Raw genomic sequence first — 72,089 nt, 5'->3', positions numbered from 1 at the left:
TAAAGTTGGAAGTAAACAAAAGAATATGCAAAGTGAACAAAGGACGGAGCGAGATATAGGGGACAAAGGCAAAAATCAGTCCGCTGTAGTGGGAAGAAAAAAGTGGAAATTAAGCATGTTTGCACAAGCCATTTGTGCGAAAGATTATTCACTTTCTAACCCACTTACCTTTGTTTTCTTCAACACCGTCTCCTTTGTGCAGCTAGAGCAAGGTATTGAAGCTACCCAGGCCAAGCCAGCCCAAACCACACTAGCAGATTTCCTTCAACAACAACCATCACTAGATTTTAAAAATTTACGTGATCAGTTTGCTGGTTTTGCTCGTTTGTTTGCGCATCACTATGAAGACCCTTATTTTTTGGATAGGAATGGTACATTTTTAGATGGCGTTCTGTTCATGTTTAGCCATCATGAACCTTTGTGCGCAAGACGGTCCATACGTAGTGTGTTCAAGCTGACTCTTGGGACTACATGGAGCAAGTGTAAGCAGATTGTTCATAGGATCCCCACCATATTTTGGCACGAAAATCGGCTTACGGATCATTGGTTCACAACCTCGCTGAAGAAGTTATTTGTGTACATCTGGCGATTGCACAAACGCCATGCGTTACTACTGGTGCTTATACGAGTTGCTCCCACACTATTGCTATCCAAGCGAACCTACGATTTGAGAACAAATCTCTTCCAAGAGGAAGGGAATGATGCAACCCGAGGAACTACATGAGTTCAAGTGGTGAATGCAGCCAACGGAAGAGTACAAGGAGGATCAACAAAGCTACTTTATGATTAATGTTTTAGATATTTGTTCTAACTATTATTTTCCAGCTTAATAAGTTGGCTAGGTTACTTTCTAATTAAGCCAAATCCTAGTTGATTAGTTTAGTCATTTAAGTAGTTTAATTAGGTGGTTAAATTCGGCTAGCTTAGTGAGTAAAGGCAACCGAGTTTTAGTCCAAATAGCATTCGGGTTTTGAGTCATTGTAAGGTTATAAATAACCTAGTCTTTTCCAATGTTGTAGAGGAAAATTTTACAGAAATTATGTGAGTTTATTCACTTTCTCTCCAAAAGAGCCTTTCTTGAATACTTAAGAATCTTGAGAGTATTCAATTGAACTTATCAATCAAGTATCCAACTTGATTGTGGTGTTCCTCTACCTTACAAATTTGGTTCATTAATTCGATTGGTTACGGATTGAGATAATATCAATATTGTTCGTGACTTCTAGGGTTAATTAGGATCAAGTTTTTCCGCTGCCAAATTGTGGTATTAGTCATCTAGATCCAGGGCATGCGAATATGGATTTCGTTTTCGACGGGCTTCGTATCAGATTTTCGACGGGGTTCGTATTAGTCAAGTTCTAATAGATTCATTTGAGTTTAAAGTACTATATAACACATTCAGAGCTTTTGCATGCAAGATGAGATGAGTTCTATCGTCTGCAATCAATTTATTTCTTATTTTTGATTTAGATCTATGAGTATTTTCATCTATTGTAGAGGTATCATATGGACCTTCATTAATAATAAATCACAATTCAATATCAATTGATTGCAATAAATAATTATTCTTTCTTTCCAACTCACATAGTTTGACCCATTAAACAATGGATGTCTAGTTATAGATTGTTCTTCAAAAATATGACATTGTTGGTTGTTTTCTTTACTTCTAAACCGCTTGAACTTAATCTCTAGGAAACCAAACTCTAATACCAATTGTTAGTCCCAAAGACAACCTAAAAGGGGGGTGAATTAGGTTGATTAAAAATCTAATCAAGTTAAAAGCACTTTTTGCTCAATATGAAATTTATCTTCTTTTCTAAGTGATCACACAATGAATTAATCAATGAAAAAGTAATATCACTTGAGAGAAGAAGAGATAAACAATTGAGATTCACAAAATGATAAGTAAATAAGGAAGAGTTACAAACCAATTGACTACCAATCTCCTCTTGAGTTTTGAAGACCAATTCACTAGACAAACTTCTTCAAGTTGATAAAATACAACCAATCTTGCATACAAAGGAAGGCCCACTTCCTCCTTACCCCAAACTACACTCGGTCAAGTTAGGAAGTTTTACAATCACTCAAGATAACCCTCACAAAACTACACTATTGAAGTATTTCTTCACAAATGAAAAGTTTACATGAATCTTACACCATAAAAAGTACAAATGTTTCTTGGAGAGTATTTTCTTACTAAAACTACTCTTGACTTCTTATACTCTCAATGTGTAAAAGTTCTTTTTAAGTTTTTGATCAAACACTATTTATATGAGACCAAAAAGTGTTTCATTAATGCTTCCAACGGATAGAAGGTAACTGAAAAGCCAACTAATGAAGCCAATTCTTTGGGACATCCGTTACTTCTAATGCTTGCATTCGAAAACAGACAGAGAGTTTGAAGAAATATCTTAATTCTTTCGGACGTCCGGTAATAGAGTTCTTCGTGCGTCCGAAAGTAGGCAGAGAGTTTGAAAGATTATTTCAACTCTTTCGAACGTCCGGTGAAAATGTTCTGCGTTCAATATGATCTGCAATATTTATTCGACGTCCGGTATTGTCTTTGCGAGCGTCCAACCGCTTTCATCTTCCTTTATCTCTTTCAATTGCTCTTGTTCTTTGAATCAAGTTGCTTCATAACTGAAAGGATTTCTTATTGAAAAAATATTAGTATTATCCAATTGTTTTGTAAATATCAAAAGACAGGGACCGAGATCAACAAATATATTGTTTACTTTCTTTTCCAAAGTTGACCTATCAAACCACTCTCTTCTCCAGAATTCCAATCATTTTTTTTAAAATTTACAGTCAACTCTTTTTTCTTGATTTTCCTAAAATCGTGTCAAATTCAACAAACAAAATTACATTAAATATCATGTAAACACAAAGAACGAGTTTCAATTTATATCCAAGAATCAAGAGTCTATAGATCAAATACCAAAGGGTTAAATACTAAAAAGTCCCTTATGATTTATCGAATGTTCAACTTAATTCCTTATAGTTTAAAAATCTATATTCTAGCCTCTCGTAATTTTAACTAAATTGAAATTTGGATAGAAACCATCTAAACTAATAGTTGTATGTGAAATGTCAGAATAACCCTACATAAATAATAGGATTAAATGCCAAAAAATTTCTTGCGGTTTGCCGAATATTCAACTTAACTCTCTATAATTCAAAAACCTACATTCTAGCCTCCCACAATTTTAACTAAATTGAATTCGTTGCATTGGTCTTCTCCTAATTCATTGAAACATTCCTATCATAGCCATTTCCCTTATTGGAAGAGTATAGCTATTAAAGGATTCGTTGAGATTGCATACCATGAGCAGTTAGAATGTAGGTTTTCAAACCTTAGAGGGTAACTAATATTATTAAAGGACTTATTGAAATTGTTTACCACGAGAAGTTGAAATGTAGATTTTTGAAATTGTTAAAGCACTTATTGAGATTGTTTACCAGGAGGAGTTAGAATGTAGGCTTCCAAACTCTAGAGAGTTAAGAATATAGTTATTAAAGAACTCATTGAAATTGCTTATTACAAGACTTAGAATGTAGGTTTTCGAACTATAGGGGGTAAAATTGAATATTCGACAAATCATAAAGGATTTTTTGGTATTTAATCATATAATTTAGAAAGGATAATTCTGACATTTCACGTGCAATTATTAATTTAGATGGTTTCTATCAAATTTTCAATTTAGCTAATACCATGTAAGCCTAAAAGGTAAGTTTTCAAGTTATAGGGAGTTAAGTTGCATATTTAGCAAATCATAAGCAACTTTTTAATATTTAATCCAATACCACATCCATTGATTTCAGAGCCTCTTCCATTTCTTAACACTATAAAATATTTTTCCTTCTCCATCATGAACACTACCACCTTCTACCATAGTACTCCTCATCATCACCAAATCCTCCTAAGGCAAACACAAAAGCCCAACCCCTCTCAAATGTTGTTATCATCTTTCTTCCTCTTTTTTATTCTCTCAATTACAAGTACGTACGCCAAAAAAAGTGAATAAACTTGATTGCTTTTGCATTTGAAATGTGAGAGCTCATGAAATTCTAAAGGTATGGCCATAGTCTTTGTCCATGGCTAGGTCAAGCTTGGTTTCTATGCTATTTGTTAGTAAATCTAATTTTGGTTGAATTTGAGGTGCGGCACTTGATATGGGTGATTTTTTTTATTACTACTATAGAGCTTGGGAATTTTTTGATTGAGACCTTGTAGCATTTAGCTTGAAAGGAACTTTTTCTAAATGGATTTTAGTGATTTTGAGACCAATTATTTGCTTCCTCAAAAAAAAATCGATGCAATACTAAAGTTTGGCAGTGGCGATGATGCAAGATTGAAGTTGTGTATCAATTTATCAAAGCTTGATATGAATAACTCCATCGTGTTAGTTTTAGCAGGGAACAGAAGATGAAAGATAAAGTCAGAGTCTTGCGAGCATTTTGGGGGGTTTTGGTACATATTTTTTTTGTTGGAACAACTCAAAGGCCATTGGTCAACTTTTGACAAACAATAAAGTGTTTCTATTCTGAACTTTTGAGATTGGAGGTCTTTTTATAGTTTGGCTAAATGTGAGAGCTTGATTCATAATAAGAACAAATCTTAAGGGAGATTTATGTAATTAACCTCAAAAAACAAAAAACAAGCCACTTGAACAGAATATTGACTGATCATATACTAAACTCAAGGTTAACTCTCATTTGCTTCTCTCTCTTGCCACATTTCCCTGGTTGTAAATAGTAGGAGTGTAAACGATTTGAGTATCGAGTGCGATTACCTTCACGATTATAAGTTTTGATTGGTTTTTTCTACTTTGATAAATTTAATACTTTATTATTTATTAAAGTTTGTGTTCTACCAAAGATTTCTTATTACTTTCTCATATTATTTTTTTTTCTTGATAGTTTTTAACTAATTGTCGTGTCTTTTATTAAAATTTGTTTTCTAAATTACCCTTTGAATAAAGTTCCTCACCTACGATCTTGTTTAGCTGATTAATGTATTACGATTCAACAAAAAGTACCGGCAACTCCTACTCAAGTAAAGATTTTCTCAATCACTACCTTTGCTAATACTATTATACCTAAATTATTTCTTAATTCTTTATTGTTATGTTCAAATCTTTAAAGTCTTTTTTCTTCTATTTATCTTAGGTATGGGTACATTTGGACATAAGATTGATTTAGAGGCTTTAAGAATTAATTTGTAATTTTAGTATAAAGTATTTTAAACACAAATATAAGAAACTTTAGACAAGTTTTTTATGTTGGATTATAACAAATTAATGCAACATAAAATCATAGATATCAAGATGAGGCAAATACATTAATGATGAAGAAAATTTGCATCAACTAAAATACTAACTTAGTTGATAGACTTTGTACAATGGTTGGATTAATGAACTTTGTACAATGACTGAAAACTTTGAATATGCTAATTGATGGCTCTAATATGAATCAAAAAAAGGAACAAAAAATAATTTTCTAGTTAATAACTCAAAAGTGATTTGTATTATTGTCTTGAATTTGTTCTTGCAATTGCCATTTTTGGAGGGGATGCTTGAGTTTGAAGACTAACGTGAGTTTTTCTTTCTCTCCAGGACTTGTTCATCTCTACTATAGATTCCTCCTTTTATAGTTACTACGACTCCTGTTCTTTTGTTAAATTATTGCTACTATAGTGTGTTTTCTTGATGGGTATCAAAGGTGTTGATTGTTCTTTGAGTCATCTTTATAGGTATCCAATGCTTTTAGTTGTGGGTTTGAGTCATTTTGAATTCTTGTTAGGACTTGATAGTTGGCATGGTATCCGTTGAAAGTGCTTTGAAGTTATTGGTGCGGCAGCTTGATATGACATCTTATTTTGGCTATCCCATTTTGCATGTTTGATTATGACCTGTTCCATTTGCTTTGGCTAACAAAATGATTGATCATCTAATATTCTAATTGATTGGTTGATTGTTTTAATCTCTTCTCCTTTTTTGTTTGTAATATTCTAACATATTTTCTAGATTATTTATTCCTTTGTCACCAATGACGTTTTCTGGTCCTTCTTCTCTATCATCTTCTTCATTCATGTACGGATCTTGGATTTCCTAACGAATTTTCTTTATGTGTAATTTTACCAATTCTTCTAACTGTGCTCTTTGTAAAAATTGTATATCTGGAAATTTTCATTCGTAGTAAATTTTCTGGTAATCACCTTCTACAGCAACTAATGGCCAGCTTAATCGAGTTTCATTTTCTTCAATTCTATCATGTGCGATTTCCTTTGCTATCTAATGATTGATTTGCTCACTCATTGTAAGATTTTTGCATTCCCAAGAATAATTCTCAAAAGGTATCATTGGTCTGACTCGATGTTCATCCAGTATGATATGATCCTGTGTTGGTTGATATATACCCTGAATAAATTCTGGTCCTTTGCTAAATACTATGGTTTCTACATGTCTACAATGATCTTGGCTAAATAAAAAATTTACTACATATGCTAATTTTCTACCAAACTAGTCTGCCTAATTTGGATTGGAGAAAATTAGTGAATGAACAAACCCATAGTCTAGAAGTTTTTGAGGAGTGAGAATCATGGTTTGTCCTTCTATATGCAACACCAATAGTTGATAAGTGTCCAAATAAATAGTTACTCTACAAATGCTATACGTCAAATAACACTTGCAATTTTGTCTTTCTAATGGAAGTATTTTACAAAAAGGATCAATTCTAGGAAAGCAGTTTGAAATCCATAGTATGTATCGCAAATGAATAACATATCAGCTAGATGAGATTTGGATTTTGGGACATCTTGTAAGAATTCTTGAATAATCTCATTGTATTGAACCTTTGTGATGATCATTTTTTGAATTTCTTCAGGAAGTGGCACCAAATTTTTGTTTGAAAAAGAAAAATTAGGCACTCATTTTTTCCTTTTCCTCAAGACTGAGAGGTATTTTTTTAAAAAAAAATTTGCTTTCTTTTGGGAAGATTCAAGACACAATAAAACTGGAAGGTTTGGAATTAAGTAAAATATGGAAAGAAATAAAACTAATTATTTTATGAAACTAATATACTATAAGTAATCCTAACGTTATTGGTATCATTAGTCAATTGTTATGTTAAAATTAGGGAACTAAATACAATAAAGCAATGCATGATATTATGTTCAATGCAAACAGAAGACATGAAACTTTCAAACATTCTATGGAAGCTATAGTGGGGGAAGAACACCTTGAGGCAGCAGCTCCAGCTACAGCTATAGTTAGAAAGATTTTGGAATTAGAATAATGCATTGATAAGAAATTTGCATCCACTAGCATGAACATGTGGTGGAAAAATTGAATTGAATTAAAAAATTCATGAACTGAATCTGGAGAATGGAAAACTCTCATCTTAATTGGAAACCTCTAACCACTGTATTGATCACCTCTCCGACATCATGTCCCTCACTTCGGGGTTGGCCATATCTAGGATGGTGTTGTTTGCCCTGGGCAAATAGCAGTAGGTAAGTACTTATTTTCTTGATATGCTTTGTGTTGGTTTTAGATAATTCTGGTTCATTTTGCTTTTGCTTTTCAAAGTGTTTTAAGGTAATTTTGGTAATAAGTAACAAATAGAAGACACGAATCAATTTTTGAAAAAAAAATCAAAATTCTAAGAAAATGAAAAGAGACTTGAGGTGTGTTTGAGAAAAGTGAAATTTGAATCCATTAAATTATTAAATTGATAAGTACTAAATTTGATATATTTGAATGCATGTCATATTAAGGGTTTGCTTGATAACATAAAAAGTGCTCAAACTAAACCTTTTCAGACATTCAAAAGTTTTAGGTGTTTATAAATAAAAATTCATGTGTTTAGTACTGAACTTATGTATATTTTTTTTAACACAAGAATCGTAATTGAATGCTATTCTGATTATAATCAACAAATTTATTTCAACCACATTATTTTAGCTATCAAATCTACCCTTATTTGTTAACAACGTTCAAAATCCTTATTTAGTTTAACAATATGATATTTTCTGTCTAATGGTTTTATACTTCTCTTTTCTCCCTATTTAATGACTTTCAGAGTTTCTCCATGCTCACATCTTTTCACTCCTTCATAATTTTATCGTTTTCCAACTTTCTACTCTTCATAATTTTGTCATTTTTTCATCTCGCTTTATTTTTATCTATTATTGTAGTCACCTACGTTAAATTTGTTTTTTTAAGGTAAGCAATATTGATTGTTTGTTGTTTTTGCTACAATGTTTTTCATTGAAGTTATTAAATTTTTATATAATTTGGTGTTCGTTTTTCTAAGGTAAGTGATACTAATTATTTGTTGTTTTGCTTAAATGTTTTTCCATTGATGCTATTAAATTTCTATATAATTTGGTGCGAATTTAAAACTTGTTTATTGTAGCTTCTTTTTACTTGTATTTACGTGGGACTTTCCTTATTGTCATTTTTCATACCTAACAATTTTAAACAAATTAAATCATAGGTTTGATTTCTTTTTTGGATGAAATAGAAGGGCAAAACCATACAATTTAGCTTATTAAACATTCAGTTATAAATATTTATCAATCAGTATAAATAGGTTCAATATTAAGATTCAGGCATTCATATATTTCTTTTCAGTGCATAAAATTCAACAAATTAATTGTTTCAGTATTTTCAAACGAAACCTAAGTAATAAATGAATAGCTTATCACTTATCTTTTGAAGTAAGTTTTGCTTAGAAAATTCAATGCCACTTAACTAATTTAGATATTCTATTTTTGGTTATTAAATACGTCTGAACATGTTAAGATTGAACCCATTAAATTTAAGTGTTAAATTGAGTTATTAAACAGGAAAGTTTTTATATGTATAGACACACACATGTATACATGTATATTCTGACCCGAACTATATACAGATTTACATTTTATATTAAAAGATAATACTATTTAGTTAAAAAAAAGAAACAAATAAAAATTCAACATGGTATCAATTTCTATCACAACATGTGATTTTAAATAAAAGCAAAGGAAAAAATTCCTCACTCACTGAAGATAGGTATTTATCTACTCATAAAGTAGAGAAAATCATAAAATTTCCTAGAAAATTGTGTTTAATTGTCAAGTATTCTTGCAATTATCATTTGTCCAATTCTAGACCGTTTCTCTCTTTCATCATCATGTTGAACCTAAAAAATTTAGTATACTTTTAAACATGTAAGTTTCAAATGCAACCTAAGAGGGGGATGAATTAAGTTGCTTAAAAATCAAACAAGTAATAGTAAATTTCACCCAATTTTACTAATCAAAATTAATTAAGTGATGAATCCTTGAGCAAGTAAGAAAGTAGGAAAGAATATAGCAAATATTGCATACCAATTGGCAAGTAAGAAAGTAGTAAAGAATATAGCAAATATTGCATACCAATTGGTAAGTAAAGAAGTAACAATAAAGTAAAAGAGATGCAAACAAATTTTTATAGTGGTTGGCCACTTTCTTTGGTGCCTGCCTTGTATTTTTAGGTTTGTTCATGTATTTTGAATTTTCTAAAGGATGTCACATTAAATCTGGATTTTGTGATTGCCTTATCATTATTGACTTACTATTTTGCAAACCAAAACCATATGAATTGAAGGTTTATTAGAGAAACAAATATATATATCATAAGGTTTTTCCTAAAGGGTGCTCATTGAGCACTCATTATCAAGCTATGGTTTATATCAATTAAAAAGAATTTTCTCCCTCTTGGACTCTAACTTTTATGAATTTGAACAATTGAAATTGAAAAAAAAAAGCCTTTTTTATGTACATTCTTTAGAATGTGTTTTTATCTTAAGTCTAACACTTATTATTTTCTCTTAGCTTTTTGGATTATCATAATTCCTTTGTATACTTATGCCTTTTGATTGGTTTATATAGATATATAAATGTACTACACCTATATTATTTTCAAAATTTAAGTAATGCTTTACATAGTTAAATTTTGAAATCACACTACAAAGGAAAAAAGAAATAACAATGTTTTAATTGCTCATCATAGCAATTCTAACTAAAAATCACAAATCCTAACCAAAATACATTGAAAACTAAAACATTCAATTATTCAATTACAAATAGTAATTTTAAATATTAAAAGGGAAATGATATCTATGCACCCTATTTGGTTTGTACACACCTTCATAACATTAATTGGTATTGCATTCTATGTGAATTTAAAGTAATAAAGGTGTTTAAATGTCAGTATGTGTTTGTAAATATTACTATTTGATATGAATTATATACAAATTTGATCCAAAATTTTATTTAGTTTCTTCATGCTATCATAGTGCTAGTCATATAAAAAACACAATGCACAAAATTTTTCTTTATTTTACATTTGAGGTTTATGAGAAGGAAACTAAAAACAAAAGGCTTTTCTTCTATTTTGATTCATCAAGTTCATCTAGAAGAAAGATGTTTTTATCCTTAAAAAAAATTTCTTAACTCATTTCATATCTTCATATTCTAATTTAAGTTTTAACAGAATCTAAGATTTTCTACATACAATTTAATGCTAAATAGTGGCAGCCAATGATACTATTGTAACATTAAAAATATTTCTTTCTTTTTATTGGTATTCAGTAAGTTTAAGGTACTTCAATAGGTTTATCTTTTTCAAATAATATGACTTAAATTTGGAGTCTACAAAATTATAGTTTTGACTCTTTAGTTCCACTTAAGTTTATCTTATCATAAATATCGAGCAAAGAGCTGAATAATTTTTCATATAACACAAGTATTTTAAAAAGTGTATTTAAGGAAAAATGCAGATATGAATTTATGTAAATAAAGGTGCATTTGTATGGTATTTTGGAATCTTTTCTCAAAATTGTTAGAGTAAATATTTTTTAAAAGTCATTTGTGAATGTCTATTTATAGAAAAACTCCAAGATGGTAAAATTTCATAAATTTTACAATCCAAATTCAATTTTCCAGAATACCATGATTCTATCTCCTAATTTAGCAAAAAAAGTGGCGAATTTCTTAATATATTGTTAATATACAAAAACATCAGAAAAAGTGGTGTTGTGTAGGAGTGTATTCCGAAATAAGTGTCACCACAATTGAGAAAATCGGCATACCAAATTTATCATTTTTTTATGCCAGACCGTAGGTTCACAATTTTTTTTTAAAAAAAAAAATGCTTCTAGTCGGCAACTGGTAGTGTCAGAATGCGTATCTAAAAATGGATATGGTGAAATATGATTGACCATTGATCAAATGATTTGATCAATGGTTGGTTTTTAAAGTTGTAAAAATTTTTTTATTATGTTTGCCTGGAAGTGTTAGAACGACACATCTGAAAATGAATGCCGAGAAATATGATTGATCGTTGTTAATGAAATGTGATCAACGGTCGATTTTTAAAGTTGCAAAAAAATTTTTTGAATTGTTTCACCTCAAATAACAAAATTGGCGCACAAAAAACTTTTTTTGAAATTAGGTATTAGAGATTGTTGCATCCAAAATAGATGCGGTGAACGTGATTGGCCGTTGATCAATTGAGATCAACAGTCAACCTTTTGCAAAAAATCTTTTTGAACCATTGAATTGTGTTGCAGCAAATAAGAACATTGGTGCACAAAAAAATATTTTTTTAAATGAGGCATCAGAGATTGTTTGGATGCGGAGAATGTGATTGAATGTTGATAAAGTGTGATTAACTATTAGATTTTAAACATGTAGGCTCAAATTCTTTTCAATGTGTTTAATAGCCACATGCAACATTAATGCTAGGATAAATTTTAACTATTAAATGCAATGAGATCAACTGTTTAGTTGTTCTGATATATATAATGTGAACATCGATACAGATGATAACGAGGAAGTTTTGCCATAAATAGATAGCCAAATTCATCAATTTCTCTCGCACCAGCCACAATTTTCTCTGTTTTCCATCCCCATATCCCCTTCTTCTCCAGTGTCTTCTAAAAGGAGTGGTTCCGCAAGTCTCTTCCCAAAGCAGAGTCAGAAGCAGCATCTTCCCAAAGTGTTTTTCCAAGGTAGAGTTTGATAGCACACTATCTTCATGAGACAAGCTTCTGGGGAATCGTACAGGCAAGTTGCTTTAAGTTTAATAATGGATTGATCACTGCGCGTATTGAGTGATGGAAGCAAGAGATCTACACATTTTATCTTCCTATAGGTAAGGTTATCATCACTTTGCAGGACATAGAGGTATTATGGGACCTCTGTGTTAATAGATTACTAGTCACACTAGTCGGTTGAAATCGATTTGATGATTCGGAAAAAGGATTTGATCGAGGAACTTCTAGAGTTTCGGCAGAGAACCGACACTTTTAGGATGGAAGGTTGAAACTTGTACCTATCTTAGAGTTTTTGCATAAGTCTTCCAAATGATTCACTAGAAGAATTAGTTCGCTAGTATGTTAAGTGCTACATTTTGATCTTAGAGGACAGTTGTTTGCCGATACATGCGACAACGTTGTAAGTTGCTATTAGTTAGATTACATCCGAGACATAGAGAGTATGAGCAAATACAGTTGAGGTAACGCCACACTTGGTTGTTTGTACTCTGTCTCTGCAAAGTATCGCAGGCATCAATGAGTTACACTGTTGACCCATATATGCTTCTACATGTGAGAATGGAATAACTTTTAAATGCTTAAGCATTTTTATTTCAGTGTTATATGTAAATAATATTACCTGAACAATTTTTCATTTTTAATAGTAATGGGAGTAGGATGCCTAGGATTAGCCCTATTGTGTTAGTTCCTACTGCATTGAAAAATGAATCTTTTAGAGGCAGTCGGTGGGCAACCGTACGAAGAAATACATGCCTCCTCATATGTTGTGTCCTTATTTCACAATCATCTTATCAAGATGGATGTCGATGAGATATTTAACTGATGAATGTTGCTATTGTAGTGTCAATATGTAAACAATTGTTGCGATTAACTCCATTTTCTTATTGCCATAATTTATTTGGGAGTTTTATCCTACTGACCTTATTGCACATTTTTTTATATACTGCTTAGTCAGATGACACATATGGTAGTCAGTAGTTCCATTGATATATTGAAAGGCTATCGAATTTCACCTTCTCTAACAGGTACTATGACATTTTGGAATGCATAAGCACATAATTGACAATTCAAACAAACGCAAACAAGAAATTACATTCTTTGTGTCGATCAAGCCATACTGAAAATGATTGGATCTAGTACCATAGTCATTGGGCTCAATATTGGGAGTGTCATGTTGAATCATATGTTTGAGACCATTGACACGATTCGAACGGGTCTATGGATGAATACATGACATAGTACCAAAATCATACAGTTGGCTATATTACACTTCCTGTTTCGCAGTAGCCCCAACGTGATGGTCATGAAAAAATGAGAGACAGATCGACTATTTAGTAAATTATTACATATTTATCTTTTCTTCTAACAAAATGTTATTTTTTTGAAAATAACATAGTAAATGACTATAACATACAAAACCTTATTTGAATAGATTGATATTGTGTCCTGGATCGAATCAATTTGTAATAGATACCTCAATTTCACTAATTCTACGTAATGTACTTATCTTAATTTTACATGTATATAAGAGAAGGCTTTTGAAACATTATAATATTTGAATCAAGGAATGCGGATGGCAATTGGTTCCTTTGACTATTAGATATTGGCTCATATACCTCTCATACTATCACTTTCGAGATGCTTATTGAACATCTATCTAAACAGGTGCGTAATAGGAACTAGGTAGGTAAGCATCACAGAAAGGGCACCTCCGTACATGATGTTAATGTCCTTAATACACGGTTATACAGACTTCAATACATGCCAGATATGACTCACCCGTTGGCACTCAATTCTTTCACACTGGAGCTTTTTTCCACATCTCCTTGTATTCTAGCTTTCGGAGGTTATTTCCTTATGACACCTATTCCCATACCTGTATTCGGCTATACATTTAGTGTTGGATCGTCCTCTGTTATGCCACATATATCATTTTAACTTAATAATGAGTTTGAGAATGACTTTGCTCATATTTACGACTTCTTAGGAATCTTGATAGACTTTCACCCATCTTTCTGATAGATGCCAACACTATTCCCATTAAGCCTCCTTCCACGACATCTATAGATCGTTATTGTCTTAATTGCTATCAAACTATTGTGGTGGACCCCTTGGTTGATGATGAGGAGAATCAAATGCTTGAAGGAGTACAGGCACTATCTCAGAGGTTCAAATAGCTACAACTGCAGAAAGATCTACCACATGCGAGGGTACATTGAAAATATGACTACACTATCACTCAACGCGATAGGGAAAGAAGAGCATTGGTGGGTGATATTCAGACTTCAAACTTTTTTCTTATCAAAACTCTCGTTTAACTATCACAAAGCTTTTTATTTAGTTATTTTACACATTTATTGTTGGATGCTACATTATTTATCATAGTTTAAATTAATCTTAAAAAAATTCAAAAAAGGATATGACTTCGGCATATTTCAATTTAATTTAATTATGTATTTTAAATCCGAACCTAATGCTCACTTCTTGCCATTGATCAATGATTAATCACCGGTTATAAAGGAAAAATAGCAAATTTTGAATGTAATTTTTGTTTGATGTAATAGCAGATTTTAGAATTTAGGATTTTGGGTTTTGGGTTACGTTTAGGGTTTAGGAATTAGGGATACAAAAATTAAAAATTTATATTTAAAAGTTACAAAAAGAAAGTTCACTGCATCCAACTCGGATGCGATAATGACAATTTTTTTTAAAAGCTTCTTCACATGTCATATAGCATGCAGCCAAGCCTTTTCAAAACAAAAAATTCGTTCTTTTTTGTTCTACCAGCAACCAAAAAAAAAAGAAATTTATATTAATATTTTGATGACGCCTCATTTACCAATTGTGTCAACTCTTATATTAGCACACCACCTCACCAAATACCACTTTTGTGATGTTTTCTTGAATCAACAATATTTAGAGAAATTTATCAAAAAAAAAAGCCTAAGCAAGTAATGAAATAAATCATGAAAAATGAAAGAAACTAAAAGTTGGAATGGCACAGTTGGTGGGTAACAAGCTGTGGCTAAGAGAGTGCTATTAAAAAAAGTAGTAGGATAGGAAATAATAAAACTATAGAATAGGTGGAAAATGAAGAAGAGGTGAGGCTTGTGGGGTGAGAAAAGGAGAAGGATTCCTAGGATAGGAAGAAGTGGGGCTGTAGGATGCAGGGAGAGTGGTGGAGAGTAGAGAAAAATATGTAACATTAAAAAATAAGGTCAATTGAAAAGGTTGAAAGGTCGGATTCGTGGAAGGTAGAGAAAAATATGTAGCATAGAATAAGGTCATGGGATGAGGTATATGGCAAAAATAGACAACAAAAAAAGTTGAAAGATAGGATTGGTAATAGGTGAATTGCAATCTAGGGAAGTTTTTGTTTCATATAACTTATTTTTATAAATTAATTTATTATTTCAAATTCATATTGTCAATCCATGCATGCATGGATCAAAATGCTAGTGTGCGTTGTGTGTTTATTCTTTTAAACAAAAAATAGAATATAAAAAATTTTCAAAACTTAAATTTGAGTTCAAAGCTACCCATAATGGACTGAACTTAGGCCTGTTAATCAAGCCATCTGAGTCAGGCTCTAACAATTCCCGACTTAGCTCATCTAATTAATAATACTTTCTATTTTGGACCATGAGTTTTGAGTTAATAAATGTGAATCTTATATTTGACTCACAAAACATTCGACTTTTGAATCTAATTCAAGTTTAATCCAAGTTCACTTATTATTCTTTAATTTTCTTAATATAATTATTATGTTATAACACTAATTTAACACCCACAATTAAAACTATACACGAACCAATAACAGTCCATTAAAAAGTATATAATCAAGAATTTTCCAACAATAATTATATCTATTTTGTACAAAGGCTAGAATCTAATTCATATACTTTGAATGAATTCGATATCATGTAATCAGTTTTGATCAATACTCATACTTTGTACCTTTGAAGGTTGAAACTTCCTATGTACTTTGTACCTTTGAAGGTTGGAACTTCCCCATGGCTTTCTCAATTTGCTTCTGCTAATATTTGTCCACTCTTTTTGTTCACAATGACAAGATTTGAATAGAATACAGCATTTGAATCTAAATAGAAGTAATCAAATTGATTTGTCCCATGAGTTATATAAGAATCTATAAGAAAGAAGAAAATAGATTAAGAAGTGATGGTGGTTAGTTCAAATAGAGATTAAGTTGGTAAAGTATATAAAATGCATGCTTTGCCATTAAAACTATTAATGTATGCTTTGTGGAGGTGAAGATTGGAGATTGGAGAGGCCAATGGTGGAAGTGAAGTGGAGATTGGAAAGGCAGAGCCTGCTATGACTATAGGTGAGGGGTGAAACTATAGGGATTAGTGCTTTCATCATTCTTCTGTCCGAATCTTCTGATTTGTTTTTTTTATATATCTAATATTTACTATTTTTGATATACATATTAATATATTTTGAGATATAAGTATTAGATTTAGTAATTATATATTTATTTGGAACAAATTGTAAAAAATGTCACTAAACTATATACCGGTGCTTGTTCAGGTCATTAAACTATTTTTTTAGCCAAAAATGTCATTGAACTAACCAAAATGCATGTTTTGTAATATTCCGTATAATTTGATTGTGAAGACAAATGGAATGGACGTCATGTGATTTGCATGTATAAGGTTTGAAGGGAAAAATGCTCTAAAAATTTTAAGCAAGCAAAAAAAGCCACAATGGCTGATCGTTCAATTTAGATGCGAAATTTTGTCTGCCTTTCAATTGAAATGACAAAATTTAGGTTTCTTCCAAAACTTCAAAACCGAATAGAGTAGATAATTCGAAGATTGAAGAAGAAAAATTGTAGACAAGTTTCATCAGTCAGTCACATAAGCCGTCGGTTGATTAATTACGATGAAATGGGTAAAGCGAATGAGAGACGAATATCCAAATTCCTATGAAGAATATGGTAAGAAATCGCATAAAACCATGTGTTCCTCTTGATTTGGTTAATAATGTGTGAATCAAGTTATGTGAGAACAAAAAAATGGAAAAAGTTGAACTATATAAGGATTGTATTTGGTAGGTCTAAGGGCTTTATGATTTGCACTAGTTGGAAAGAAAGAGACATGAGAGCACTAGTTTGGTAGGAAAGGAAAGGACATTTCCTTATGGGATTCTTTTTGTTTTCATCGCGATGAGTTGCAAAGGGTCCTACAAGAACCAATATATTAGAAATTGTGTTATGTATGTCAGACTATTGCTGATTTTGTGTAGATCCCATTATATGAACAATTAAAAATGCTAATTGAGATGGTTTCTTTATTGTCATTTGTGTTGGTAGAAAATGGAAGGGGTGTATTTTCAATTAAACTTCATCATGAGGGTAACATTTAGGGAGACAAGTACAAAAACTATGATAGAGAAGAGATAGACTACTTTGACATATGCCATGCAGATTTTATGTCGCAGCAAGTAATAAATAAAATGATTGAAAAATGTAGGCACCAGGAGACCATGTTGTATTATTACATTGACCTTAGAAGTGACTTGAACCATGGACTTAATGAACTTTAAACGGATGAAAATATGCAAGGATTCTGTGATTTGGTGTATGAGTACAAGTTAATGGAGGTTTACTGTGATCATTGGATATTATAAGAAATATATTAGTTTGATAGGAAAAAGAAAGAGCAGATGAAGGAACCATTGAGAAAGTCTATGGTTGTCATAGAGGAGATTAAAAATGTTGCTGATGTAGCTCCAAAAAAACCAGTGAGGCCTCATGCTAGGAAAAAAGCTATTTCTTCTCTGGAGTGGAAGCAAGACTATCCCATTGGAGAGTCAAGAAATAGTACTGCTAAAGTGGAACCAGCTGTAGAATGAAAAAGACAAATGAGCCGGGAAATGGTACTGTTGAACTGCCCATTACAGATGAAATGAATAATAGGACTGAGTACAATTCGAGTTTTGATCATAGAAGAGATTTTGCTGATTACAATGAGTATTGCCAATATGAACAACTATATCAACAGGAGTGTAAGCAGCATATAGAGACCCAAAACTCTTTGTTGGGCCCCAAAAAGGACATGTCAAGGAGTCCCAATAAGAACAGCCACCTCCGATAGAGCCCTTTCGACATGATGAACCAATTGCAAAAAGTCATCATGAAGAATCTACCTTCAGACACGAGCCACCAACCAAGGGAAATAGATAAGGGAGAAAGAGCCAACACATAAAAATTCCACATTGACGAGGTTACTGATGCATATCATGAAGTAGTTACACAGTTTGAAACTTTGACAATAGAAGAGGGGCTATCAAACAACAGTAACACTGCTCCTGTTATGCCTTCACAAGTCGATAGTATTAGACATGTGGAAACTACTAATGTTGAAAATGAACAAAGAATGAATGTTGCTGCTAGAACAACCAAGCCAAAGTAAAATATTAGGAAGACTAATGCACCAGTTAGTCATCATTTTTGGTCTTATAATTTTTTACATTTGTCTTACTTTTTTGGTTTAACTTACAATGAGCTAATAATGTACATATTTGATGCCCCCCAATAAAGAGGATTAAACCTATAACTGCAAAGCAAGATACCAATGGCTATATTGGACAGTTAAATTCTGGTTCTCAGAAAAAGAAAGGGCATCCCAATAGAAAATTGAGTGGTATAGACAAAATCATGATCAACACTAACTATGAATACTTGAATAAAGAACCTCCTTTTAAGGTTGGTAGATGAGTTAGAACTTCAAGAAGCAACGGAAGTGGAGGATTAGCTTAAGGGGTACATGAATTTGACTGATTTTTTTTTTTTTTTTGTTTCTTTGACTAAAGCAGTCTTTTGTATGGTATCTTTTGTATGAGATTGATGGTTTTACAAGTCTTGGCATGCCGAAACAAATGGTAACTTTTGTTAGAGGTTTAGAGTGTCAAATTAATACTTTTGTCAATTGATTGTAATTATGGACAAGTAACAACGGCCAGAATATTGAATGATGCTTTTGTTAATTGTTGATATATACATATATATATATATATATATATATATATATGCTGATTTTGCCATCTCTAGTTATGTCGATTTGCATTTACCATGTATAACAACAAAGGAATAGGTCATGTCTAAATTCACAACTACAACATTCTAGACCAAAAAACTACATTTGCATTCCAAAAGGGAGAATAACACCTGACAAAATGAGGTGTAAACATCAATATTACACCTAAGAACAACAAAAAAACTACCTAACTTTTACTACTTGCTATAATGGTGTCCTAATATCCATCAATTTGTAACTTGCCAAAATAATGTCCATTTCTAGGCCCCCCAATCCATATCGATACAATCACAATTGCTGAGACCGCAATAACAACAACAATGAACATGTTTTCCCTCAGCTTACTCCTACATTTCTCTTTCAGCTTTCTAACTTGGACCTCCATTTTTTCAGCTTTGTTTTGCCATCTTCGAACTTTTTCTTGCAATGCTTCATTCTCAGATTTTAGCCTATTTGCTTTCCTCAAAAGACAAGGTATTACTTACTTTGAATAAGCACACATTTCATCATCATACCACTCCCAATAGCCATATCCATCAACCTAACAAAAATTACTTTTTCCATCAATTGTAAAACACATCATTTAATTTCCCAACTTCTTAAACTTTAATTTGATTACCTTCAACTACAGCTAATGAATTTTCCACATCTCCAAAAAAAACTTACCCCATCACGAGTACATTCAAGGTTTCTCCTTGCTAGGTTTCTATTGTTCCATGAAGTTTTCAAAATGGTTTTTATTCCGCAATGACAAATCAGAGTTGCTTCCTTGGGTCTTGACATCGTGAAATTTCAACCTACCCAACAAAGCAAAGATTCCGAAGTAGTTGGTAAACTTACCTCAGATTTGGCCACAAAATCTCAAGAGAATGATGAGTTCAAGAAAGTTGGAATGAGCGACTGTGATTGGGTCGTTTATAAAGACAAAGTTCAGTCAAAGAGCCGAATCGATGATTTTGCCCCTCCAAATGAAACATGCAAGTGCAAATAAAGGAATTCCATTTGCCTTAACTATTCAATTACATGGAATGCTACAAAATATGCATTTTGGTTAATTCAGTGACATTTTTCTTCATTGTATAAATGCATTATACATATAATTATATATATAGGTGCATATTAACGGATAAAGGAATTCCATTTGCCTTAACTATTCAATTACATGGAATGCTACAAAATATGCATATTATATATATATATATATATATATATATATATATATATATATATATAGGTGCATATTAACAGATAAAGGAATTCCATTTGCCTTAACTATTCAATTACATGGAATGCTACAAAATATGCATTTTGGTTAATTCAGTGACATTTTTCTTCATTGTATAAATGCATTATACATATAATTATATATATAGGTGCATATTAACGGATCAGGTTCATATCGGGTTTGGATTTAATAAAGTCCAAACTTAGTTCATATTTAATTCAAATATAATATTTAGATCTAAATTTAACTCAATTCAGCGAAATGTTAAGTTTATTAGACTTTTTATAGGTCCACACGGGTCGAGTTAAACTCGGCCTAAAATGAAAATCTTCATAAATTGAGAATTGACCAACACTTTGAATTCATTAAACATACGAATTAACTTAGAACCAATAGAAATAATTCTTGACATCAAATATTTGAAACAAAATAATTGAACATCAAATATTTCTCAAGATTGTTACTTTTGGGAATGCGTGTCTGCGACATAGAACTTAGACGCAGAGCACAAGAAAAGTCAATGATAAATTATCCCCAAAAAATAAAACAATAAAAAAATCCTTCTTTCTCTCTTGTCTGTTTCTCTCTCTAGCAATTGAGGGGTCCGTAGGGATAAGGAGAAAAGGGTTTTCTCATTTTCATTCTCTCTCTCGCTCTCCCTTTCAGCTCTTTTGATGCTCATCAGAGAGCGCAAAGTCTCTTCTTCTTAACACCCTTCTACCGCCGACTGCCCCTCCTCCGACCGTTCCGCCGGCCGGTGAAGGTGAGAGAAGAAGATTCTTTGGGTATATACTCTTTTACTGTAGTTTCTTATTTTCTCTTTTTTCTTTTGGGGTTGTATAAATATATAAATAGGAATTTTACTTGAGAGAAAGAGGGGCTTCTCTAGCAATGGATTCGAATTCTTCTTCTCTATCATCACCACCACCGGCGGCTGCTGATGTAGCAGCTGGGGCTCAGAACGGTGTCGTTCTTGTCCAGAAGGAGAAGGATAAGGAGGCGGCTGCAGCTCCTGCCTCTGCTTATTTGTCAATGGTGGACCCTTTTTTGGTTGAGGCCCTGCAAAATCCTCGTCATCGTCTAACTAGTGAGTGTTTTTATATTTCCCGTAATTTTTTATGAAGGTTAGGGTTGATTTTTTAATGTCTTTCGTTTATGTAGCTGGGGATTTGCCGGAATCTTTTGATTGTCGTGTCAATTGAGTTGAATTTAGGGTTTTGATGGTTTGGGGGGTTTTTGTTTTTCAGAATTGTGATAGATCTGCGAGGTAGAATTTTGGGAATCTGTGTTTTTATTCGTCTTCATTTTAGCTAATTGTGAATTTAGGGATTTTATGGGTTTAGGTTTGCTGTAGATCTGTTCTCCAATTTGCATAAGTCAGCGTATGTTAATTAACTGATTCATATGAGAGATCAAATTTGGAGCATTATGTTACACTAGCAGAAGAATTCTAGTTATTAACATGCCAGAGCAGTCTGTTACAATGGTGGACTTGGAATTTGGGTTTTCTTTACTTGTTTATTGTTACGCTGGACTATTGGTATGAAACTTGGTCTAATGAGTTTAGTGAACGGGCTAAGAATGATGAATCTATTGAAGTAGAAGACTAAGTTTTTCAAGGATTTGATACAACAGTAAATTAATGCAAGAATGATGGGAGATTGTTCAAAACATTGTTGCTTTTCGGTTTTGGAATTTCGTCCAACAAGTTGGTAGTTCCTCGTGTTCATTGCAATGCAGACTTGATGGTTGGGAATGCAAACATAAGGAAGATCACATTGTGTTGAGTATAAGTAGTTGCCTTGGTCCACTACACAGGCACATGGTACAGAAACCATTTTAGAACACCTTGTGTGCCTGATGAACAAAACATATTTCTGTTTAAATGGTTGAAATCCTTGAGGTGTGCAACATTATCATGGTGCAAAAGTTGTTGGCTAGGAATTTGTGGCAGTAGATGCAAGTTTTGTTTCATTTGGTACTTAATATACATGGTAAGTGAGCCCTTCAAGAGGAAGTGAACTGAAATGGAGAAGTATAAGATGGTTTCTGTATTATAGTTTCTGTGTATCATGTGCTTTAGTTAGATAGACAAATTTGCAATAATGGAGTGAAAGCCAGACATACTTGTTCCACTCGGATGGGGTGGCCTTATATATTAAAGTTGCTTTTCAAGTGGTATGTTGGCTGTTTAAAGTTTCTCTTCAAGGGGTAAAGTTTCTGAAAAGTTAGTTGATCTCAAGGGTAGGTGCTGAGAGGTGCATCCTGTGACCTTAATGCTGACAGGCAAGGTAACAATGGAATTTTGTGGCCTAATATGCCAAAGCGAATTGCACAAGGCTAGAGTGGCACATACCTTCAGAAAGATCTGTTACTTTATTTTATCTTTTTTTTTCCCCAATTTTAGTTGACTATGAGTTTGGGTTGCATTAAACTACAGGCTGTAAGTGCACCAGTTGCTATTGCACTTTGCAGCATTTCTATGCATCTTTCTCCTCTCTTTGTGCTACATGCACTACCTTTTTGGTTTCTCTCTCCTCCATTTCCTCCTCTCTTCTCTGGCATCGAACTGCACTCTTCCCCTTTTGTTCTTAAATTCTTGGTGCCCCTTGCTTGAAATAATTGCATTCTTGTTTTAGGTCTTGGATCTTGGGGCTGTTTGGTTTGGCTGTTGGCCTTCGGTTAATTCAATCATTTCAGGGTTGAAATGTTTTTCTCCGCTGTTGAGAATTGTGGCTGAACTGCTGCTCTAATCTGGAAAATAAGTGCATGCCAGAATTGCTTCTCTTATGGTGCAAAATACTTGCTGTTTATGCTTCCCTTTACTGCTTGACTTTCAATCAGATTCTTTTTCTGGAAGCTTGATATTCGTAAAGGATAAGCTTTCCTGGCAAATATTACCTCTGCTTTTCTGTAGTTTTGAACAAATTGTAGGAATTAAATGATCTTTCTTTGCACGCAAAGGTATAAAACAGGTGTCAAAAAACAGAGCTTGACAAATAATTCAAATAGGACATTGATATTAATCATGTATTATGTGGTGGACATTTCTTTTGGTTCACATGGATGGACAGTTTTCAGGAGTTTTTAGGAGTATTTAGACTACATTCAAAGGATTTTAAGCATAAGTTGTTACCACAGAGGAAGGCAATCCTGTAAATTTACACATGGAGGAAAGATACTTCATGTTTATAGTTCTCTCACATTGTATGATTCACTAATCTTGGAAGGTCAATTGTGACATTATTTTTCATCGAGATATCTCAAACTTTTGGATTACCATGATACAGACAATTTGACTTTTATTTTGTCAAACAAGACGTGCATGATTGGAAAGTTGCTTTAGCATTGATGCTCTTAACATATGCAGTATTCTGTGCTTTGTGATAAAAAGACATTTATGGGCCTTAGATGTCTTATATTGATTTTCTGTGTTCTAAAAGTAGAGTAAGCATGTCCTTTTTATCATGCTTCTAGATTAGTTGTTATTGCAACTGCCTTGCAGAGTTGGGAGAAATTTAGAGAAAAATGTTGTCCAAGTCAGGTGAAACACTCGAGTTCTGCATCAGAATGTAGTTCCCAAATGGTTATAAAACTATAAGCTCGATTGTGCAATTGATAGACATTTTGACGTCTAAATTGAAACTTGCTAAGATTGCTCCATTTTTCTCATCTCACTCAATGTCATTTGTGTTCTTATTAGTATTCCTTAAATTCAATCTTTTATAATTGACATGATATGCTAGAACTATAATCAATGCAATAATGAAACTTGCTTTAGTGTTCAGAAGTTACTGTAATAGTGGAAATAGGATTTTGCTTTTCTTTCTGAGTGAACTTTCTTATTTTTTTAATATGTGACAGTTCTGCGGATGGAGCTCGATATACAGAAGTTCTTGCAGAATGGTGATTTGCAGCAGTTTGAGTTCCAGCATTTCCCCACTTCCTACCTACGTCTTGCAGCACATAGAGTTGCTCAACACTATGGTCTGCTGACTATGGTGAAGGATAATCTTGTGGATGGTCAGGGAACAAGAATTTTGGTCAGGAAACAAGCAGAGAGCAAGTTTCCTGCTGTATGTCTGTCAGATGTCCCAGCTAAGCTGTCAGAGAATGATAAAAATGAACAGATTAAAATAGTCATCAGGTCAAGGCCTACCAAAGCATCTTCAAATGACAGTGGTGAATTTGGTTTAAAGCGCAGTCCTGTTAGAACTGTGGAGGAGAGAAAGGAGGAGTATGACAGGGCACGTGCTCGTATCTTCAGTAGTCAAAGTAGTTCTGAGTCAGATGACATCTTAACTCAAGTTTCTTCTGATGGGAAGAATTTATGTTTGGGTGTGGAGGATAATGAAAATTTGAAGAACTCAGTTGCTGATTTTGAGAAGAGCTTTATTAGCAGGGAATACAGTGCATCTTCGAGGGTGGCAATTTTTAGGGACAGGGAGAAGGATCGTACTGATCCTGATTATGATCGAAGTTACGAGAGGTATGTGTTAGGAATTTGGTCATATCATATCTTTATGGATGGCTATGGTATATAAATTTTTGCTTGTCCTTTTTGTATGAGTGCATGAATGCATTGCTTCATGTATGTACTTGCAATTTTTCATTCACTCTGTGTCTGTAACTCCTTTTTTTGGGTTCTGTTTCACAAAAATGATGTGCATTTAAGTTCTTTATTTGTTTACCAATGTTATTTTCTTAGGTAGGTCAATGGGATGAGTAACCTTTGGTTATGGATTGAGTTACATCTTGATTGAATTTGCTTCTTGTTGGAATTGACAACTGCTTGACGGTGGGGTTGTCTTTAGTGGGAGTCATTGCATGTCTAAATTCTGCATTGTGTTGAAATTCAGTTTTAAGTTTTTGACCCATGCAATTGAATAGGTTTAGGGTAGTCTTCACGACTTTCTGTTAACATTGGAGAATTATTACTCATCTTTGGTTTGCAACAGTAATGTTCTTGAGATTTATTTTATATCGTTTTGACCAGATATCCCATTGACATGTATTTGCTACTAAATGGAATTTTCAGCTCTGCTTTGTATATCTGCTCTATGATGTCACTCAACTAGTTTCTATAAGAAGGTTTAGCAAGCTCGTTAGTAGTATCTCCACTAAATTGTGCCTTGTATTGTCTATGTTAATTAGTTATAACTGTTTCTGTGAGGAACCTGTTGAGTCATTTGTGGCTGAGGTGACTGGCACTAGTAATGATGACGAGGGAAAGTTGATTTTTTTCGTTTATTTTTTTATTTTTCCTTAGTTGTTTGACATTACCAGTTAATATTCTTTGTTTGGTACTGCAATTTGAAGGCTGCTGATGTTTAACGGAATCAACTTGGCCTAAACTGATGTAGGTATGTTAAGAATGTTCCTATGAATCAAAGCTTTACCTTGTCGCCGTATGTCCAGAAGTTCCAACACCCATATGTGCAGTATGATTCTGCTTTCCCTCAGTTAGGTCAGATGCCTGGGACCCAAGCTCCTCTCAGCTACACGAATCCAGTTATGAGCCCTTTCTGCGCCATGGGATTGAATCAAACATCAAGGGATGCTGTATACATGCAGTGGCCTTCCCAGTCGATGATGTATGCTCAATCATATGATCAATTTAGGCATGCTGTTTTTCAGGTAGGCATCGGTCTCTTTTTCCTTGGACCTTTTCCATAACAAGCATCATACTATTGCTCTCAGAAGAGCTGAAATCCATTGCACTATGGGCATGACAAATAATTTTCAGTTAGAATTGAAGCTTTCTAACTCAGAAGTTTTAGCAAGCTTCTCAAGTAGCAGCATGGTGAATGACAAGATTGGGGATATTAGGCAGAAATGTGGTTTATTCATACTACAATCATATATTGTCATATGTAATTTATACTACAGTCATATATTTGCCCGATTTGCTGACTTCTGTGCCATAAGCAATAACCCTTTCTCATGCATAATCATGTGTGCACACTAAACGGGGGCTGATCAGGAAAAGCAGTAGAGAATGAAAATTTAATGAACGTTGTCAATTACTCCAAATTTCTCCAGAATCAGTGACATTTCTGAAATCTCGTACTGTTCTGATCTCTAGCATAATGCTAATTTTATTATGCCGAAATGAAATAATAGTTTGTTATATTTCCTACAAGTCTTTGAGGTATACTTTAGGAGATTCATATACGGTCTATATCAAATTGTATCAAGTTACGGTTCTCTTATATTTATTCAAGCTCCAGCCATGGTTGGAATTGAGTGAAACTAAAGATTTTCTTCTCTTAAGCATTCTATTTAAGTGGTTACTTTTTGAATGAGTCCTTGTCCAAAATCTGAAAGGTTTTAAATTAGACATGCCTTTGGGTTTGCATGTGATATTACATTTTCAGTATACTGAAAAGATATAAATACCGTTAAGGCTTGCTGATTTTTTGCCATATATATGCCTCGGAATTGTTAAGTTAATGTCCATGTTCAATTTCATTATTGCATACAAGAAACTTATTCACCCCTCCTTTTTGTACTTCTTGCAGGCCCCCTTTTGTCAGCAGCCTCTGAGTTTTGACTACTCGCAGAACTATTAATACTAGAAAAGCTTAGATGGAGAATATCTGCATTTGCTCTTCCCATCATTTAGGTTACCTATGAAAGACTGTTAAACCTTTGTATTTTGGATTAGTAACCTTTGTTTTCAATTTTCGGTGCTAGTATAAGGACATGAAATATTAGTGGGTACCTGCTATTGTTGTTTGTAGTCGAACTCTATAAATACTCTCTTGCTTGCTCACATCCATTCTCTGGATTTTCTCTTTGCTTCATTTGTATGTTTTGGCCATGCAGTTCAATTCTGCCTTCACAAGATACTACTGAGGAATGAAACTAGAAAATCATAAAATGAGAAAATTGTTAATACTCTAATTGATTACAAACCAAATTCTGATAGCAGTTGTGGTATTTCCCAGTTCTCAAGGTCCTTTGAATCTTAGACCCTAAATCGTCTCATAATAAGCAAAACAAGACGCGGCAGTGCTGTTGAACTCTCTGGACGAATGATGATATTCGGTTAGTTCAGACCGGTGATTGATGCTTTTATTCTAACAAATAAAGTGCTTCATGAGATGCAACGGGCACCATTTGGTTTTTATGAACAGCTCAGGCCAATTTCTAGATTTTTGTCATCCGTAAAGAAAACTGCAGGCACATGGATCTTGGGGAAGAAAATGGTGGGCTGTCTAATGTTTCATCTTCTATTAGCAAAGCCAGCAGTGCATGTCTCAGTATTCCTGCAACAGTGCCAGCCATGCGGTGTATATTTATGCTATGTATTGTGAGCAACCAAGTGATGATCTGTTTGGCTGATGATATATAATCCCTCTACTAATTTGTTTAGTGGATGATACAAAGTGCTTCTTAAAGTAATATATAATCTATATAGTAAAACAAAGCTTTGCATTGCTGTGGATGGAAGGTTTAGATCATCATCTGGGTCTGAACTCTGAACTATAAACAATGAATGTAGCCCTCCAATGAAGATCCACTTTTGAATTTAGTTTTCTGAAGTTTGAATATTAAAAATATTTCGAAGGGCTATCGAAACAAAAATAGATCGGATCTGTTTGGATAATTAATAGACCTTTGGTCATGCCGGTCTTGTAGGCGGGTGGCACGTCTTTGTTCAAGTTGTGAGTGCTATAACATGCTTTAAAAATATATATATACCAAGGTCCATCCATATAGCTTGTCTCATTTTCTTAGCCTAATCACGAGATTTTATCCAACAAATCCAGGGCAGGGCCAGTTAGACCTGAGAAAGTGGTAAATGCAATATATATCATATTCAGCTAGTTTGTATTCATTTTAGCATTTGCCTTGTTAAATTCAGACACTTGATCCCCATGCATTTAGAAACTTACCCGAGTTAATCACTTATCTACCTCTCTCATTCAAGATCAAGAGAAAACACACACAACCATGCATAAAAAGAGCTTGATTTCTGGGGTATTGGGTGTTAGTACACACTTAGTAGCAGGTGCTCTACAGTCCTAGCTTAGTAGTCCCACATCGGTTCTGGGAGGGGTTTGGGTTGGGTAGTTAAGTTCCTGAGTTGCCTTCAAGAGTTTCCGGCTTTTGGAGGTTAATCTGGGATTAGGTTTAATTCATTCAACAAAAAGTCATTACTGGAGTTGAAAAAAGAAAAATCATGCATAAAAAGAAACTTGCTTGATTTGGTTTTACTCTCAAAATACTTGAATCCTCTCTTAAAAGAGTGCTTATTGATCATCAGCCAGAACAACTTCGGTAATGATATATACGCCGTGCAAATGTAATTTTATATATACACGGTGTAATTCACTTTCAATAACGTGTAAATATAGAACAAAATTTTGTGACTTCACACATGATTTGAAAGATGATGTATAAAATGTAATTTAAACTTTTTATATATATATATATATATATATATATTTTTTTACCAAATCTTGGCCATTCAACTGCGACCGTTCCTGCCCTCCTCCATGAAATGGGACTCCTCCACCGTGATGAATCCATTGTACAATACAGTACACTCCTGGAAAACTTTCATGACACATGCAATGAGTCAGAAATGGCACTCGCACAATAAGTACACAGAATCTCTGTGTGATTTTTGAATTATCTTTTGCCTTTGGAGAGTTTTACTGTTGACAATAACAAGAAATCCATTAAGACGTCCTACCACCAGCGTCAAACCAATACAAAAAACTGTCTTTCAAAACCTTATCAACATCGAGTCAGCTTCAACATTAAGTCAGCTTGTGATATCCCATCGTACATCGAAAAAGTAAAATGCTATAGACCAATACTTAATAATAGAGTCTAGGTACTCAAATTCAACTTGAGATATTCATTTTGGGCTAATTGGAAGCCAAATAGTTGGATTTAACCGTTCGGACTTGGTCCTTCCCGTCTTGATCTTGCAGGTTCGGAGCGTGACATTATGATATTATTTAGCTATTGAGACTTTGCTTGTGTCTTGAACTTGCGGACGAGTGGAGAAATTAAATGCTGTGTAGAGTTACGACCTAAGAACGATAAATGTGATACTCCATCCCATATTAGGCAAGTAAAGTGCTATTATTTAAGTAAAATTTTGGACGTGTAAATATCTGATCGCATTTTGGGCCTGTAGGACCGAGGCTCGAGGCCCGAGGCCCGAGGCATGACATAGTTACTATAGACGATCATGTGTCAAAATACCCTAAAAATTGAACTTGTATGCCTAAACCTTTCGGTATTAAACTCTATAACCTTTCTAGTATGTGTAAACATTTTTAGGGATACTATATGAAGATAACTTTTTTTTTAATTATCTTTTTTTTTTAGCAAGGATAGGTGGAATTTAAAAAACGGAGAGGTGTAATTTTCTTTTTTCTTCTCTATAATAAATTCATGTATGTGATGATCTCCGCTGTGCATCAATGGAGTTGGAGATGATGGATCAAGAACTTTACGAATTGACAATTGTAATTGCACTATACATTGTGTGGACTAATACGATAAGATTAAACGCTAAAACAACACATGATAATAAACTAAGTGTGGATGCGAAGACAACATAAATAGATATTAAGACAATCAACATGTAGAAACACAATTTTCTGCATATAAACTCATATAATGTTCGTATATCAATTTCTATATTTGTTTTGTAGTGTCTAAGAAATTCAAATTTTTGGTTATCAAATGTAAACTTCTCGTTCCGCCGGTGATTATATGTTGTATAGTTAATATATTATACGATGCAAATGACACTGAGAAACCCAACTGCGACAAGCATCCAGAAGAACGCCCGTTAAATTATGTGGTTTAACTCTTCCACTGGCATCAGACTTCTAAAACATAACATAAAAATCTGCTCCAACAACTTGTGACAAACAAAAAAACTCCCCAAACCTATTATATTTATCTAGTCCGGGGGGGACAGATAAAGATCCTTGCACTGAACATGTCTCAGAAGGTGATAGTGGGAGATTTTCATTCATTTTCCTGGGGAGATTTTCCAGTGAAATTTGAAGTCTTCTCTTGCAAATATTAATTAATTTTGCGTGATGTTTAAAAAATTCTGTACGCATCATGCACGTTACTTTGCTTATGGCATTGTGCAGAAATGGAATATCTGGTGCCTAATTATATATGCATAGTTTGGTCAATCAAATTTGTCTGGATTTTATTTCCAAGTGGTCCAAATAAATTGCATGCATCTGTACTTTTGTCTGGTCTGTAGATGGAGTATCTGATAGTTGAGAAAGTCTATTCAAGCTCTACTGCATATAATAGTTTTGAGACTTGAAACTCACACACGAGTGAGCTTAAATTGCCTGCACTTCTGAGAGTTTTTTTGGTGTTTAAACCTCAATGCTACCTAACACAAAAATAAGATGTATGTAAGAAGCTATGCAAGATGAGTTGGAGTAGCTACGATTTTGGTTGTATTTATTATATTATTGATGTACAACTATGTCATATTAAATTTGTGTATACTAATTTCATTCTGAAAAGCTTTTGTATGCGAAATAATGTAAGAAGTACAACGACTGAAAGAAACTGTATGAAAGTACAACTTTACCTGCCTTAAACCCATGCACCATGAACAATTGAGATCTGACAGTTGCTAGAAACAATTAGTGGTGGTAATTCTGCCAAAATGTGGGAAATGTTTATAAAGGGATAATATTAGAAACCTCCCTTGAAGTTTCATCTAATATCACTGAGCAATTCTAAGATTTTAAAAATATCACTTATCTCCCCTAATAAGTGTAAACAAATTTTATTAACCCTCACTTCATACATAATTCACATATCAAATAAATAGAGATTAAAAATATTTTAAAAAGGTCATTTTTTTTCTCTTTCCCCTTTCTTCAATATTCTCTCTTACTCATTTTCTGGATGACTATGCGATTTTTTATTTGTAAATTGTATTAAATTGAATTTTGTTTATCATTTACTTTTTGTGATTGTGATTGAATGGGGTGTGATTTCTTTGTTTATTTTGAGTTAATTTTTATATGATTAGTATCATTGAAAGGTTTGAACCACGTGTTAAGAAGTTGAAAAAAAAAATATAATGTTCAAAAGAAATTGATTTTGAGCATATAGAGTTAAATTGGTGCTAGTATATATCTTTACAAATATCTTTTTTATTTTCTAAATTTATATTTTTATGGACTATAACTTTATGATGTAGTGGTACTAATAGAGTGTTTTTTTAGATGATGGTTTTTCTTGGAATAAGCAAAGTATCTTAGAAGCATTTTTATTTAGCAAAATGAGCAAAAGGGTAGTTTAGGATTTTTTTAAAAAAAATTTTGTTACACAAATAACAAAAGTAAGAGAGATAAGTGATGTTTTTAAAACTTTAGAGGTGCTAGGTGATATTAAGAGAAACCTCATGGAAGGTTTCTGTTATGGCTATGTATATATATATATAAAATTTGAGTCTTTACATTTTCTGTATTAATTTCTGTATTGTCATGTGTAATTCGAAGGCTTGAATGTTCAGGCAATTAAATTTTTTATTCAACATTTTTCAATATAGAAGGATTATGAACTCCCATCTATGCTGGGGTAGCTGTTGCTGTGGGTTATATGATATCTTGTAGGTTTCCTGCATGTGCTTTGTCAACTCCCCGTCCAAACAATCTTTTATGTGTCCGTTCCATGTGCTCAGGTTGATGTTTTGTGAACATGAATTCTACTAAAGGTGGCAAAACACCGATCGTACAGACTGTGGAAAGCCAGGAAAAAGTCCGTTCCTATTCTGAATTTGAACATTCCCGGAAGAAACAAATTATTAGTGTGATTGGACAGAGTATTATATGAAATAATTATTATAACACATTTTGTGATGTGATGTATATGAGATAACAAAATAGTTGAAAATATAAAAAGGTGAATTGAAAAATGTGTTTATGATGTGAGCGAAATATTACGTGGAATTATTTAGTGATCCAATGATATCTGCACTCAGAAATTTACTTGGGATCATTGTCGCTACTCAAATTTATACAACTTAGTATGCTTGGAAGAAACAGAATGCAAAAACCCTGCCTGCAGTAACAAATCTTGGATTTTGGCAAGGCAAAATAGGTTCAAGTTAAAGAAAAATTGGTGCTTGACGCAAGTTTAATGGGATTAGGAAATTTGGTGTTTGATGAGATAGACAAAAGTTATTAGTTGTGGGATTAGTTTTTACCAAACGGTTTGGCTAATGGGAGCCCAATTGGCACTCGTTAGGAGAGGGGTTTCAATTGTTAATTTTTTTTTTTGTTGAAAATTTTAATAAATTTGAAGAAGTGTCTAAACGCAATGGTGCAATAATTGTGATTATGCGTGTTTTCATGATAAGTTAGATGTAGTTTAAGTGTGTTAATGAGAGCTTCACATAAAAAAAGTCCTTCAACTAGATACTCTACTTGTATGGCATGGAGTTTTCCTCAATTGATGATATTTTAAAGTTACTCTATTGACTAATTACAACTAACATAAGTGTTGGTCTGTGAGAGATTGATAGTTCCTTTATTGCTATATGTCATTTAGATTGCTATTTTTTAGAGTTTTGGTAATATATATATATATATATACTGTAACGATTTAATATATATGACGTAAAAGAGTGAATGAAAAATATGTTCGCGATAAACGTGGAAATGTTTTGCAGGAAAAATGGCAATCTAAAGTCATATAATCTAGGGAATAATTGATCTGTTTTGGAGGAAGGAAGGGACAAAGTGATTAGTTTCGTTAAAAAAAGATTTTGGGGCCCCTGCCCCCGGTCGCCCCCTTTTATGCCCGCTATTGCTTCCTTTATCACATTCTTGACAATCAGTTGCAGTACTTTTCTTGACAATTATAGATATCCATTCCCAAAAAAAAAAAAAAAAAAAATTGAAGAATTTGATTAACGATTATTCTCTCACTTGAAGTCAAGTCAGTAGCAATGTGGGAATATCCAGTGAATTTCTGCCTCGAAATTTGATCAGAAATTTAGCCCCATCAAAGTTGAAAAACACACACACACATAGACACTGACTGAAGGGGTCCCTTAAGGTCCAGCGAGGTCATGAATTGAAAAACCAAACCCGTGAGATTTGAGGTATTCCAAAGTCAAGCAATGGACAAAAAGATGATAGCAAAAGGCATTCACAGCTAATGGCAACTCAGAACAAGGTACATTATTTTAACTTCTCCTCTCAGCTCAGCTTGCAATTTATCAATGAAAGTTGAGCTTAACTTCAGGTTTTCTTTAAAGAATTCTTCTGTTCTTTACAAATTAAACAAGCCGCGAAAAAAAAAAAGAAAAAGAAAAATGGCCCTTAAGATGCCTCCAATGAAGGTTCTTAAAATTGGAATATATTGCAGAAACAATATATGAACAGATACTGTATCCTGAATGTCCTACATATTAGCAAGCACCAAAAGAAACTGCAGAAAACATTATTCCTTTGATCAACATCGTACAAGTGAAAGACTAGGAAGCAAAATTGTTAAACACTTGATGCATGTGTCAACATAGTGCTGCAGATTCAGTCACACTGAAATGAAGAAACAATACGAGCAGCAAAGAAAAAAAGAAAAAATCTTGGGTGCAATAACACGAATACCTATAATCCAACCTGATGAATTTTAAAAGCTCAAATAGGACTAAAAATGGATTAAACTGACTAGAATCATAACCCCACGCAGGCAACAGATTGCAAATGATAATCAAATTAGATTTAAGATTTCGGTAGATGAAATGAGGGATTACCACTCTAATGTCCATAAACTAGACGCTGATTTTCAGTTCTCAAATCCTGATGAGCTGTCAAAAGTAGTCAGAACTGCATAAAGATAATGTACACTACAGTGTCAAGATGACAGTTCAATGAAAGAATTGGCGGAGTCTGTTATGAGATTGGCAACTTCATGAGGAAAGCTTGCCCCCAGTACTGATAACTTGAACTTTTAGTTTTCAAATCGACCAACAGAAAAACATCTGGTAAAAAGCACCTTTGACTTTATACATGCATCATCTATGCCAATCTTTTTGCGGTCAATAATCTCTCAATATGATAAGAACAAGGTTCATCATTGATGATTGTCAAATATATGTGTCTCCGGATGCATTGCTAATCGATTTTACGCTTCTTATATTGTCACTTTTCATCTCACAGCTCTTCTTCTTTGATTTAAATTCCATATCCAATTGCTCAATAAAAAGAAAGGGAAATTCAAGATCCAAAGAACCAAGAATGTAGAAGCATCAGTTTGCTTAATCTAGTCTGGACGTGTATGAGATATTTCAGAAATAATGACATCTCTGAAGTCATGAAAAAGAGGTAGAGATGGAAGGAATCTACTAATATATTGGACAAACAACCTCTTTCCAAGCATAAAACAAAGAATCCAGTACCAGATCAGAATATAAATCTCTTGCCACATAAATACAAAAACACACACACACAGACATATATTTAAAGCTCAAGCTATTAGCAAAATTTGTGTGGAGTAAAAGCACCAGATAAAGAAATAAAAACTTATTCAGTATTGTTGAGTTACAAGATGAACAAGGAGAAGAGATTTTCTGATTAACACAAACAGGTTGACTACAAGCCGAGATGTGTATGTAAGTGAAGATAATGCAAAATTTAGTTACCTTACAAAACTAAGAGCCTTAAATTCTGAATTCTCTGTACCAGTTAAAAACAGAATATTGATGCAGTTGACTAAAGAAAACAGCTATTAAGGAAAGATGTTATTCTTTGTATGTGAAGTAAAGAGTATTTATGGAAAACATGGCCTATATTGCAATTAAGGAAACATGTTAATAACATTAGAATTGTTATTCTTTGCTAAAAGATTCCCCAGTTACAGGGTTTAAAAGTCTGCTATCAAACCACACAATTTACAGCAAGCAGGACTCATCTCTACAAGATACAAAACTAGAAAACAAGATATATAAGTTCCTAATGGTGGAGATTCTGGACATTGCCAAAACTGCAATACCATATTTAATATCCATGGATTTGATCTGAGTCTAAGATAACTAGAGGACATATCTACGCCATGCTTGTTTTCCAACATCATTCTTTGCTGCCCTTACAGGCTACCATGGACTTCAGCAAATCCTCTAAGAAAGCCACATAGAGCTGATTACATTATTGCCGCCCAGAGTGACATCATGGTCATTATCCGTCACTAGAAGCAGAATGGATAAAATAGAGACACCATCAATAACTGGCTTGTCTGCCACCAGAAGTAGAATTGGAGATGACAAAATGCTATCCGCAACTTAATTACACTTGCAGGAGTTCATGGAATTGAACTAAAAGACTCCAGAACTGATACTATGCACTGATCCCCTAACCATTAACGCCAAATGCAACGATGACCTCCCTGAAGACAATACCAAAATCTAAACAAAGCATCCACAAGTCCATGATGAACCCAATACCATGAACAACTAGAAACAGCACAATGAAAGGTAAATTGCTAAATTAGAAACTAAAAAGTTACTCCAAATACAATTTTTCACAGGACTAAGAACCCAAATTGATGATCGACAATACACAAAGAAAAGTCAGCAGTTACCCCAAATTCAATCATCCCCAGTTGGAAACAAGGTGAGAACTTTCCTCCCATTCGCACTAGCAGCCGTAGCTGATTCCAAATCCTCGATGTAAGATGGCATTACGGGAGTATTACCATGCACTGGTGTCCCCATCCTCTGAACCTGCTGCTGTGATTGCCTGGGCAAAAATCGATGCTCAAACTGCCCATTAGGCGGGGATGTACCGAAATCCCTAAACTGCTGCTGTAGCTGTGGGTGAGGATGGTGGTGCCCCACCACTGTTGCCATCTGATGATGATGCTGCATTGTCATAGGCACAAAAGGCAAGAAATGGTCCGAATTCGGCCTGCCTGGATGCAGAAAGTGTGGTGGAACAGGCGTACTCGCAAACAAATCTGGTTCGCTTCCAGCTGCAGCCATTGAAGCATTACCATTCACACCACCACCATTGCCGCCGCCACTCGAAATACTCTGCATTCTTTTCAAATACAGCCTATACTTCTGCAGATGGCTGGCGACATTTTCGCGTGTTAGCCCATCTACACTCATCAACTGCATTATAGTTTTGGGGACAGCATTCTTGATCCCCAAGTGGGCCACAGCATCCACAAATCTTTTGTGAAGCTGTGGCGTCCACACGAGCCGGGGCCGCTTCAGGGTCCTAGCTGGCTCCTCGCCTCCTGAACCCGCCCCTGCTCCTCCACTCCCTCCGCCAGTCCCACCCAGCTCAGAGGAGTCAAACTCCGCAGATGAGTTGGGCTGGGAGGAGGGAGTGTTCTGACCTTGGGACGGCGCCGGAGGAGGCGGCGGCGGCGGCGGATTCTGCTGATGGTGGTGGTGGTGATGCGGGCTGTTGGGATTTCGAATATCGAAATATATAGCTAGATCAGGAGTGATTAGGGTTTGGGACAAAGGCGTCAGCTCTTCTGGAGAAGGGAGTTCTTCCTCCCATTTAGCAAACCAATTTGAGTCATCCTCCCTCATATTTTTCTTTTCTTTTTCTTCCTTTTCTCCACCGAAAAAAAGATCCTCTTTTTGGGATGGTTAATTTATTCGATACAGGGAAAAAATTTTGTGGGTTCGGAGTATCGTCCAAATTGGAACACTCAAAAATCAAGAAAAGGGGATTATTAATGATGATGATGATGAGGATGATGAAAAATGATTACTACTAAAACTTTAGTACTGTGAAGGGGGAGCTAAAAAGAGTGTAGAAAATTGGGAGGGACGGTAGAAGTTTTGGAAACTTCTCAAATTTTCTTATTTCTTGTGCCTCTCCCTCTAGGAAACAAAAGATTGAGTTTTGGAAGAGAGAGAGAGAGAGAGAGGGGAGGAAGAGGGGAAGAAGAAAGTGCAAGATTTTGATGAGGATCCAGGGGTGGTTAATTGGTGGTGTTTGTGTCTTGGGGAAGAGGGGATTGCTTGGGGGGGGGGGGGGGGGTGTGTGGTTTATGGGGAGGGGTGTTCGAGGTGGATCTTGTTTTCTTCTTTTCAGCTATTATTAGGAGTACTGTTTGCTGATGCTTTTGTTATGGATTTTTATGAGAGTTGGGACTTGGGAGAGCTGTTTTCTTTCCTCTTGTTTTTATTTTTCCGGGATTTGGGGGTCTTTTTATTCCCTTTAATCTTTTAGTCTTTGATCGACAGCTACATAGTTCCATAGTTCAGAGTGTTGGAAGAAAAAAAAGATTTTTGTTTTTGTTTTGTACTAGTAAATTTTACAGTTGTTTATATGTATCTGCATCTCTGTATCTATTATACATGGGAGTTGGGACACAATTATAGATACAGTGTGGAGAGGTGGGAAGTAATGTTTGGGGCGTGCGGTACACGCGCTGCATCCATTGGACTGTAGCAATCAATCAGGTGGCAGCTGAGTTGATTTGTAGGAATTAAGGAAGTCAAGGTCTCAAAAGATCTTTGGATCTTAAAAAGGACAACTGGCGATTGCTTCCTTGCGTTTGCCATGGGCGCGTGGGTTACACGCACATGAAAACAGAGTGGATGATTTGGGGATTTTTTTATTTTTTTATTTTGGTTTTTTGGCTAGGAGTTTTGTGGGTTTTGGCCCAAAATCAAAGATGAGGTTTTTGTTAGGGGGCAGGAATGTAGTGTGATTGGGATCTGGGAAAAGGAAAGAAATAAAGATAAGAGAGTGCTTGAGGAAAAAAAAAAAAAATTAATAGCAAAGTTAGGCCACTTTTTTGTGGGAATTCTTTTGTAGGTAGTTTGTTGTTGAAGTGGGAATCAAGTGAGTTTTAAATGAAGGAGGTGTTTGGTTGTGGGGTTCGTGTGAAAGATAAAGTGATTAGTTTATTTGTGTGGATAGAGTTTTCTCTGATTAAGAGAGAATATTTTTGGGTGCTCGATGTGGGTTTTGGTGGGGTTGTTTTGGTTGTCATGATAAAACCATCGCCCCATTGGGATATTTAGGATTGACTTTGATTTCAAGATTCCTCACTATTGCTTGTGATTTTAGGTTAGTAGGCATCAGCAATCACACTAAATGACATGTGTGCAAATAATATCCAAATACAAAAGCAAGGAATCTCAAGTACTTTTTAAGCTTAAGGTGAACTCTTTTTGAACAAAAGAAAATTTTCGGTTTGGATTGTTACTTTAGGAGTTTTTGTCGAAACATATATTATAACGATTCAATGTATGTGAAGTAAAAAAATAATTAAAAAATATATTAACAAAAAACGTAAAAATTTTTCTATGAAAAATTACAATCCAAACAAGACGTTGAATTTGCAACTTATTTGTGACTTTTATCATCTCAATTTTTTGCTTCTTCTTTTGGGATTCATTCATAAAGTCAAGAGAATTTTTTTTTAAAAAAAAAAGACTAGTTTTGAGTATTGTAATCTCTCTAAAAATATAAGAAGTTTTAGTGGATAACTAAATGATAGTCTATGTCTAGTTACATTATTTGTACAGTTTCTTTCTCTAAAAATCTTTTCTCTCCCTTTTTTCTAGAACTCTTCCGGCCAAGATCTTCTTTATCTCTTCCATGAGAGAAAGACCAAATCTGGTCTTTTCCCATGGGAGGAAGTACTATTTATAATTCTTAATTTTTTTTATTTGAATAAATTCTCTTCTAAGATTTTCTAATGAGAGATTTTTCTCTTCTAAGATCTCCTAATGAGAGTTTCTTCTCTTCTAAATTGTTTTAGCGAGAGTTTTATTCTCTTCTAGATTTTTCCTAGTGAAAGTTTTTTATATTTTTATCTTTATGAAATTGAAATTTTGTAGATCTAGCACCTAATTTCTCAGATCTGCAATTTCTTTATTATTATCATATCTAAATTTCTCTTTGGACTTGAACCAGTTTTAATCAGATTTGATTGTCAGCAGACATGCATTGATGTATTGGATTACAGTGGTTCATCTGGATGGAAAATATATAGAAGCATCAATGTTATTTTTATTTGTATTATTTTCTTAGATCTGTTATATCTATTAATTTCCAATCAATATGTATATGTGTCATGTTTGTTTGATGTATAGTGTAGATTTATTTGAATGAAATAATCTTTTCTATTAAAAAAAACTAAATGATAGTCTTAATAATGCCTTTAGCAATATCTAGACTCGAAAAGGACATCAAAAGTTTCTCAAGGAAACATGAAGTCGTACAGAATTGGCAGTACTTTTTGTGCTTCCTTTGATTGGTCAATTGGAAATTGAATTTTATTTACCAAATTGGTCAGTATTTCTTTTCAAATTCGTTAAAAAGGTGGATGGCTGGAGCGAGAAGGCAAAGTAGGAAAAGAAAGGAGAACGATACTAATCAACACGGGCGGACATAAAATATTAATGGCACACAACTTCCTCATTGTTCGTGATGCTCCTTAATTTTTTGATATATGTCATGATAACAATGTCTCTAATTTTTATTTTTATTATCATAAGAAAAAGTGTTAGTAAATTCACTGAAGAATATAAGTATTTTTATTTAATTCACACAATCAAAGAGTCAAAGAGAGTGTCATTAACATTTTTCGATGCGGAAGAGAAAGACATAATTAGATTTGTGATAGATTTGTTTTCTTTCAGTATAAGTGGTGTCGAGTTCCTCAAAAAGAGTTGTCTTGCGCTTCTAGGTATTCTCTATCTATTCACCTATGTCAGTTTCGGGTACAAAATACCTTTCTGTTTACGGTCATTCAAGATTTTTCAGGGAGTATGGCGGGGTTATTTCAATACCATAGCATAGCATCTGATACTCAAACATTGGCTTGAGGCATTTTTTTACCTTTCTTACCTTGAAAAAGCTGAGACACCTTATGTTCTTAAACCGATAACCATCTTTTGACTAACCTAACCTCCTTCATCCCTTGGGATCGACAAATGGTAGTATAGGAATATTCACTTGTTATCCATCAAGTGCACCTTTCAGACTAATCTTAGGCCTTGATTTATCTTCCGTAGATAAACCTTGTGTAGGAACCCTTAGATTTTCAGGGCATTGGATTCTCATCAATGTTTACATTACTCAAGCCAATATTCTTGCTTCCGTTTCATCCACCATTGCTCTCGTGGAGGTTCCTTTCTAAGACGGAATGCTCCCCTACTAATGTATTTTGAGTTCAGAACTTCTCACTCATACTCCCTCTTCTTGAATCATCCAACTTATTCCTCCTCCCTCCCCACTAACTTGATAGATTTTTTGGCAATCACTAAAACTTATTAATGTTTCACATGTAATCGAACACATAGCCATGTTTAAATACATACATAAATATATACATGTGTGTCTGTGAATCTGATGGCCCAGATTAGGCTAACCCGATTTGTCGTACATTGACATTGCCGAGACACTTGATCCTTTAAATTACGCATGGTTCTGGAAAAATTAGCAAAGTAAATAGATGGCGTTTTATGGAACAACCAGTGGATCAAATAATAGCCCAATCTTGACCCTGTCAAGTTTTAAAGATGGTCAACTAAAGCCCATTTTACTTTACAATTGTCCCTCGTATATTCAATATAGAGTTTTTATTTTTCACGTTACAAACTACATAGTAAAGAAAAATTCTATTCTATGTTATCAAATACGATTCTCTCAAGTTGTATCTCTCATTAAAGATAATAATTTAAATTTAAAATATTTAACACTATTTAATCTAAGGGTTAATAATACTTTTGGATGATGAATTTTACTCGTTGTATGATACTTAAGAGAGATTATAGAATCTCCCCATAATAAAATGCAACCACTGAACATTTTTACAAATTAGAAAACCATTAATAAGAGAGTTAAAGCCGTGAAACTAAATCAATGATAAAAGTCTGTAAATTTTAAACTAAAACACATTAAAATGCGATTCTCGAACATTTTATCAACTCGATTGGGCGAAGTTTGATTAATTGATTTGTTGTTCCATTTTGCCTAGATGAGACACAAAAATAGCAATGAAAAAACTGAAATTGTAGAAAATAAATCCACTCCAAATACAAAGAAATAAATCTTGGAAGATAAAACTTCTTTTTATTTTCACATGTTTCTTAATCTCATACTTATAAATTAAGTAGGTCAAGAGTGACTAGATTACTTGAGCACAAGATAAGTATAGCAATTGCCAAAGATACAGCAGTAGCTATGCATACACTATACAGCAACCATCAAATAAATAGTAACTGCATAGTCACTATATAAAGTTTTAACAGCTTGAGTCATTCAGTATTCAAACTATAAGCCAATCACATAAAGACAATTGATCAACTAATTGAAGATTAAATATGGTTTAACAATGCTACTAGAAGTATATAAAAAGATGCCTGTGTCAAGGTACTATTAGCATCAGATTCAATGGATTACACGCCTTTTTTCACAGAAGATCTAACATATTCTTTTTTTTTTTTTTTTGTCACACAGGGGTATCCTAGCATTTTTGCCGGACTAATCTCCTGAGACTGTACAAAGCCCCGCCCAAGAATGCACAGCAATTTAGCACAATAAAGTTCGAACTGGTGACCTACGGGATACTACTGCATGTGGTCACCATCTGAGCTCCCTGTTGGAGGCAGATCTGACATATTCTTGAAGACTGACTTTATGCAGTAAGGAATGCAATGCTAATGGCCAAGACTGCAGGGTGGACTAAAATAATAGTTCACACAGACTGCAAATCAGTAGCGGGCCATATAAATAGGTGCAATGACTATGATTTCAACATTGCAACTATCCTGGAAGACGTTCAGGATCTCAAAACAGGTTTTGAAAGCTGTAGTTTCTCATTTATACCTAAGTCAGGAAATGAAATCAGCCATTCACTAACTCAGTTTGCTGTAAAGTTAGTGCATGATATTAAATGAGAACAAGATTTTCCAATATGACTGATAGACTTAGCACCGAAGAAAATGAGGACAGTGACCCCTTTTTGTAACTAATCCTTGTACTATCAAGTGTTGATAGCATACATATAGAACAGTTAACGTTTGTTAGGAAAAAAAAAAGACTTTATGCATTTTACTTCAAATCAAGTTCTATCTAATTCTTTGAATGCAAAGTCTGGTTTATAAAGCCAGACCTTTTACCATTTTTTTAAATTGTAATCCAAAATTTATCCAACTCTTTGCTCAAAAAGTTTTGCACCACCTAAAAAAAAAATAGCAATAGATAGAAATTAATGGTGCATGCATGTTGAGCTCACCAAAACCAAGCAGGTGGTGTTAAACATATTGAGGAACAAAATGAATTTCCTAAAATTCACGGATTACAATCATCCCTGCATGCAGCTCTCTAGATGATATACAGAAATGTCCGCCAAAAATAAAAACAAAAAATGTACCTAAATAATTATGATAAAATATCAGCAGGAGGAAACTAATTATCAACAACCCACTTTAAAATGTATGCTTAAATTTGCCTTTTGATCATACATATTGAAACAGCTGCCTCTTTCTCAAAGGGAGGAGAAGATGGGGATAAGTGCTTTGATTGACCTATTTTTCTTATTCCATCGGATGAAAAAATATCCCGCGATGAAAGAGCTTCCACTTTCACATTCGGAAGGGAAAAAAAAAGAAAAAAAGAAAAAAAAAGAGGCAAGGGAACTTCCAAACGAACCCTGACTGGACGAGAATAAGGGGTATCTCCTATTTCTATCGAGTAGACTATCTATTCTTGATCTTGCCAGTGATGATATAATCCACCTGCATGAGGTTTAGTAAAAATGAGAAAAAACCAAACAAAGAAAAGAAAAGAAAAAAACCTATCCATTCTTGATCCATCACAAAGACATTCAATATGTATATCTGATGGAGTCTGCATTAGGGCTGTCAACGGGCCGGGTCCGGGCCGGAATTCATTATTCCGGACCCGGACCCGAATTACTATGCCGGACCCGGACCCGACCCGTTTACCCGACGGGTCTTTTATTCTATGTTCCGGATCCGGGTCCGGCGGGTCCCGGATCCGGATCCGGGTCTACCCGAACAAATTTAGCAAAATTTATAATTTCTAATAAAAATGAAAAAAAATATATTTGTAAACTAATTTTTAACTAATGCAAAGAAAAAACCAAATAAGAAAAGAAATCAAATTAACTTTATTAAAATACATCACTCTAATCAAATTATATTGATAAATATATATATTTAAAATTATTAATTCATTTATATCCGGATCCGGGTCTAATACGGGCCGGAATACTATATTCCGTATCCGACCCGTTTTTTTGTTTGACAAAACGGATCCGGATCCGGATCCGGAAAACGGAATTAAATCCCTACCCATACCCGCAATAATTTCACGGATCCGGTCCGGATCCGGGTCTAGACCCGACCCGTTGACAGGCCTAGTCTGCATGGTGACGGATTGAACAGGACAGGACAAACGGAAAGGGAACGTATGAGGCATTACATATCACTGCACATTGATATCCAAACCTAAATTACTCCAATACATACTATACAACAGTACAAACTATTAAAACTCTAGGGACCAAAAGTTCTCACATCACTGGTCAGCATCTTCTTGTTTTAGTATGATGACATATGAATCCAAGAATGTTGCGAGTATATCCGGTGTGGAAGTAGGCCAACATTTCTATTGGCAAATAGGGGGTTTCCAAGCCCACGGCCAAGTACTAGGCTGTAATTGCTATCTTATTAGGTTCGGCTGCTATAGCTGTTCGGAACCCACAAACCATTCCAACTGGGGGTCAGAATTTCTTCGAATATGTTTCTTTAATTATTTGAGATGTCAATAAAACCCAATATGTTCTTGATTGTCTTGCAAAATGGTTCATCCACACGACCCACGAGGCTCAAGGTGTACACCTTTCATCACTGGAAAAGCTGCAACCTTCTTTTTTGGCATGCAATGAGTTGGCGAAAAGTTCCAAGCCAAGAGGTTCATCCTCGAAATGCAGCATGCCTTGTGTTGCAGACCAGGATCAACACTTGAACCTTCAAAAGAGAACTTGATTCTATCTGCATCTGCATGACCAAGAACTAGATGTAAGAGGGATGCTGAATCAGAAAGGAAACATTAAATAGATCTTCACTGGTCCTGTCCAAGTACACATAGTGATGTCTCGATGGCTTATCACTCAAAAAGATGAGCCTGCTTTGACAAGAAGACTTTGAAAGAGCTATACACAATATTAACACCATAGTTCAGTAAAAAAGAAAGCACTTTCAATTAAAAACAGGCAAATTTGAAAACTATGACCGACACTGGCAACCACCAGCCGGTACTCTGCTGGCTAACCAAACAGCATTGCGAATCAACAATAAGAAAATACAAATTGGAGAGGAGAAACAAAAGAAGCCAAATAAGAACCAAGTTTAAAAGCAGAAATGGACATTCTGTACATTTTAACCATCCAAGAAAGCAAAACAGCTTCAACAAACTTCAATGCATCTACTATACAACCTCTCAATTCTACGGCATTCTGTTCATTTCAACCCTCCAAAACAGAAATGGAAGAAATTTGAAAGCCTACATGGACAACTATCCACTTAGTGTAGATACATGCTGTGTAGAAAGATATACTGCCATAAATCATGATTAGATGAGTATAGAAACATACACATATTATGATATCAAGCTCACAGGGGCAAGCAATGATACAGTCCTTCTGCTAGATTTGAATTACAAACCTCATAAAAACTCCAAATCAATACTCAGGTCTGTAAGTTTTAAGAAGTATGCAGTTCAATCCATATCTTGGGAGTTCAAAGAGCTGATAATCGATATCCAGCCTAGCATAAGCTCAAGGTATGTTCCAACTATTACTAGTGTAGTAATTCAGCACTAAATTTTCAATCAAGCTGCAGTAAGTAACTTGCTACCAGTGATCCATAAGGTCTAAAGAAATGGCAAGCAGAATACAACACCAAACTGCCCAAGAGATCCTAAACTTGTCAATAAAACTAACAGTAGATATCCTAAGCATCTTATGGCACCTTCACCATGGGCTCTCAAAAGTCTAAATGAAAATGAATTTGCTTTCTGGGTCAATAAAACTAACAGTAGATATCCTAAGCATCTTATGGCACCTTCACCATGGGCATAAAATATCTAAATGAAAATGAATTTGCTTTGTGGAACAGTCTAAGCACTTTTTAACTTCAAGCACAAGGGAGGGAAAAAAGTAAACTCCTTACCAATTAATATCTGCACAATCTTGCCCTCATGAATTATGTTCTTTAGTACTTAACTAGTCAATTTGACTATCCTGACAGTATTCCTGCAATGCACCTTTTAAGGCACCTGGAGCTTCTTATTACCAAATGGGTTTAACTCTCAAGTACAAGTGAATATGGCAAAAGCAAGATTTAGATTCTCAAGGGAATTAGAATGGCCTTCAGTTACCTTCTCATTCTCAATGATAAAGCCTTGCTTGACAGACATGAGGTACTACTAACAGCAGATTGTGGTTGTGGAATTTAGAAGTCATCTCAATCTTAAATTTTAATGAACCCCGTCAAAAAAATGAATTGATTACACAGGTTATATTCCAACCTAACAAACCTATGAGGCAGTTATTAATAAAAAATGATATTTGCAAAAGCAGACCATATTTTTATTTACATACATTACCCATCAAAAAGCACAAGAAGTTTTTAAAAGGCATTCATAGGATAGGGCTGATAACTACCGGAAAGAAATTTGATTTCATTTACTTTGATGACAATTTGCTTTCCTAGACATCTTCAGCACTTGAGTTCACAAGCCTCTGAAACTTATTTGAGAGATCTTCATAGGATAGAATGTCAGACGGTGGTACTTGCATAATTCCAGCCTTCAAATGCTTCATAGTTACCTCTGATGCATTAAAGTCCTCCTGATATCACAAGAAATACTGTCAAATGATAAAAAAAAAAGGGTGAAAAGTTGGAAAAATATGCTTTATTCCTTTTTTCCATCAGAGAAAGCCATTCCAGAACAGGAATGGTCCCTTCTCCATCAAATACTGATGTACCTCAATAGCAGCAATAGCTGCTTCACGGCAAATAAGGGATATGTCTGCACCAGTGTAACCTTCTGTAAGAAGCGCAAGCTCTTTAATGGACACATCAGAACTGCATGGCATTTTACGGAGATGAACATGGAATATTTCCTCACGATCTTTCTTGCCTGGAGGCCCCACATATAGCAGCCGATCAAAGCGTCCTTATAGAATTTCAAACAAGTTTTAAGTTTTTCCTTGCTATGTGAGAAGCAGCAGCATTACAACTCTAGGCAAACAAACTAAAAGAAGGAAAAAAGATTAGTACACACCTGGTCTCAGAAGAGCAGAGTCAATCTTATCTGGTCGATTGGTCGCAGCAATGACGGTGACATTAACTCTCTCATGTAAACCTAGTTATGAAACAATTCAAGCAGGTAAGTTTTAAGAAGAAATTGCATGTATACGTAATACAAATTTTTTTGAACCAACAACTGAGGGTTGCAAGTCTCAAATACTATATTTTATCAAAGAAGTCAGCAAGGAAAAGATAAATGTGTAGGGGTGAGATTTTTTAAATACCATCCAATTCAACAAGTAGTTGACTCATAACACGGTCAGAAACTGAAACTCCATCACTTTCTTTCCCACGGATCACGGCTAGGCCATCTATTTCATCAAAGAATATGATTGAAGGAGCATTTGCCCTCGCCTTTGCAAATAGAGACCTTACAGCCTTCTCTGATTCACCAACCCATTTGCTAAAAAGTTCTGGACCTTTTACAGCAAGGAAATTCAATCCAGCTTCTGAAGCTACTGCACGTGCCAAGAGAGTTTTGCTGCATCCTGGAGGACCAAACATCAAAACTCCAGTAGGGGGCCGAGTTCCAATGCGCTTGAAAGCATCATGATGCCTTTGAGGCCATTCAACAGCTTCCATCAGCTGCATCTTAACCTCTCTCTGGCCACCAACATCTTCCCAGCTAACCTTTGGTATCTCGAGTACTACCTGATTGCAAGTTTTAACATGTCAACAAAAGGCAAAGAAGGCAAGATATGACGATTGAAAGTCAACATTGTTGGTCCACCATTATTAAGATTAATGAGCAAAAATTCAGAAGCATGATGATCAGCACACAAAAGAGAAGCTTGCATGTCCAGTTTGCAATGCCAATTTGAGGAATTTGAATAGTATGAAATAACTAGAAAGATATATTAAGCAAATGAATCTCTTAAATGATACAAGAAACTGCGGATCTGATATGATTGGAATCAGGATAGAGTTTGCCATATGACATAAAAGGTTAATCGGCTCTGATTTATGAGACAGGCTGAAAATGGTAGACATACCTCTCTCATGGCACTTGGCCTAACTTTCATCCTAGCCTTTTCAAAATCTTCAGAAGTCACCCTTAAAACAGGAGTTCCAGATGCACAAGTCCCACCTACTTCGATATAATCTGTAGCTTCAGACGAAATATGCAAATTTGAAATAGATGATGACAAATCCTCCAAATTATTTACCGGAAGGTCACAACAGTTTGTCATATCAGCATGAGAACAACCATCATTTACATCAATTGATGGATCACACTCTGAACCAACATCTGAGACACTCAAATCAACATAGCGTCTAAGACAAACCAAAGCTGCTTCATTACATAGTGCAGCTAGATCGGCACCAACGAAACCATGTGTAGCTGTGGCAAGATGCTGAACATCTGATTCTGAAAGAGAGTTCTCTATTTTTCTGAGAAGTACAAGCAGTATCTCACGGCGCTGTTTGGGAGATGGAACACCTGCACAGAAATTTTTTTGGTGAAACAAAAAGACATTCTGTATCTGGTCAAGTCCAAAATGTGGAGACAATTAGTTAAAAACTACTTACTAGAATCAAAAGAACACATCTAGAATTCAAAAGAACATTTTGAAATTGGACAAAGAATAACTTCCATGAAAATATATGCAGCATCTTTTTTTTCTAAACACAGCACTGGTGAACACTTTCCAATTAAAATCCCCGTTCAAATGAAGATAAGAAACCACTGCTTGTTTGTATTTATGACATAACTGGCACTCCCTAAGGCCACACTCCCCAACAACCCAACCCACCCCGCCCCCCCCCCCCCCCAAAAAAAAAAAAACCTAAGCCGCAAAGGCACCCAAAATTAACATAAATAATAGAGGCCTTAAAAGCCAACCTACTTTCGTTCCTGCATGCAACTGATGATTGACTCAAAGGGAGGGTAATAGAAAGAATGAAGAAAGATTCACTTCTGAAGGAGAAGATAGGTCAAGGTAGAAACAGTTTCTAATTTTATCTGGGGAAGATAGGTCACGTTGGAAACAGTTTCTAATTTCACCTGAAGTATCCTAAACATATTTTTGGGGCACAGATATCCAGAAATACATTCTAAAATATTAATTTAGGATAACAATTTACTAGCTGTACTAACTTTAGATTACCAACTACAGTTAGCTATGCTTGTATTGTAGTATGAGACCTCATATGATGATTGTGGAATAGACAAGAACCACTTAGTCAAATTAAAGCAAAAAGGCCCACCAGGGACTTGTAAGACTGAGGCAGTAATGACAGATGACAAATTTCAATTAACGGTCTCCTATAAATGTTCAGGTTAAGTAAAACATTAAACTGCAAAATGGGGACCTTATTGCAACCAAAAATCTGGTCATTAAACAACAGTAACAGGAGAATACAATGAAGAATTAGCTGGTAAAGAGAAGGCTGAAGTAAAAGAAAGGCAAAACTGAACATTTCAAATTACCAATTTCTAATTCTCTGTCAAATCTTCCAGGCCGTCTAAGTGCAGGATCAACAGTGTCAGGCCGATTAGTTGCAGCTATGACAACAAGCCCATCACTCCTGCCAATCCCATCCATCAAATTTAACAATGTCGCTACCATTCTTTGAGATAGCTCTTCACCACCATCTTTACGTGCAGGTGCAATAGCATCCAACTCATCAATGAAAACCTGCATTCACAAATGAATGTAATTTTCTGGCGAACCATATAAAATTTTTGAAAGTAACCCAAATTTATAATTTTATCTAAATCACAGCTTAAGAGGGAGCAACTAACCAAAGGAAGAAGAGGTAAAGAACTGTTAAATTGTCTGAAAATACAGTATGAACACCTTTGATGATTGCGAGGCATATATGACTTAAAATGTTTACATCAATTGCACACTCTAATGCATAAAAATAGGTTTACACTAATCAGCATGCTATATGATTTCCATCCATCATTAAGTTCAGACAGATAACAGGCATGCTCAGACCTGCTCCATTGGTTGTCAAAGCTAAAATCTTGAATTTCAGAATGAAAAGATGACACAGCCATCAGGATTCATCTGATCTTAGTCAAACGGGTTGGCATACATATTATTAGTCAGTGAGCTTCACAATTTTCAATCAAATACAGTAAATATTATGCCCATCTAATTTGCTATGCTACATGCACGACAATAGGGGTAACTATCAAATATACGATAATTATACATCTGGATGTTTAAAAATGAAAAAATAAGAAGAAGCTTTTGAGCAATATGGTGGTCAATCAGGATTTGTCAAAATGCTTTTGGGCAATACCATGGCCTAAATGTTGCCACAGCAGTGGTTTAATTCCTTTAAGGCCTTTGATAAGAAGTTTTTTCCAATTAAAGTGACAGATCAAGATGAAAAGGAAAGAGCAAAAAGAAGAACAAAGTTGCCACAAGTTTCATTACAATTTCCCCTAGGGTATATTGACATGCTATGGATGTTGGAAGAACAACTTCCAAAGGCTTCGCTCCAATCAAAGGCAAAAAACACATCTTCCCAGGTGAAAGCTTGTAGTTCTGAACTATCTCAATGAAGACAAGAAAAGAAACTTAACAATTGTGCGTGTTTTTATCCAGGCTGATCAGAAGGAATAAACCTTCAACTTAGCAATTTAAGGTATGAAACCCCAAATTCACAAGGTTTCTTAATTCAGTTTTGTCTAATCAATAATCAGAATAGTTACTTGAGGCAGCTTAATATCCTAGTCGGATGACGAATATGTAATGAAAAAATGGTAGTTTGAGTTCTTTTCATTCTGAAACTATCAGAATTTAATACTAATCTGAAACATCAACAAAGCTTTAGAGTAGATTATACCCTAAAAGTATTGCAACTATGTTAAGTGAGCAATGTAACCTATCAGAGAAAACTACACTTATGACATTCTTAAAGATCAGAAATTTCTCATGTAGAATTAAGTACTCGTCCTCTCTTTTATGTCCCACAAGGTATCTCACTGATGGCTCAAGCCTCCCCGGAAGGAGGCCTTCCTCTCCTTACACCTTCCACATATGATCAGCTAAATACAATACTCGAGGTCAGCTATCAAGGGAAATTGGTGACACACTTTACAACAAGCCACCAAACAAACACAAAAATCTAGTGCACAAGACAAGAAATTTAACTTGCGAATCCAAGAAACCAGATTACCCAACATGCATGAATAACAAAGCATGAGTCCACCAAATTCCAGCAGTAATATTGCTCTCTTCTGAAACACTGAACACTTTATCAAAGCAAAAGTTCACCAAAAGGGATGACAAAAAAAACAGAAAATAAAAGAAAAGGATTCAATTGGCTTAAGTTAGATTAATTTTCCAGGTCATCTTTAAAGCCAAAACATCATCTCAGCAAGCTGGTTTACTAATCCCCATATAGTGCATACAAAACATGTTATACTACCAGCACGAAAGATTCCATATAGCAGGAAATACGAAAGTAATCAGCATAGGAAAAGTTCTGTCTTACTTTTGTTTGTCTACTTCTACTCAGAGGCAGAATCTATTAAGAGAAAAAATAAAAAAGAAAGCAAAAAAGGTCAACATAGGCAACCTAACAACACCAAGCACAGAACTAAAGGCAGAATCTTAGAGTAAAACAAACAGAAAGATGAACATTGCCGAACAAACACCAATGGAGAATTAAACAGCAATTAAAAGGATGTCGTTAGGTTCAAAGCTTTCACCACTTAGTACTGAAAGAACCAATAAAAGTTGGCAGAAAAAGAGAGAAGAAATCTAACCACAGCTGGTACAGCTTTGCTAGCCGAATCAAAGACCTCATGCAATGCTCTTTCACTCTCTCCATAATACTGACTTATGATTTCAGGTCCATTGACAGAAAATAAGTTTACACCAGCCTCATGAGCGCACAACCTAACCAGAGAAGTCTTTCCTGTTCCAGGTGGGCCATGAAGAATCACGCCTTTTGTAGGTCGCAATCCCAAACTTAAAAAATTTAAGGAATCAGCACAACGTTCAAAAATAGTATTGAACATACATATTTAATATCGAAGTGCCCGACAGCCAAGCTTATACAACAAGGTGAAAGGCTATTATTAATCAATCTCAGATTTTCTCAACATCTTAAACTCAATGAAAACTGGTTTGCCGCTTCCTCAGACAGCCACTGACACACTGAATCATGTAAACTCACCACATGGAGAGTTGGCATTCTTTCCTTCGTATTTAACTAATTCCCTTAGGATTAAATATAATTCCTCCACCCACGCAATGGTAGTTAAGCTACTTAAAGTTACAAACTCTAAATAATTATCACTGGAGCATGAATTGAAGAACACAAGAAGTAAGGGAAAAAAAAGTCAAAATGAAATGTAGATTTGTTACTTCTTCCCTAATACCCGCAAAAACATAATACCAAAATGTTCAAAATCTAGATGCCTTTTGCACTTAGAGATGGCAACACACATCCTCATCCCATTATGGAAAACTACCCCCAAAAGAAAAAGAATAAAAGAAAAGCCATATTCCAATTGCCCTCCTTAAAGAAGAACCATAGCGTGAATCTCTCACCCTAAAATTGAATGTCAATCCAAAATAGCAATCTCATGATTGAGATGGGAGCTAGCAAATTACATCTTAGAAAAGAAATGCATGCGATCCGAAAACTGGATGATCACATGCTACACCACAATGTCATTTTGCCATCTTACAACCAGATTGGCCAAAAAAGGGGAAAACCTGAGAAAATAACCAAGGGAGCAGCAAACCCTGCAATTCCCACTCGTCTTTTCTCATTTTTTCCTGGATAAACAAAATCGATATAATGCAATCAACTAGAAGAGGGGTCACCCAGCCCAGAAAGCAAGAAGCCAAGAAATGGCCAATGATAGTTTTCAACCCACTATACATGACTAAAATGAATAAGTAAGCGACTGAAAGAAGAGACGATTAAGACTCACACCGCAATAACTGAAATAGTTTTTGAACAAAAAGTTTATTTCTCTAGTTTTATCAGAAGTACTGAAAACCTTTCATACATATGCTGACAATAGGAAAAATGGCAGCCTAAAAAATGATTGTACTTGTAATCATCTACACCCAGCTTAAAAGCAACCTAGTGGATGCAAGTCATACACAGCTCATAATAATCTACATATTCTTGGTTTAAAAACAACCTGGGAAATGTCAGTCCACAAAGGCAAGTAAGACAAAACCTAAAAATCAGATAAGATACTTTATTTTGTTTTTTTCTGTTTAATCCTCCCATACAAAAAACAAATAACAGAAAAAAGTCACCACATGGTTATGTTCTTAAGAGTACATATGCACATAAATGTTGCGAAAAACACCTGGATAAATTACACCTGACTGCTGATGTAACAATTATCTCTTTCAGAACTCCAAACTCCACGGTAAGACCTCCCAAATTTGGCAAGTCATCTCCCTCCTTAGCAATGAAACTCTGACGTACAGGTTCCAACCACATTGAAGATCTTTTTAATGGAGTTTCCGGTGCAGAATGCCTTGGTAAATGTATACTAACTTTGGTTCCACGATCAACAAAATAGGCATCTACAATATGATCCACTTGGTCAACCATTTGAGATGTCAAGTTGCAACAGCTGTTCTCAGTCAATCTCTTACTTTCTGTAGACAAACTACTGACTCCTATAACATGGAAAATGCAAAGCCCTGAGAGTATTGGAATGGCCAAAAGGTTTCCACACAGCAAAAATCGAGAAAATAACCATGAAGTACAGCACGTCTGCAAAAGTTTTCTGACATCATCATCCTCTAAAATATCCTTCACATCAAATATATCCTCTGACATCTCTTGTAAGCGGGATGAATCTGATCTTGAGTCTTCAAAGTTTGGCATACTGAAGCGTCCACTAATTGGAGACTTCAGTTTTGATTGAGAAAAATATGGGGTCTTTGGGGATGCAATCTTACTATTTACATCTTGAATATTTGTTCTTTCAGTCAAATGACCATTATTGGAGGACATACTACTTGCCACAAATTTAGTTTGTGACGACACAAAAGATAAATCTAATTCCTTGCAGTTGTTCAATGAAAGACCAAAATCATTAATTCTGTGTGATTTGCCAAATTCACCAACGCCCATTACCGGTCGATCCTGAATGGAATTAACATACAAAGCCCGGCCTGAGGCAGGGCAACCCATGGTAAGGAAAAGGTTTGGAGACAAGCGCACTGCATCCTTCACAAGCTGCAGATAAAATGGCAGAAAGTCGTTTGTAAACTTAAGTTTTGCACAGATCACATTGCATGACATTTTTCCTTAAATGTTGACATCCAAATGTAATCAATAAAGTGAAGAGTACGAGCAAAAACGATTGAAAGGTGAAAGGAATCGAGATAAAGCAACACGTACATCAGCGATGAAGATGATGAAATTAATGATAAACTCATGATAATGCATTCTGAAAGTCATGGTTCACCATAGTAATGAATATGCCATGTAAAAAATTATGGTGCCTGGGATTCAGTTGGATTTAACATCAGTAACTTAAACAGGAAGGGTGGCCAAAAGTCAGATAACCAGATTACTTGCAATTTGAACATAAATTTCTCCCAATTTGCAAAGTGCATGGATTATAGCCACCAGGTTAGATTCAGTTGAAGCCCAGATTAGCAAAGTCAGATTTAACTTCTTTAAACAGATGTTTTTGGAAGCCCCATAGGCTAGCTCTGAAGGTCCTGATATTGTTTGATGAGTCCCTGACCTGTTCGCAATTTACTGTGATCCAAGATCTGTTATCATCCAGGCTTAAGACTGGTGATTTCACAATATCGGTAACTAGAATTTTTTAGATTATCCCAACTTCATAATTCCTCTTTCCTTCTCTCTTATATATGCATAGATGACAAGATTACTTCATGTTGTGCTGTTTTTAAATTTCTTCCCTCTAACCTACTCTTCAGTCTCCCAAAGTTAAAGTTGAAGAAAAAGATTGTTTAAGCAAACACTTGACTAGGGGAATTTGAGAAACTAATTTGATGCACCTCTTACTAATAAACAAATTAGCTTAGTTCTCCGAGGCTCTTTTACAGAACTGTTCATACCTTTGTGAGGAAATCCAATCTATTAAAGAATCAGCTCATAAGTGAAGCGAATCCTGTGGTTTCCAAAGTTTTTAAGTTTTGCATTTGCAAAGACAAAAAATTTGTAAGCTAATACAAGTCTTTTGCCATTCTGATATCCATATAATAGTTCAAAAATATAATTCAGATTGGGCACCACGCAAACAACTCATAGTGCACCATAAGATCTAAATGGTTATTTGATAACAAAGATTTAGATTGTTCATAAAAACTTTTTTCCTTTCACCCAGCCGGACATTTTCAGGGAAAATTCCATGCCAGGGATACCAAAGACACAAGCCCCACATGCAGACACTTTTTATCGAAAAGAAAAGAACAGTAATTTGCAGAATCGACAGGTAATAGAAACAATAAATTGGAAAAGACATATATGTAATTCTTCTGCAAACCTTACTGGAAGGAAAAACAGTTGCAAGAATGAAGTAGCAGCCTACATCATTAGCCAATTTCTCAGTAAATTCAAACCCGAAATGCGTTGCACATTCATCTGCTAAAGAGCACAAAGGATGGCCACTCGAAAGTTTCCTTGAAGAAGCAAGAGAGACCTGTTAATGCAGTGTTATATGCTGATTACCATGAAAAGATTGCCCAAAAGCAACAATTTGAAGAAAAAAAATTATGCAAAGTCACAAAGTACTCATAGAAAACAAAAAAAAAAATGTTGCAGCATTCTGTATGCCTAAGTATATATATTACTCAAATGTGTTTGAATAGCTACAATATGCCAAATGTCACATTCTTAAACGGTTGATTACACTTTAAGATGATGCAGCAATCTCAATCGTATGGAAATGCACTTGGTAAAATAAATGAGATATTTGTGGACTAACATAGAGACTCTCTTTAGAACTGAATAAGACCCCAAATTTCTAAATGGGAAAGCCGAACTGTAGTGCCTGAACGAAAAAGGAAGTAAAAAGGAGGTAAAGAAAGGACCTGAAAGGGCCTGTTTATTTCATTGGAAGAATCAGAATTGAATGGCAATTAATCCCTCAAAAGGTTTTTTGCTTAGGCCATTTGACCCTTCTTCTGATCGTTGTACTGGAATGAGCATCCAATTGTCTTTCTTCTTTTTAACTTTTTCCTTTTTCATAATATCATGCCCCTCCATCTCTTGCTGTCTAATTGTTGATAATCTAATATAGCAGTTGGTGCACCTAAAGGGAACTTTTCCTACCAAACCAAATGCCCCCCCAGTGTAAGAATTCAAACTCCACCGCCATAGTTCTTTCAAGTTGAAAGCTTTGTAAGAATTCAACACATTCACAAAGACCACCTCCCTGTCGTAATGTCGTCCAAAATATCCATGCCTCACAAGAGAAAACAAATCTCACAGCTTATCATCCCACTTTTTTATACATTAAAGACCAAATCACAGTTAATGCCTTCTCCAAATCTCGAAAAATAAATGTTTCAAAAAAAACAACAGAAAGAAAAAAGACCAAAACTTTATACAAAATAAATACCGTTAATTACATAATTTTGGTAATTAATCATTTACTGGCAGAAATGACATGGTGAAGTTTAATCAAATGCACACCATTTCAACAAACACAATAAACAACAGCCAAAAAAAGAGAGAAAGAAAGAAAAGTTCAAACTGAACTCTGTTTAGGAGGTTGGGTTAAAAGATAAAGGCCAACTCCAAATTTGAAGGCACAGAATGAAACAAATCCATATTACAGAACCCCATCAAAAGCAGTAAATTAGAAGCTCAATATTTCAGACTGGGATCCAAATGAATTTAGCTGGCTCAACAGCTCAACTCGACCCGAATGGGTATTGAGCTAGCTCGACTACTCGATTAAGTATCCGAGCCAACTTTGAGTACAAAGATACTCGGCTCCAAGGTTCCATTGGGTTCAAGCTCAAGCTTAATGAATTTAAGTCGACCTTAGCTTGATTAGGCCAAAATTCAACTCAAACTAAGTCAATTGCAGCCCTATTTCAGATCGAAATCAGAGTAAACCAGAAAAACTCAACTTCGACAAAGAACCAAATTAATAAAGATAAATGAAAAGAGAATAGTTACCGAGACAAGGGATCCAGGAAGAATAGAAGAAGCAATCATAGCGGATTCCGACATCCAGATTTTACACCCTTTGATATCAAATGCTTCCGTTCCAATTGAAGCATGAACAGCATCATTGTTAAACACTTTACCAATAAAAGCGGTTTCAGAGATAAGAGATGGGAATTTTCTGGAAGCTTCTTCCAGACCCCATAAGAGCTCTTCTTCTTGATTGCTGATTTCTGCATCATCTGGGTTTTTGGAGGCTGATATAGGAGAGGGGGAAAAGGCTGCCTTTGAAGAATGTTTTTTGCTTTTCGGGGGCATTTCTCTTCTGTGCGGCTCAGAAGAAAAGCAAAGGAGGAGAAGGAGAAGGATCCTAAAACCCTGTGGTTTTGGTGAGGGTTTTACACTTTAGAGGAAGGCCTCGTAATATGTTGAATTTCGGTGGGAATAGTATTTTGGGAAAATGGCAACCTGACCCATACAAAAATGAATCTTTGCTTTTTTTATCCCTAGCATTTCACCTGCATGACATGACATGATGATTAATTTTAGCTGATGTTGAGATGGTTCACGTGAAATTAGACAAGAACACGGGTTTACAGATTTAGCACAAGTTGATTAATAAAAATGATTACAAAGAATAATCAGCTCGTTCGTGGTTGATTATTTTAGCTAATTATATATTCTAATTTTGTAGTGCGTTCTCGTTTGCTTTTATATATACATTTAAGATTTTTTGATACCCAAAAACGTTAAAAACATACAATCTTAATGAGTGGCTTTAATTGATTAGTCCTTATCAACTTTGTTCTCGTTTGTTTTAGAATTTGCAAAATTTGATTATAGAATGTTAGTTTAGAACAAATGCTACTCTTTAGTAGATTATAGATTTAACTTTTTTAGCTATTATAAAATCTATAATTGAAGTAAAAAAGCAAACCAAATCATCAAAAAAATTGATTGTCCAAAAGCTTAACTTATAATCATGTTAAAAAATCAAATGAGAACAAGCCTATAGCATCCTTAAAAACGATTTTTGTGAATAGAAACAAGCCATATAGTCACTAAACCGCTCATTTGGCATGTGGTACATAGGAATGGTAAGAAAAGAAAAGACCTTTCCAACTTGTCTATTTCATTCAAATATTTGGTATGGTTTATTTAAGTGAAAAAACCCTTTCCTCCCAAAATTTATCCTTGTAAATCTCCTGCTTACACTCTCTCCCCCCATACCACCCAATTCATCCCTCCCCCAGGTTATTTGTAAGCTCAATTAATATTTGAATATAATTTTCATAATAAACTAATCCAAGGCAATTAAGTCAAATTTGTACTTAGTATATTCCATTCCAACATCTAAATTTTTTTCCAACAAACGGAAACTGTACTTTTATATATTAACACTTGATAATACAAGAGTTAGTTACTAAAAGGGGCAACTGCCCTCATATGTTTCCTTGCTATATCTATTAGCCATACTAGGAACTCATTGTCCCATTCTATGTCATGTAGTAGCTTAATTATATGTTGAACTAGTGTATGGCTGCACGCATTCGCTGCTTTATACACAAAAGAAAAGTTACACTGTTCGAAGTATTCTTTCATCTCCTCAATATCCTCTAGGACTATTGCAATGCTAATGTCTTGAACATTGTTTGCATTGATTTGTTCCACCACAAATTTGCAGTTTGATTGGACTTCTATCTTTGTTCATCCTATAGTATAAATGGCCCGAACAATGCTAACACTTGAACACTTGAGTCGTGCTTGAAAGCACTGTCCTAAAAAACTATTTCAGAGCATTGAAATGTTTCCCCAAGATTAAATAAGTCTTCCTCTACTTTGTGAGAGGGATGTAGAACCAGCAAAATTTAGTTCCAAAACTAGCAGGTAAAATAAGAAAGTTAAGAAGAGCAAATAGAGGAGAAGGAGGAGAGAGTTTACGAAGTGCAGACTTCGTTCATCAGGTGAAAATGAACCTGACAAATGGTTCTATTTATAGGTTTCATGATACAGAATACGGAAGAGGATAGAATTTTGAAAGCTGATTTCCCGTGAGAATGGGCAAGCATCCCGTGCCAGACTTATCATTTGAAGTAGTCAGAGGTCTATCCTCTATTGTGAACAGTTGGAAAAGGTCAGACCATCAGGAAGGCCATTTGACCGAACTTATCAAGACGTCTCACAATTTGACTTCTTGAATTTGGCTTTTAGTCCTTTATCAAAATCTTATTTTTGAAAATTTCTCCCTCAAAATAGGATCAAACATTTTTTATGAAACTTTATCAAATAAAACTCTTATTCGAACAGTAACAAACATAATAAAAATCTTTTGGAATATCTATTTTTTATTTTTTACAACAATCTCCCACCTATTTCAAAAGATTTTGGACAAAAGACTATGAACATCTGCTGGATTTGTCTGAGCTCAATGTATTCAGTTTGGTGTTTTTTTAGACTATGAACCAAACTTAAATTGATAAAATATGTCTTACAGAATTATTGGTGAAAAAGTAAATTTCTATGAACCAATAATTCTTGTTGTATGACAGAGATCTTATCAATCACATTATAACCCATAATTTTGTTGTTCAATACAGTTTTGCGCATTTTGGCCGTGCACCTGCCTGGTTATTCATGAGAGCTCTAAAGATTCGGCCAAAAAATCTTATGGGAGCGACCCTACTCCACTCACATATAGATGAATTTATCAAGTGTATACTACCCTAAATACACTTCCCTAAAGGGATATAAATTCATTAAGAGTATTAAACTCAGCCTCACAGTTACGGGCAGTCAAAGCACTTGTTTTTGAAGGGACTTAAATTTCAAGCTCTTTATAGTCAATATCAACTTGTTATTATCCATATGAACCTATTTCATGAGATCACCAATCACATAGGTTGGGTTACCATCTCTATTGACAACCGTTTGCCTAAGTCCCATCTCCCCGATAGTTTGAAGAATTAATTTTCTTCTTATAGGTTTAGTCAGAGGATCGGCCAAATTCAACTTTGACTTCACAAAATCAATAGAAATAATTCCATCTCTAAACAGCTGCTTTACAACATCATGTCTCAATCTCATGTGTTGACTTTTACAATTATAAGATTTATTTTTTGCAATAGCAATAGCCGCTTGACAGTCACAGTGTATAGGCACAGGAGACAACAGATCCTTAATAGGAGGAATATTGGCTAAGAAATTTCTTAACCAATCTGCCTCAAAACCAGTCAACTCCAAAGTTATGAACTCCGATTCTATAGTTGACCAAGCAATGATTGTCTGTCTGGCTGACTTCCATGCTACTGCACTACCACCAAAGGTGAACATATAACCACTAGTGGATTTTGTATCATTTGAATAAAAAATCCAATTAGTATCACTGTAACTCTCTAACACAGTGGGAAATCCACTATACAAGATACCAAAATTCATGGTACCTCTCAAATATTTCATTAGTCAAACTAATGTAAACCAATGTTCACAATTGAGATTATGAGTATATCTACTCAGTCTACATACAGTATAAGCTATATCCGGTCTAGTGAAATTCATTAGATGCATTAGACTCCCAATAATCTGAGCATATTTAGATTGAACAATTGGGTTACCATTGTTTTTCTTTAACTGAGTGTTAGCATCATAAGGGGTACTCACAGGTGTCATATCATAATTTTCAAACTTTCTAAGAAGTCTCTCTGTATAATGTTCTTGTGACAACATTATATCATCACCTCTCCTTATGATTTTAACATCCAATATCATTTTGGCTTCACCCATATCTTTCATATCAAAATTAGAAGACAAAAAATATTTAGTACTATTTACAATATCTAGACTAGTATCAAATATAAGCATGTCATTCACATACAAACTGATTATCATATATTGATCATTTATAATTTTGACATATACACATTTATCCACTTCTACTGACAAGAATCCATTTTTTTATCAACACTTGATCAAATTTCTTATGCCACTGTTTAGGAGTTTGTTTTAGGCCATTAAGAGATTTAATTAGTTTACAAACTTTATTTTCTTGTCCAGATACAATACATCCCTCAGGTTGACACATATAAATTTCTTCTTCTAGATCACCATTTAAAAAGGCTGTTTTGATAATCATTTGATGAATAACAAGTTTATGGATAGAAACTAAAGCAAATAAAACTCGAATAGACGCAATTCTTGTTACTGGTGCAAATGTATCAAAATAGTCAAATTTTATTTTTGAGAAAATCCTTTTGCTACTAAACGAGTTTTGTGCGCCATCAGAGTTATATTTTCTTTTAAAAATCCATTTACAACTAATAGATTTTGCACCAGGAGGTAAGTCTATCAAAATCCAAGTTTTATTTGTCAAGATAGAACCGATTTCAGATTTAATTGATTCTTTCCAATATTTACAATCAGGGGAAGAAATAGCATTGGAGTATGTTAAAGGATCATTATCAACAAGAAAAGTTTGAAAATTATTTCCATAAGAAAATTCTTTTCTTGGCCTTTTACTCCTTCTTAATTTCTCATTCGGAATTATTTTTCTATTTATTTCAACAGGTGCATGAGAAATTTTACTTGACAGTGGAAAAATATGTTCAAAAAATTCAGCATTTTTTGTCTCAATAATTGTATTACAATCAAGCATATCACTTCTTAAAACAAGAAATCTATATGCAGTACTATGTTCAGCACATTCAATAAACATATAATCAGAAGTTTTAGAGCCTAATTTTCTTTTCTTAAGTTCAGGCAACAATACTTTATCAAGACACCCCCATACTTTCAAATATTTCAAATTAGGTTTATAATTTTTTCATAACTCATAAGGGGTTTTGCCAGTTTTCTTATGAGGTACCCCATTTTGTAAGTGACATGCAGATAAGATAACTTCTCCCCATAAATTATCAGGAGCATGAGAACTAACTAACACAGAATTCATCATTTCTTTTAGTGTTCTATTTTTCCTTTCAGCTACTCCATTAGATTCGAGTGAATAAGGAGGTGTTATTTCGTGTATTATGCCTTCATGTTCATAAATTTATCCAAGGCTAAATATTCGCCTCCTCTATCAGACCTAATTCTTATATCTTCTTATTAAGTTAATTTTCTACCTCAGACTTATAAGATAAAAAGGCATTATAAGTTTCATCTTTATTTCTAAGTAAATAAAGTTTGGTATATCTAGAGTAGTCATCTATAAAAGTAACATAATAAATTTTTCCTCCTCTAGTCATAGTTTGTTTTAAATCACCTAAATCTGTGTGGATTAAATTTAATAGTTCAGTTTCTCTTTAAACAGTTATACAAGTCTTCTTTGTCATTTTAGTTTCTGTACATATTTCACAATTGTCCATTTTTTCATTAATACCAGAGATTCGATCACAAGATTGCATTTTCGTTATCTAACTCATATTAACATGTTCTAATCTTGCATGCCATAAAGAAATTGAATCAACAGTATAAGCAGAAGAAGAAGCATTCTCATTCATCACATTGGAAATATTAAGTACAAAAAGTCCCTGGTTACAATAGGTTTTCCCTACAAACACATTATTTTTTATTATTACAATCTTATCATATTCAAATGACACTTTCACCCCAACTTTTTCAAGAAAAGCCACAGAAACAAGATTTGCCCGAATATTTGGAACATGCAGCACATCATTAAGGGCCAAAGTTTTTCCTGAAGTGAGTTTCAAGAACACTTTGCCCTTACCAAGAACTTTAGCAGTTCGTGAGTCTCCAAGATAGACTACCTCTTCATCATTCTCTATTGGAGTATAGGAGGAAAACGCTTCTTGATTTGTACATATGTGCCGAGTAGCTCCAGAGTCTACCACCCACTCTTTCACATTGGCTGCAATGTTTATTTGTGAGATAATTGCAGCAATTATTTCATCTCCTTCGACTAAATTAGCCTTAGGAGGATTACCAGTTGCTTTGTCACCTTTATTATATTTGCACTGAGCAGCATGGTGACCTGGTTTTTCAACAACTGTAGCAATTGCTTTTCTTTTTCTTAAAATTGGGATTCTTTGGTTTGTAGTTGGGATTCCAAGACTTGTTACTTTGGGACTTATTGGCGTACCTTTTGCTGTTGCTTTGTACCAGATTAGCTTTAAACGCCATCTCCTTTGCTTTGGCAGCTCTCAACTCCTTCCTACATGAATCTTCAATCAAGGTGTGTTTCACGAGTTCATCAATCGTGTAATTTTCCTCCTTGTGCTTTAGGTTATTTTTGTAGTCGGCCCATGACTCAGGTAACTTTTTAATTAGCATGCCTGCAGCAAATTTCTCGGGACAGCTTGATCTCTTCATTTTTCAGCTCCTCGAGTAACATTTGGTATTCTGTGACCTGAGTTTTCATTTCTTTTGTCGTCGGTCATCTGTCATTGATTGTACTTTCCCACAACAAATTTTTGTTTGGTTGCGTCTTCAGCGGTAAACTTCGTTACCAACGCTTCCCAAATTTGCTTGGCTTCTTTTTAGCTATAGAATACGTCAAATAACTCATTAGAAAGTGTTTGTAAAATTGTATGTCGACATACCTTATTGGCATATTGCCACAACTCTTGTATCTTGACATCTACGGTTGCAGCAGGTTAAGATTCTGTCAGTGCATAGGCCATTCCATGAATATCGAGTAGAGAGTAAACACGTTCTTGCCACCTTTTGAAGTTTTCGTCAACAAAAACCTCAATTCTAGAGACGTCAGGAAATGGTTTCGCAAAAAGTAGTGTGACTGCGACTACTGCGGAGGATGGTTGTGGGGTGTTAATATTGTCGGCTGCCTTAGTTTCTTAGACTGTAGTATAAATGGCCCGAACAATGCTAATACTTGAACACTTGAGTCGTACTTGAAAGCACTGTCCTAAGAAACTATTTCAGAGTATTGAAACGTTTTTTCAAGATTAAACAAGTCTTCCTTGATTTTGTGAGAGGGACGTAGAACCAGCAAAATTTTGTTCCAAAACCAGCAAGTAAAATAAGAAAGTTAAGAAGAGCAAATAGATGAGAAGGAGAAGAGAGTTTACGAAGTGTAGACTTCGTTCATTAGGTGAAAATGAACCTGACAAATGGTTCTATTTATAGGCTTCATGATACAGAATACGGAAGAGGATAGAATTTTGAAAGCTGATTTCCCGTGAGAATGGGCATGCATCTCGTGCCAGACTTATCATTTGAAGTAGTCAGAGGTCTATCCTCTATTGTGAATAGTTGGAAAAGGTCAGACCATCAGGAAGGCCATTTGGCCGAACTTATCAAGACGTCTCACAATCTGACTTCTTAAATTTGGCTTTTAGTCATTTATCAAAATCTTATCTTTGAAAATTTCTCCCTCAAAATAGGAACAAACATTTCTGATGAAACTTTATCAGATAAAACTCTTATCCGAACAGTAACAAACATAATAAAAATCTTTTGAAATATCTATTTTTTATTTTTTACAACACATCCTGCATCTTTGGCTATCATAAGTGCAGCTCTTACTGCCAGAGCTTCTTCCTTGATAGCTTTTCCATTCTTACTTTCCATTATAGCCGTTGCTTTCGCTAGTTTTCTAGTCCAGTTCCTTGCTATAATTCACATTCCTGCTCTTACCAATTGATTTGAAATGGCTGCATCTGTGTTGATGTTAACCATCCCTAGCTTTGGTGGTTCCCATCACTGCTGTTGTTGTTGCTGTATTGTTGATGTTTTGACCTTATCCTCTTCAGTTTCATTAGCCATTTCAAACTCCAACCATTCTTGTTGTACCGTTTGCACAATACCTCTCCCTTTTGTCACTTTGTGCTCAAATATTTGGTTGTTTCTTGCCTTCCATAGCTGCCACAAAAAGTTAATTGTGAAGTGAATTCGATCTCTTCCTTGAGCTTGGTTCTCTGCTTGGACTACTGTTTCCCACCATATCTATGTATCATCTCTTAGTTTTGTAACCCTTTCCCATCCGACAGGTGACATTCTCTATATTATATCTGCCACTGGACAATGGAATAACAAGTGTTCTATTGTCTCCGTTGCCTCCTCACAACATTGACACATTTGATCACCTTTATCCGTTCTCTTATAGATAACCTCTTTTACTGGCAGACAATTTTGCAAACGTTTCCACATGAAGTGCTTCAGTTTCACCTTCACATTTAGGTTCCACAAGTTTTTCCAGACTGAGTGCTTCCTTATCTCCCAACTTGTCTTTGCTCTCGCTTCCTCCCTCCTTTCCTTACTATGTCTGTCCTACTTAGCAATTATTTGATTATACCAAATATTGGAAATTGAGTAAACATTCCATTCTGATTTGTCTACCAAACCTTGGAACAATAAATTTTTTATCCTATCTTATGGGTGGAAATGTATCTTGGATAGAAAGATCTTTCCATTCTGGGCATTATGTGTACCAGACAAGGGGATAAAAAATGAGAAAGGATTCCATAGAGAAATCAATAGTTTAATACTGAAGCCAAAATGTGAATTGATTATTCTCCTAACTTTATAACAAAGTCAAAGTGTGAATCAATTTTTTTTGTGACATTATCTTCTGGCAAATATTTGATTGAGTGTAAAATAAGTTATCAAATCTTTATTAGAAGCAAGAATTTTCTCTTAATTAATAGAGAAGATAGATTATATTGTTAATGTAAATTAAACTAAAAGAATAAATAACCCTAATGAAGAATTTTGCCCATAACTTAGCTCATGATAAGTGAAAAGTGCGTTGTCTATGAAAATTAGAAGAAAAGAAAAATAGTTTTAAAAAAAGAAAATTTCCTACAGTCGGTTATTATAAGGGAAAAGTGCATTTTATGAAATGTAGAAGAAAGTAAAATTGACCCAAATGACGAATTTGGCCAAAATATTGGTTTATAAAATAGGCCAGTGTCTTAATTCAAAACAAGCCAATAGTTTTGTCTACGTTTATCAATTAAGTTAGTGAGCTACTTCCATTCATTGAATCCTACCTACAATCTAAAGCAACACAATAAAAGTATTTTCAAATATGTATCGAGGCAATGCGTATTTGACAATATAAATTTACTTACTGAGTCAATATGTTTTTTTCTTTTTTATTAGGCAATGCATATTTGAACAAGAAAGTTGAAAAGTGGGCAATGATATAAATTTATGATAGAATTAAGGTGTTTCTAATAGAATGTAGAAAATTTTTAGTATGATATGTGTTGCAAACAAAAAAAAATAATGATCTAAGAGAGAGAGGAAAAATTCGTTTCGAAACAAAGAAAATTTGGTCCTTGAATAATGTAATGCATAACAGTTATTTAACTTCACTCCTAAGGCTAAAAAATAGATCATAGGAGTGGAATCAAATCTATCAATATGACAGTTCAAGAAATACCGTTGAAGAGATGAAGTATAGTCAAAACCTATTTTATATAAAGTCAATTTCTTACGTCTTTTCTATCTACAGTATCTCCAACAAGTCTTTAGTTGTCTTGTTTTGAAGAACATGTCTCGAGACCTTATTAGAGTAAAGAGGTTAAATATATATAGAAAAATTATTCTATCAGTGATGCTATTTTCTTATTGCAAAACGACAACAAAATAATAGGAAAACTGCGCAAATCATAAAAAAAAAGAGCCCCTACATGTTACATAGAAAGGCAGTGGACATGACAATGGTGACAATGATCTACTTGGTGTTTGAAAAGTACATTTGTCTCTTGCAACCATGTATCTATTACTCCCCGCATGGTTGCTTCTTGCAACCGATATGCCCATTAGTCCTCATTTGTAAAAAGCTTGTGTTAGAAGATTTAATAGTGAAAAAAAGGGAGAACAAAACAAAAGTTTTGAGAAGATGTAACTATCAATCTGTGTAGAAAGGGAGGAATTTCGCTGACAAATGGAGTGGAGATTAGCTAACGGTTCAATTTTAGACCAGACTCTAGAAATAGAGTAGGAAGCTAGCAAACCAATTTGGAAGTTCAATAATCTGGCAAGGTTTGACCAAAATGAAGGAATTGAAGAAGATAAGGAGGTGTTCTCAAGCGACAGTGACGAGTAATGCAAACAAATTGATGTTGATAGGATAGCAGTGGAAGATGTAGCTAGAAACATATGGGTAGCATGATTAGGCGAAGAAATTATGGATTTGAGCTTCGACACAAAAGAAGCAGCTTGGAAAGATTACATCCAGTATGCCAAGTTCATCGGTTTGAATGTTTAGAAACTCAACATAAAAGGAAAGAAGAGCAGCCTCACTATAGACAGAAATTTTTAATGAAATTGTGAAGGCTTTAGGCATGACAAGAGGAAAAAAGTGAATGAAAGCATGCATAAGAATAAAGTTGGATGTTGTGCGAATGAAATACATAGTATGTGGATTCATCTTCGAATATAATCATGATTTAGCATGCAACTCCAGCATATCATAGTTGCACTCACATCGGTAGATTTTGGAAGTCCACTACCCTCACGCTAAGTCATTGAAGATGATGGGTATGAAGACATCCTAGATTATGAAGTATTTGTAATAAAATTAGTTGGATATGCAGATATGGGCTTCATTCCAAAGGATTTATATGAGAGGTTGCATGCTGAAATTAGAAAACATGTTGCCAGAGGTGATGCTAAAGGTGCTATTGGGTACTTAGCCGATAAATGATACAATGTTTTATTGCAGTTCTTAAGATAATTTTGGGCAGATTCAAGGTCAATGCAGGACTTCATAGAGTTTGGGGATGTGCTAGTGTTTGACATTACATACAAAACAAACAAATACCATGAGCCACTGGTAGTGCTTGCTATGTAAACAATTACTTTTGCAGCATGGTTTTTGGCACTTGGAATCCTCGGTTACATCTTTTCTGTGCCAATCCAATGCCACCTATGGAATTGCACCAAGTGTCCTATTATCATTTGTACTTTAGTTTTCTAATAACTCAAATTGGTTTGGTTTAACACAAGTTTCCTTTGCCCTCTAAAACTTTGAACCAAAATTAACTGATCTAATTTATAAACTAATACTTTTGTACAGAAACCACTTATGATCTGTTGCTTTGGGGAAAAAGAAAAAGAAAACCCTAAACAAAATTGCCTTCAAACTCTTTCATTGTTGATTGCTTTGAAAAAAGCCAAAAAGAGAAAAGTCCCTAAAACTAGCTTGCACCGTTGCCTAATAAGTTGAAAGTTGAAAAAAAAGCCTTGAAAGTTGCGTCATCACTCCAAAGATCTACCTGCGTTTTCATGCCAAAGTCAATAGATTACAATTGGGTTGACATCGGGCATTTATATAAATTAGAATTCACCTTTGATTTGTATTTGTGGAATTGCATTGAAAGTTGCTCACACCGTTTCCAGTAACCGAGAATTTTATTTGCCTAATAAGTTGTTAGATCAAGTGGTGACTTCTCTTTCACTTTCTTGGATAACAAGATTCTACATCAAATTATTGTTGTCAAGAACAGTTGCTGGAGCAAACATCAACAAGAGAATTAAAAAGAGATTTTATTATTATTATCTTCAATTCTAGGTAATTTATATGTGTACTTTTTTTTTACTTTTGTTTTTACTGTTATTGACTTAACATGAATTATTGTTTATTGTTTACAAACAATTTACTATGTACGAATACTTTTGACATTGAAAAAATATTTACTTAAATAATCATTCAATGGGTTCGGAAAAGCAAACTAAACTGTTGAATACTCTAAGCAATAATGCCACTACAAAATTTCAGAGATGTTTGATTCTTGCAGCCTATGTAACTACTAACAGTAACATTACCCTACCTTATTTTATGTAATTTTATATTTTCATATTTGTATTCTTCATTTTCATTTCCCTCTGAGTTATGGAAGTGAAATTTACATTGAATTGTGAGTTTGGAAAGGTTAAATATTAGTTACGTGGTCAAACTGATTACTTACGCACTAATTGTGATGTATCTTGAAAATAAACTACTTTGTCAGATTAAAAAATTATTTATTATTTCAAGAATTGTTATAAATTTTACTAATGTACCAAATTGAAAAAGAAGTACAAAAAGTAACAATAGCTTTTCTGACTGGTTGCAAGTAGTAATAGTGTATGAGTAGAATTGGGAATTCAACTATTTCAATTAAATTATTGAGGAAAAAAACTTTCTTACATTTTTTCATATTGTATTGCAATTAACTTTGTGTGGAAGTTTGCAGGATATGGATGCTACGACTTCTATGGAAAGTAAGCTATCACCCTGTCGTAGATTGGATTTTGACAAGGTAGATCAAATTACCAATGATGAGGTTTCCACTCCACCTGTTTTAAATGTAATAAAAGATATGAACAAAATTCATGCATCTTTTCCTCCTAAACTACTTCCGAAGATGGGCATGGAATATGAGAGTGAAGAAGATGCTTATAATTTTTACTTAGCATATGTAAAGGAAGTTGGTTTTGGAATCAAAAGAAGTAGCTTCCACAAAGATAGCAATGGTAAGCTCATGGATAGGATATTTTATTGTAGCGTTGAAAGAAAACGAGCAAAGGATAAAAGAGATCTCAATGTAAGAGTCGTTTGTCCTGAAACACGATTTAATTGTTCAGCAAAAATGAAGGTTAATAGTAGACAAACTAGTAAATTTCGTATATGTCAATTGATCATTGAGCATAATCACTATCTTTCAAGTCCCAACAAAACTCACTTACATAGATCAAATAGAAAGATAAATTCTATTCATGCAGCTGAAATTGATATGGCATACCGTGTAGGTATAGCACCAAAAGTTTCTCATAAACTTCTAGCACTACAAGCAGGAGGATAGGAGAACTTAGGTTTTATTCCTGAGGATTATAAGAATTATTTACATTCTAAACGAACAATACAAATAAGAGTCAGAGATATAGGAGGCATACTTGAATATTTGCAAAAAATGCAATTGGAGAATCCTAATTTCTTCTATGCAATTCAAGTGGATCAGGATGATTTGATTACAAATATTTTTTGGACTGATGGATTAATAAGAGCAGATTATACAAGTTTTGGAGATGTTTGTTTTGACATGACGTACAAAAAAAACAATGAAGGCCATCCATTTGCATTATTTGTTGGAGTGAATAATCATAAGCAGACTGCAATATTTGGGTTTGCTTTATTAGATGATGAAACTGCTTCGACTTTTGAGTGGTTGTCTGACACTTTTGCGAGAGTCATGTCAGGAAAAAAAACCAAACACTAAACTTACGGATCAGAACGCAGCAATGGCTAAAGAACTAATTCTACATGGCCTAAAAGACGTCACCATCTTTGCGTATGTCATATATTTCAAAATGCAGCTATTCATCTCAATCATATGTTGAAAAATTTTAAACAATTTGTAAATGATTTCAGTAGATGTGTATATGATTTTGATGAAGAAGAAGACTTTATATATCTAAATGGAATGCTATGTTGAAGAAATATGATCTTGAAGACAATGATTGGTTAAAACGTATGTTTGAAATTAAAGAAAAATAAGCATTGGTATATGGAAGGGAAACATTTTGTATAGATATGACAACAACTCAAATAAGCGAAAGTATGAATAGTGTGATAAAAAGGTATGGAACCTACAAGAATAAATTTCATGAGCTTTTCAATCATTTTGAGAGGTTAGTTGATGATCGTAGATATAAAGAACTTAAAACTGACTTTAGAGTATATACGAGTACTGTAGTACTACCATTTGATATTGATAATTTAAAATAAAGTGCAAGTGTTTATACTCCTGAAGTATTCAAATGGTTTGAAATTGATTGGGGTAAATCTTGTGATTGTGATGTAATCACCTATAGTGAGGTTAGAACAGTGACAGAGTATAAGATCACTTCTAAAGGCAGAAAAAACTATCTTATGGATAGATTTGATTCAATAGGTGATCAGATTTCATGTAGTTGCAAGAAGTATGAATTCTCTGAAATTTTATACTCATTCTTTGAAAGTTCTTAATGTAAGAAACATCATGAATATCCCTAGTTGATACAGAATAAAGAGATGGACCAACAAACCAAAAGCAGGATATATTAGAGACAATAATTTTTGCAATATCAATAATGATTTGGATTCAAAAGGGCTTTTTACGAAGTGTCATAGAGATTTGTGTAGACTATATACTCAATTGGTCACAAAAGTTGCACAAGCAAAAGAAACTTATAAAATTGCTAAAGAAGATCTTTTGAAAATATTGAATTTAGATGATGCAAGATTACATCAAGAAGGGTCAAGCAATAAGATGTCAAATGCAACAAAAGTTTCCAACTCCACAAATAATACTACTAATGCAAGTGGTATTAATATCAAGGGTATTAAAAGAAAGATGAAAAATATTTCAGGCAAGAGATTGAGATGTAGTCTAGAGAAGGCTACTAAGAGAAAAAGATCAACAAAAAAAAGTTTGAAAAATAGTGTAACTATGAAGTTACAAGCATCATCACATGATGATGAGATTTTATTACATTATAATTTTACTATCTTTGCAATTTAATATTTTTTTATATTATGATTCCAAGTTTTGATTTATCATTTCATTAGCTTGTAAGAAATACTATAAATATTATATCTACGAGGTGCAATATGCAACGTCATAGACTACAAGAGGTAATAATTTGTGATTATATGTTGACTAACATTTAAATATTATACCTGCTCCAAACAATATTTTTTTCTCTGAATTTTTTTCCTTTTTGGTTGAATAGCCACATCAACAAAATGATATTACATAAAGCATAAATAATGTTGATGTTCTTAATCGGCAATTTTTGGGGCTATAGAATCTTCAAAGGTTGTACTTTTAGAATGTTAAACAGAACCATGTATTCATACGTGTAAATAAAAAATTCACTATCAAGATATTTATAAATGTGCTTATTTATTTTTATTTTTAGACAAATACAAATGAGGTGAGCATGATAGAATCTTTACAGTATCAACAAGAAACCTTTATCCAACCATATTATTCTATGCCAGTAAGTATGATACAGTCTGTGTAATATCAACAAAGCAACTTTCTGCAACCATGTCATCCTACACTGGTAATTTCTTAGTTTCTTATTTGCATAAAATTATTTTCTAATAAATTTATGTTTTAGTTTTATACTAAAGTTCATGAATATTTTCCACTTTTGTGGTTGATAGTTTGTGAATTCGGATTTTAATCAATAAAATTATGGCCAACTATGCACTTTCAGTTCCATGAATATGACTTGGTTTATTCAAGGTAAATTATTACAGTTGTGATCATGAATAATTGTTTCTTTAAGAAAATATTATTTATGGTCTTTTTGTATTCTTCCATTTATT

General features: G+C 34.3%; 3 protein-coding genes across 7 annotated transcripts; 1 reads left to right on the top strand and 2 right to left on the bottom strand.

Moving 5' to 3' along the window:
• Positions 1 to 21,000: 21,000 nt before the first annotated feature.
• On the top strand, positions 21,001 to 27,145 carry LOC113691919 (uncharacterized). The gene is made up of 5 exons (XM_027210247.2): positions 21,001 to 21,133; positions 21,226 to 21,457; positions 24,235 to 24,859; positions 25,734 to 26,007; positions 26,892 to 27,145. Exons 2-5 carry the CDS (start codon positions 21,262 to 21,264, stop codon positions 26,940 to 26,942), a joined length of 1,146 nt encoding a protein of 381 aa, XP_027066048.1. The 5' UTR covers positions 21,001 to 21,133; positions 21,226 to 21,261; the 3' UTR covers positions 26,943 to 27,145.
• Positions 27,146 to 35,162: 8,017 nt separating this feature from the next.
• Positions 35,163 to 37,403, bottom strand: LOC113694251 (transcription factor MYBC1-like). The gene is made up of 2 exons (XM_027213146.2): positions 35,971 to 37,403; positions 35,163 to 35,775 (listed from the first exon to the last, which is right to left on the bottom strand). Exon 1 carries the CDS (start codon positions 36,932 to 36,934, stop codon positions 35,978 to 35,980), a length of 957 nt encoding a protein of 318 aa, XP_027068947.1. The 5' UTR covers positions 36,935 to 37,403; the 3' UTR covers positions 35,163 to 35,775; positions 35,971 to 35,977.
• Positions 37,404 to 43,796: 6,393 nt separating this feature from the next.
• LOC113694219 (calmodulin-interacting protein 111-like) lies at positions 43,797 to 57,231 on the bottom strand. 5 transcript variants are annotated; one of them, XM_027213088.2, is made up of 11 exons: positions 56,825 to 57,231; positions 55,182 to 55,337; positions 53,013 to 53,896; positions 51,444 to 51,648; positions 49,146 to 49,353; positions 47,707 to 48,155; positions 46,939 to 47,365; positions 46,689 to 46,769; positions 46,390 to 46,580; positions 46,066 to 46,251; positions 43,797 to 44,398 (listed from the first exon to the last, which is right to left on the bottom strand). In XM_027213088.2, exons 1-10 carry the CDS (start codon positions 57,128 to 57,130, stop codon positions 46,111 to 46,113), a joined length of 3,048 nt encoding a protein of 1,015 aa, XP_027068889.2. In that variant the 5' UTR covers positions 57,131 to 57,231; the 3' UTR covers positions 43,797 to 44,398; positions 46,066 to 46,110. The 5 variants fall into 5 exon arrangements, with proteins under 5 accessions (XP_027068889.2, XP_027068890.2, XP_071909420.1 ...); XM_027213089.2 differs by having other exon boundaries at positions 46,091 to 46,251; XM_072053319.1 differs by having other exon boundaries at positions 53,013 to 53,331; positions 55,187 to 55,337; positions 56,825 to 57,230.
• Between the last annotated feature and the right edge of the window lie 14,858 nt (positions 57,232 to 72,089).

The sequence above is a fragment of the Coffea arabica genome, chromosome 6c, assembly GCF_036785885.1.
Source record: "Coffea arabica cultivar ET-39 chromosome 6c, Coffea Arabica ET-39 HiFi, whole genome shotgun sequence".
Taxonomy (NCBI): Eukaryota; Viridiplantae; Streptophyta; class Magnoliopsida; order Gentianales; family Rubiaceae; genus Coffea; species Coffea arabica.
Note: the sequence above shows the minus strand (reverse complement) of the source record. Positions and strands in the feature narration are given on the sequence as shown.

Excerpts from the sequence above, each read along its gene's own strand:
- LOC113691919 (XM_027210247.2), top strand. The coding sequence starts at position 21,262 with ATGGATTCGAATTCTTCTTCTCTATCATCACCACCACCGGCGGCTGCT. Across the intron at positions 21,458-24,234 it reads TCCTCGTCATCGTCTAACTA|TTCTGCGGATGGAGCTCGAT; the intron begins GTGAGTGTTTTT and ends AATATGTGACAG. Across the intron at positions 26,008-26,891 it reads TTAGGCATGCTGTTTTTCAG|GCCCCCTTTTGTCAGCAGCC; the intron begins GTAGGCATCGGT and ends TACTTCTTGCAG.
- LOC113694219 (XM_027213088.2), bottom strand. The coding sequence starts at position 57,130 with ATGCCCCCGAAAAGCAAAAAACATTCTTCAAAGGCAGCCTTTTCCCCC. Across the intron at positions 55,338-56,824 it reads TTCCTGGATCCCTTGTCTCG|GTCTCTCTTGCTTCTTCAAG; the intron begins GTAACTATTCTC and ends CTGCATTAACAG. Across the intron at positions 48,156-49,145 it reads TGACAGAGAATTAGAAATTG|GTGTTCCATCTCCCAAACAG; the intron begins GTAATTTGAAAT and ends ATTTCTGTGCAG.
- LOC113694251 (XM_027213146.2), bottom strand. The coding sequence starts at position 36,934 with ATGAGGGAGGATGACTCAAATTGGTTTGCTAAATGGGAGGAAGAACTC.